This window comes from Cololabis saira, chromosome 12 (assembly GCF_033807715.1).
Source record: "Cololabis saira isolate AMF1-May2022 chromosome 12, fColSai1.1, whole genome shotgun sequence".
NCBI classification, from domain to species: Eukaryota; Metazoa; Chordata; class Actinopteri; order Beloniformes; family Belonidae; genus Cololabis; species Cololabis saira.
Window position 1 is genome coordinate 43,121,036 of NC_084598.1, and position 51,506 is coordinate 43,172,541.

General features: G+C 44.2%; 1 protein-coding gene across 1 annotated transcript; it reads left to right on the forward strand.

Moving 5' to 3' along the window:
• Positions 1-25,897: 25,897 nt before the first annotated feature.
• LOC133456429 (uncharacterized) lies at positions 25,898-32,020 on the forward strand. Its single transcript, XM_061734904.1, has 4 exons — positions 25,898-26,207; positions 26,261-26,479; positions 28,517-28,797; positions 30,563-32,020. The coding sequence occupies exons 1-4, from the start codon at positions 25,898-25,900 to the stop codon at positions 32,018-32,020; spliced, it is 2,268 nt and encodes a 755-aa protein (XP_061590888.1).
• Positions 32,021-51,506: the final 19,486 nt, after the last annotated feature.

The following is a 51,506-nucleotide window of genomic DNA, read 5'->3' on the forward strand; positions in this document are numbered from 1 at the left end:
ACCCCCAACTACCAAGGCCAGGACAGTAGGACCCCCAACTATCCAGGCCTGGACAGCAGGACCCCAACTAGCCAGGCCCTGGAGCAGGACCCCCAACTATCCAGGCCCTGGAGCAGGACCCCAAACTATCCAATTCAATTCAATTCAACTTTATTTATATAGCGTCTAATACAACAGATGTTGTCTCTAGACATTTTCCAGAGATCCAGAACATGAACATAAACATAAACCCCTGAGCAATTATTACATAAACAATGGCAGGTAAAAACTCCCATAGTGGGAGAAAAGCCTTAAGCCAAACTGTGGCAATAAAAACTCCCCTTTAGGAGGGGGGGGGGGGGGGGTCAGCAGCACACAGCAGTCATGTGGAAGCAGCAGCGGGATGACCAGAGGGGGGTGGGGGCGCAGGCAGGCGGAAGCAGCAACGGGATGATCAGAGGGGGGGGGCGTCAGCAGCACACAGCAGACATTCACGTAGGCAGGTGGAAGCAGCAATGGGATGACCGGAGATGGGGGGGGGGACCGGGAACGCAGGCCAGAACGCAGCTCCCGAGGCTCCGGCCTGCAAACATGCACAAAAGAGAAAAAAGGCCAGGACAGCAGGACCCCCAACTATCCAGGCCAGGACAGCAGGACCCCCAACTATCCAGGCCCTGGAGCTGGACCCCCAACTATCCAGGCCAGGACAGCAGGACCCCCAACTACCAAGGCCAGGACAGTAGGACCCCCAACTACCAAGGCCAGGACAGTAGGACCCCCAACTATCCAGGCCAGGACAGCCCCCCGTAGGCAGACCAGCGTGGCGTGGAGGGCCCCCATGAGGAGAACACTGGCGCTGAGAACTAAGAAACAATAAACAAGATATGAACAGAACTAAAAGGAGTGTAAAACATAAAAACAGCATAAATGAATGTTAATATAAAAGATAACTTTTGGGCACTAACAGTGCCCATAAGTACACTGACAGTAGAAGCAACATTAAAAAATAAATGAGTAAATAAGTAGTAAAAAAAATAAATAAAAGCATCGACAGTCTCTACGGCCCTGAATTCCTCCGGCAGGCTGTTCCACAGGCGTGGGCCATAAAAATGAAATGAAGCTTCACCAAAGGTTTTGGTTCTCACTTTGGGAACAGATAAAAGGCTGGTACCGGAGGATCTCAGGGTCCGTGAGGGCCGATATGGTAAAAGCAGGTCTGAAAGATAAGAAGGGCCAAGGCCGTTAAGACACTTAAAAACAAGTAAAAGAACCTTAAAATCGGTTTTAGCAGTGTTTTATTGAGGTTTTCAGACTCCTAGCTAAAAGCGTTAGTGAACTATGCAAAAGAAGACACAAAATAGGCCCCATTCCATTAGTCAGGAAGGTCTGAGATCTATACGTTTCTACACCCTCCTAACCAGCCAGGACATTTTGGAGGAAACACTGTTGCAGAAGTCATAGAAGTCTGTCTGTCTATTTTTTTATATGTTGTTTGGGGGCATCCCCTGAACAGACAGACGTTAGTTTGGTGCAGATCGGACGTGTACTTTTCGATGGGTGGGGCTTTGAAACTTCACCTTTTCCAACATTCGAACGGACGCCGTTGCCACAACATTTGACGAAACCAAGTAAAACTTGACCTGTGGCCTCCATATGGGGCCTAGATTGGGCTTGCCAAGTCTCAACTCTGTGAACCCTCTGCAACGCCAACTAACTCTGTGGAAGTCATACATCCACAAAATAGGCTTTGCAGGGCCGAAACGCAACACACGCGGTGACCTTTAACACTTCCGAAGGTCACACAGATCTGAAACTCGGCACAGTGGATGAAAGTCACCTCCTGATACAGAGACTAGAATTGCAGCCTCCTAGCTCAAAGCGTTAGTGAACTGTGCAAAAAAAGACACGAAATAGGCTTTGCAGGGCCGAAACGCAACACACGCAGTGACCTTTGACACTTTCGAAGGTCACACAGATCTGAAACTCGGCACAGTGGATGAGAGTCACCTCTGGATACAGAGTCTAGAATTTCAGCCTCCTAGCCCAAAGCGTTAGTGAACTGTGCAAAAAAAGACACAAAATAGGCCCCATACCATTAGTCAGGAGGCTCTCAGACCTATAAGTTTCTAAACCCTGAGCATTAATAACTTCTCATAATCGAAGGAGAACTAATTAAAACGGATGTCCTTAACATGAACCTATTGTATTTTTGAATTATCAAGGACACTTTTGTGTTTTTGTGTTTAGAAATGTTAAAGATATTAAAAGAAAACCATAACACAATGAGGAAAATACTGTGGCGAACAAGTCGTGCCCAGAGCGTGTCTCGAACCACAGTCTCCCAGACCACAGTCAACTGCACTAACCAGTCGGCCAAATGCTGATGTGTTGCCCAGGCGGGCAAGGCCTTATCTATCTGTGGTCGTTACACTATGTTCCAAAACGTATTGTTTTTAATGGACAAGATCCGGCATTTTACGTTGAATTCTATTGTTCAGGTTTTAAAATTCTAGCTAAATACATAATAAAGGGAGGTGAGGTGTGAGCTTCATAACAAAACTTCTGTGCCTACTGAGCATTAATAACATGGGGTTAGCCATAGAAAGGGGCGATAACAGCCTCCTGCGCCTACTAGTAGGTAGAGTAGGGCCCTACTGGCCCATATCTATGGGATGATTGTTATCGTTTTGTCCTTCATTCAATGGTATGACAGCAGTCAAATCGGGTAATGGATCCCATTCATGTTATATCAGCTATAGAGAACAAGGTAGTGCCGAAAAACAATATATATCCCCCCCCTCACAAAAATAAGACAAATACAGAAACATATTCTCTCATTAACAAAGCATATTTTACATCTTTACACATTACATTACATTTTATTGTTATTGTTATTTTATTGTCTGAAAAATGGTTCAAATATGTTATTTTGTTATTTGAATTTTTTTTATTTGTTTTGTTGATAAAAAAATATGTCTCTATTTTTGTGAGGGGGGATATATATTGTTTTTCGGCACTACCTTGTTCTCTATAGCTGATATAACATGAATTACTCCTATGTGGGATCAATAAAGTTCTTATTTTTGCCATCTGAGAAAATTAAATATATTATATTTGTTGCCTAACTGTTTCCCAAGTATATTAGTGCGTGTGTGAATGAATAAATGAGACGTAAAACGTACATTTCTTTGTAGAAAGGCGCTTTATGAAAATAAGTCAATTTACTTGTATTAGTTTGCAGCGCAGTCTTGCCACATCCAATATGGCGGCGACATCAGTAGGCGATGCAATGATCTGATTGGCTCTCCAGAAACCCTTTGAAACCCGTGCCAAAGATCGCTGATTGGCTATAGTTTTGGCACGTCAAAACACTGCCAAAACTCGTAGTTGTAAAAAAAGTTTGTAGCTTGTGAAAAAAAGTTTGTAGCTTTTGTAAAAAAAGTTTGTAGCTTTGTAAAAAAAGTTGGTAGCTTTGTAAAACGTTTGTAGCTTTGTATCTAGAAGTACAAATGTTTTGCAAGTACAAATATTTTTTGCACACGCACAAAATATTTCTACAAGTACAAATATTTTTTTCACACGCACAAAATATTTTTACAAGTACAAATATTTTTTGCAAGTACAAATATTTTTTGCACACATACAAAATATTTCTACAAGTACAAAGTTTATTTACAGATACAAAATACTTATGGCATTAATTTGAGCCCATATCGGCCCTCATGTGTTTTGTTTGCTCTTTACAAGTTTGTAATAAATGTGCGAGGTTGCACGGACAGCATTTTTCCTCCGTCCTTTTTTCCCTTCACTTTCCCCGGACTCCTAGACAACCGCGGGTTACCAGCAACGAGCCAGAGACCGAATTTAAATACCAGCTCTCCCAACTACGGTTCGGAGATAGGACTGGAAATTAAGAAAGGTACAGGTGGTTTGTGGAGAGGTTTGTGGGATATGTTTGGACACGCATCGGGGCCGTGAGGGGTAACGGAGCGAAACTGGAGCGGGATGACGCCCCGCTCCACCCAATCATCCTAGAAAAAAAACTCCCGCTCTGCGCTCCTTTCAAAATTTGCCGCTCCGCTCCCTCGCTCGCTCACGCTCCGCTCCGCTCACATGTTCTGGTCCCAATACAAAGACATACTCAATAAAATTACAATAAAACAACTTAAGGTGCCATTACAATCCCAACAATAATAAATCTGGATGCCAAAAATAAGATACCTATTGATGAACATTAAAGTGCAGTATCAAAAAGGGCTATTGGAGAAAAGGAGAAGATGCATATTTTATGCCAACTGCCAATATTTGAGCATTGCTCTCAGAAGAAAAACAATTCAGAACTTAGTTTTTCTTTTCTTCATCCTGGCAAATGTTTCAATAGCATTATCCAATGTAATGGACGCAGTAACCTCTCTCTCAACATAAAGCATTGCGAGATCTGAGAGACGACTCTCAGTCATTGTTGAGCGCAGATAGGTTTTAATGAGCTTAAGGCGACTGAAGGTGCGCTCAGCCTGTGCGCTGCTTGTAGGAATAGTGAGAAATATACGATATAACGTTGCAACGTTAGGATACGCTTCATGCAAGTCATTTGCAATTAGAAAGGGCAGAATCTCTGCTGTAGTAAACCCTGCTCCATCAGGGCTAGGGAACAGTTGTTTGTACACGTCTCTGAACGAGGAATATTCATTCTCAACACATTCTGCATCCAGATCCTCTGAATAAAATTATGCCAATTCATTGATCCTCTGGATGGAATTCTTATCAAAAAAGTGCTTTTCATTTAGGACCTGAAACTTACTAACTGTGTTTCGAAGGTCTGTGAAACGTGTTTCAAACTGTGTGTCAAATACTTTTAGAATGTGCTCAAACGTCTGCTCTTTAAAATGTGCTCTACTGTCAGATATAGGCTCGTCTGTGGCAACTTCATCATGGAAACGTTTTCTCTTTCTTACTCTCCCCTGCTTGAACTCTGTAGATGTTTTACATTCTTCTGCTTTCTCTTTCGCAGATCTCTCAATTTCCTCAAAGCCCTCATCAGATTTCAGTTGTTTCAATGTGCGTGCGCAGCTGTCAATTTGCGCAAGTGCAGAGATTAAATCGATTGATTCTTTCTGAAGATAGTTTGATAGACAAAATGTTTCCCCTAAAACAAAGTTCCAAAAGTTGAGCATGAACATGAACTCAAATGTCTCACTTGTGGCTAGCAGACCTTGTGCATCTGCTGCTGCTTTTGGTGTTGAGCCGATATCCTCATTGATTACTACATCAAGTGCCTCTATAATTGCTGGCATACTTCTTAGTACCGCTTCAGTGGCTTGCTTTCTTGAGGCCCACCTTGTATCAGAGAGACTTTTCAATGTCAAAGCTGTGTCTTTAACCAATTTATCCTGTTTTTCTTCTAGTATTCTGTAACGACGTAAACTCAATGTTAAAAAGCAATACAATGCTTCAAGAGTACCAAAGAAGAGTTTCCCAGTTGTACATGATGACGCAGCATCAACAAGAATAAGGTTTAAGTTATGGGCACAACAATGCACATACAGAGCCTTAGAGCTACATGAGTCTTTCACTCTTTTTTGAAGGCCTGATATGTGACCAGACATAGTCCTAGCTCCATCGTATGCCTGCCCTCGCATTTTGGTAACATTAAGTCCCAGGTCCTGGAGCGCTTTAATTAGTAATTCATGGAATGCTTCTGCATTGCCACTGGACAGCTCATCAAATTTAATAAATCGCTCAACACTTTTACCACTCTTATTGACATACCTTATGGACAATGAAAATTGATCCACCCTTGAAATATCAATTGTTGAATCAACAATGACAGAGTAAAAAACAGCATCCTTAATTTCTTTAAGAATCATTTGCAGTGTCTCTCGGGCAAGGCATGTGATCATCTCGTTTTGAGAGTCCGGATGTATGTATTTGTAAACCTTATTTTTTTCATTTAAGTGATTCTCAAGGATATTGTCATATCTTGCCATTAGTTTTAAAAGTTCAAGGAAGTTGCCCTCATTAACAGATGGGGCTCCTAGGCCAGCATACTCCCTGTGTGCCCTAAAGGCGATACCTTGCTTGGCTAAATAGAGAGTAATATCCATAAGCCTTTTAACTACTTTCCTGTTTTTCTCAATAGCTAGTCTTTCTGCCTGAATGAGTCCTGCGATTACAGTTTTGTCCTCTGTAATGCGATATTTAGTGATGAATAGTTTCCTCTCTGCCTCTTGGTGTGCTGGTGACATTTCATGTAGCTTTATTCTATCCATGCCTTTGTGGAAACCATCAAACCCCTTGTCAGGGTCAGACCAAGTAGATCTTTCTGTTTTTTTGGCAAAAAGCCAACAACAATGACAAAACATCTTGCCAGCTAGAGGGGAATACACCAGCCAGTGTCTAGCTACACTGCATTTGCCACTCGTGTTTTTGTACCAGTTTGTCTTAAACTTGTCATTAAATGAATTTTTAACAAAATCTGAAAAGTTATCTTTTAACCCAGGCTGACATGGACCATGTTGTACAATAGCTCTGATTTTGTCTGTGCTGAACGACACCTTTTTAAAAAGACGTGGATCTGTGGGGTATGGTTGTGCAAAGTCCAATAATGGCTCAGAGGAAGACAGACTTGCCTGGTGGTTGTCATCGTGATCACCTGTGCAGGTGATCTGATCAATGTCATTAATGTCCATATCAAACTCTGCTTCGTACCCGCTAGTGGCCACCGTCACTGTGGCCACTATCTCTGTGACTGCCGCTGTCACCACCTCCTCCTCGTCTTCTTCAACAGCAGCTCCTGGTTAAAAAATAATAATAACTTATTATCTAAGCTCACAACACCTAGGCTAGCTATGGCAGCTCAACAAGCTTACTATGTGTCACAGAGCTTGTCAAGCAGCTATTTTCTGCAAAAGCCTTTTCCAGAAAAAACTTGGATGCTGGGGCTCAAGTGGTTAAAGTTACAGAGTTAAACTATAACTCATTATGCCTCACCTCCTGGTTCAGTAGTTTTTTTTTATTTATTTAACCTTTATTTAACCAGGAGAAAGTCTCGTTGAGATTAATAATCTCTTTTACAAGAGAGTCCTGGCCAAGACAGGCAGCAACATGGTTACAAAAACAAATAACATAAAAACAATTTATAACAATTAAAACAGTTTTAACAAAACAGTAAACAGATTGCAAAAATAGTCAAAATCAACAACAATCAAAGCACCTACAGCTAAATGTACTTGCTTCCAAGTCTTTCAGGAGAACTTTAAAAGCATCAAGTGAGACCAGAACTCTTAATTTTAAAATTTTCTGCAACTCATTCCATGCATAAGGAGCAGCATAGCTGAAGGCCCTACTACCTAGTTTAGTGCGGACCCTGGGTACAGACAATACAAATAAGTCCTGGGAGCGAAGGTTATGACTCCCAGTGCTTTTTTGAAAAACATAATTTCCTAAGTAGAGTGGAAGTAGGCCAAGAATGGCCTTATAAACAAAGATATGCCAATGATAGAGTCTACGGGTGGACAGAGCAGACCATCCGACCCGAGTGTACAAAGAGCAGTGGTGAGTACGAGATCTAAAATTTGTTATAAATCTCAATGCTCCATGGTAGACAGTATCCAATGAGTGAAGACATAGAGCAGATGCATGCATGTATAGGACATCGCCGTAGTCAAGCACAGACATAAAAGTGGTGGCAACAAGTCTCTTTTTGGCTTCGAAGGAAAAGCAAGCCTTATTTCTAAAATAAAAACCCAATTTTAGTTTCAACTTTTTTACAAGATGCTGAATATGAGGCTTAAATGAGAGCGAATCATCAATTATGAATCCAAGATACTTAAATTGCAATACAGATTCAATCTCAGAACCCTGAAAAGTAGTGATGGACGGGAGATTCACTGGCTTGGATTTTGCATTAGAAAACGTCATGAGTTTTGTTTTGTCAGCATTTAAAAGAAGCTTCAACTCAAACAGGGTACATTGCACAGTATTAAAAGCAAGCTGTAGCTGACAGAGTGCCTGATTTAAAGTAGGCGCAGAACAATAAATCACTGTGTCATCGGCATAAAAATGAAAATTTGCCTCGGCAGCATTTTGATCAAGACAGTTGATATAGATAATAAAAAGTAAAGGCCCAAGGACCGACCCCTGGGGCACACCATTTGTAATATTAAGGGGGCTGGAGGTGACACCTTTAGCCTGCACACACTGTGATCTACCTGATAAATAATCTCCAAACCACAAGACAGTCCGTTCAGAGAGTCCAATATTCACAAGTCTTTGAATAAGAATAGCATGATCAACTGTGTCGAAAGCCTTAGACAGATCAAGAAAGAGGGCTGCACAGTGTTGATTGTTGTCTAAGGTTTCAATGAAATCATTAACTACCTTTAAGGCTGCTGTCGTTGTGCTGTGTTTCTTCCTAAAACCCGATTGGAAATTTGACAAACGATTGTTTGTTGATAAAAATTCTTTTAGTTGTTGACTCACAAGGGATTCCAGAACTTTCATCAGGGCAGACAATTTAGAGATGGACCTGTAGTTGTTTAAAATACTAGAGTCACCACCTTTTAACAGAGGGAGAACAAAAGCAGATTTCCATATAGTCGGGATTTTGTTTGTGAACAAGGAAAGATTAAAAAGATATGCTATAGGTTCTGCAATAAAATCAGCTGCTAACTTTAAAAAGTAAGGTTCAAGATTATCAGGACCCCCAGATTTTCTAATATCTAAGGATTTCAAGGCCTTTTGTACCTCAGAGACTGTGACAGGCTTAAAGCTAAAGATTTGACCGTCTGTAACATGGACATCTGGACTAATAGTAGTAGAGCGACTAGGAGCTGGTATAGACCCAGCACTAACAGTGTCGAACAAGGAACCAGAGGAAATGAAATGCTCATTAAAACAATTGAGCATTTTTGCCTTGTCAGAGATTTTATGAGAGCCCTTGACAATACACTGAGGGAGCTCTGATTCAGTGATGGTTCCAGCTAAGGATTTAATTGTTTTCCAGAATTTTAAGGGGTTATTTAGATTTTTCGAAATATCAGAGAGAAAATGTTCAGCCTTAGCTTTTCTAATTGCAACAGTGCATAAATTGCGCAGTCGCCTAAAAAGCAGCCAGTCTGACTCAAGAGTCGTTTTCCTGGCTTTAGACCATGCCACATTCCGCTCATGCAACAAATTCGATAGATCAGTGGAAAACCATGCATTATTTCGGCCTTTTACCCTATACTTTCTGAGGGGAGCATGCTTGTCAACAATTTTGATAAAACCATCATAAAAGAAATTCCAAGCAACTTCGACATCAGCAATGAGATTAATTCTCTCCCAATCATAGAGAACCAGATCATGAAAAAACCCTTGCTCCACAAAATGTTTTATGTCACGCTTTAAGACAATGCATGGCTTGGTTTTAGGAATTTTAGTATTTCTTACTGTAGCAACAACACAGTGGTCACTAATGTCATTTGCAAATACCGAGGCAGCTGTGTATTTGCAAGGAGCATTAGTTAAGATCAGATCAATGAGAGATGATTTTTCCGGACACTTAAGATTAGGTCTGGTGGGACTATTAACAATTTGGAAAAGATTTAGTGAATCACAATAAGCTTTAAAATCATCAGATACTGGTTGAAGCCAGTTCCAGTTTAGGTCACCAATAATTACTGTTTCAGTAGAATTATATTCAGATATAAGCTGCATTAAGGAAGATAGAGTACCACTGACAGCTGACGGTGTCCTATAACAACCAATGACAGTAATATGAAGGGTTTTGGAGACCTCGAGATCCAGAGCCAAAAATTCAAATTGTTTACTCTGGGACACAGAGTGAAGCACATTGACATGAAATTTACTTCTGGTATAAATTGCAACACCACCGCCCCTTTTGGGTCGGTCAGTCCTAAATATATTATAGCCATCAATACGAACATCCTTGTCCAGAACAGACTTGCTCAGCCAAGTCTCTGAAATAACAATAACATCAGCATCAGTTGAGAGTGCCCAAATCCGAAGCATATCCATTTTAGCAATCATACTCCGTAAATTCAAGTAAATGAAACCAAGACCTGTCCTTGATTTAAAATCAGCAGGAGTGTCAAAATTTGTGTCTGGACCTGGGTTAGGTTGCACATTCCCTGAGGTCAATAACAATAAAACTATCAGACACCTCTGAGTTTGCTTAAATGGTATAATGGATACATCCTTCTTAACAGGCCTATTCACTTCTAATATAAAATCACAAAGACAACTTAAAGAGACAGTAAAGTTGTCTTGAAGAGCCATGACACTGATGAGATTAACCCAAACCTTTGTGTCAGAGGGGAAGAACAAAGGCTGGGGTAAGGGTTTGCTGACATCTGACGTCCAGCTAGTAGTACACATTCCCCGACAAGGTGCAATCAGTTTTGAGCATACAATATATGAATTTTCAGCTCCATATGGGCTTCCCCTAGAGTCACTCAGAAATACCAAGTAAAGAACAGTCAGGAGTAGCGCCATTATATGTTTCGAACCCAGAAATAGGCTACAAAAGTTAATAAACTGATAGTTCTACCGTTTTACACAAAGCAGGAGGAGATCCAGAACAGTGCAGCAGAAATCAATCCGAAGGTCTGGTAGCTGCTGCAGGGCTGGAGAAGGTTAGATGTTGCAGAGTTGGCAGGGAGTGCAGGATGGATGGAATAGGCCTCAGGCTGCAGAGCAGGGTGGATGAAGCAGGCCAGGCTGCAGAGCAGGGTGGATGGAGCAGGCCTCAGGCTGCAGAGCAGGGTGGATGGAGCAGGCCTCAGGCTGCAGAGCAGGGTGGATGGAGCAGGCCTCAGGCTGCAGAGCAGGGTGGATGGAGCAGGGCTCAGGTTTTAGAGCAGGATGGATGGAGGTTGCTGCTGTAGCTCTGGACTAATGTCAAGCCCCACTACTGTATGTGCTCCTTGCTGCAATAATACTGCAGATCTAGACTAAAAAGCTAGATCTGCAGTAGCCACACTGCAACAGCTCCAAAAAATTCTGAGTAGGCCACAGCTAGCAGATCAGAGCACATGGGGTAAGCCAAAGTATGCTTTGTATATCAGATGAAAATGAGCAATCCACAGACCTTCACGAGTTGAAAAATCAGCAGTACAAAAGCCTTAGGTGGAAAATGTTAAAAAACTACTAAAATCCAATAAAAACTATTATCAACAGACAAACACTTAACAGAGACTTGACAGAGACACTACACATGCTGCCATCTTGGAAAGGGGAGGGGAGTTTGTCTTGATGGTGGTTGTTGTTGGACGACAAGTGGAGGGGAGGCGGACACGGTGGTGTCCTCTTCAGCAGCTCCTGGTTACAAAAAGAATATAGCTTATCTACAAGTTCACAATAATTAATAACTATAGCTAGCAGCTTGACAAGCTTACAATACATCACAGAGCTTTTCGAGCTGCTATTTTCTGCAAAAGCCTTTCCCTCCTTAATGTTAACAAAATGTAACCAAGTGTAATGCATAGAGTAAAGCTTTTTAATTGACTTTGTACCAGTGAATCTGTACTGTCATGAAACTGGTCTGTTCCTATGCAATTTCTTCTAAAGCATTATTCAAACAATCAATCAACAGAACACCCCAAAAACGTGGATACTGGGGTTCACGTGATACAAAGACAGTCAAACTATAATAATTTATTATGTCTCACTCACCTAGTCCTGCTCCTTGTTCAGTGATTTGGTCATCCTCTTCATCAGACGGGGGCTGCGACGCCGACCCCCCCGCCTCCATTTCCATGTCGTCGCGGGCTGCGGCTGCATCATCACTGCTTTCAGTACCAATGTGTGGCGGTGCAGGCGGCCGCGCCGTTTTAAAAAATGTGCTGACTGAGACACACTTGGCAGCAGCAGCCTGGACATCTCTCTTTTTTCTATCTTTACGTTTCTGTGCTCCTGATTTGTTGTGTTTTGTTTTAGTCTCCGCCTCCGCCTCCGCCTTCGCCTTACCCATCGTCGCTCTTTCTTTCTCAACTTTCCCTCCTTTTAACTGAGTGACGACGTCACTTCCTTTTCAACTGTGAGCACGCTACCGGATGTTTTGATGCTGCAGGCACAGAGAGCACGTAATGCCAAAATAAAAGCCTCGAGCAAGTCGAGCCTCGTCGTGAGGGGAGGCGGCGGGCCCCTTAGGGCAGAGGGGGGGCCCTCTACTTTGAAATGTTGCTGACATTGGGTTTTTATAACCCGGAAACCCGCGCCAGCGTCGCTAGTGCTTGCGCGACTAAGACGCATACTTTAGCCACTATAACAAAGAATAATATATAAATAGTAATAATGTCATAATCCGTGTATATATCACGACCACGCCTCCCATTGACTTTGCATAGTACTATATCCGTGGTGCTCCCATTAAAACCTGAGTAAAACACTGCTAAAACAGCGATAAACACGTGCTTTTACAAACTAACAGTAACAAACAGTACCTTGCGCGACAAAAACGCATAATTTAGCCACTATAACAAAGAATAATATATAAATAATAATAATGTCATAATCCGTGTATATATCACGACCACGGATCCCATTGACTTTGCATGGTACAATATCCGTGGTGCCCACACGGAATTATACCACTTTTCGTGTTGGTACCACGGAAAATAGTGGTGAGAGTTCGTGGGCATTTCACGGATTTTTGTGAGATCAGGTTGTTAAGGACACTATAGAAGGTGTGGTTAAACCTCTGACCTATATTTTTAATCTTTCATTCAGAACTGGAATCTTTCCAAATGAAATGAAAACAGCAAAAGTAATTCCTTTATATAAGTCTGGTGGAAAAGAACTATTGTCAAACTATAGACCAGTGTGTTTACTTCCGCAATTTTCAAAAATTTTGGAGAAAATATTTGTCACAAGATTGGATAGTTTTATAGAAAAGCATAACATCATGAGTGAGAATCAGTACGGTTTTAGAGCAAACCAGTCTACTGGATTAGCACTTATGAAACTCATGGATGAAATAACTACCGCCATTGATAATAAATTACACACGATAGGATTTTTTATTGACCTTAAAAAGGCCTTTGATACGATCGATCATGGATGATTAATGCAAAAGATGTATAAGTATGGCGTCAGAGGGGTAGCTTACTCCTGGTTGTGTTCTTATCTAAGTAACAGATGGCAATATGTATCTTGTGATAAAACTGATTCTGTGTTATTAAGGGTTACATGCGGGGTCCCACAAGAGTCTGTGCTGGGGCCAAAATTATTTATTTTGTATCTGAACGAACTTTGTAAAGTGTCAAAAAGTATGAACTGTATCGTTTTTGCAGATGATACAATTTTTCTTTGTTCTGGGGACCAGTTAACTGACATTATAACTTCTGTTGAAAATGAGATGAAACTTGTAAAGAAATTGTTTGTTGTAAATAAGTTAAAAGTTTCAGCAAAGTTTATGATTTTTGGGAACCATAAATTAAATTGGAAGATGTATATTAATCATGTCAAATCTAAATTAGCTAAATCGATAGCCATATTATACAAGGTAAAAGATATGTTGAACCAGCGTGCTTTATATATTTTGTATTGTACTATGTTTATTCCCTACATTACATACTGTTTAGAAATATGGGGGAGTGCATATTTTACCCATACTAAACCAATCTCTATTCTTCAAAAAAGAGCGGTAAGGATTATCACAAAATCAAATTATAGAGAACCATCAAATGAATTATTTACTAAATTAAGGGCATTTAAATTCATGGATTTAGTGGAATACAAAATAGCATTGATAATGTACAAAATGTTCAACAGATTGTTACCTAGTAAAATTGTAAGCATGTTTAAAATAAGGGTAAGTAGATATGAGCTTCGAGGGAAACGTATGATTTAAAAACCAAAGTCTAGGACTAAAATTAAAGATCAATGTATTACTGTAAGGGGTGTAAATATATGGAATGAACTTGATGAAAAATTGAAGATGTGCCAGTCGATTCATGCATTCAAACGTTTGTTTAAGTTTAATGTGTTTGAAAAATATGTTATTATTTTGTATAATGTATAAACACCACACCCGTCCTCCAAGACGAGCATGAGACATCACTTTCCTCTGGAATCTGGTTCACCTCTTTCCAGGCTATTTCAGATAAACCTGCTTTCATTTATAAGAAGTCATGTGACCTGCAGGAGGCGTTCTACTTCTGCCGTCGCATAAAAGGAGAACCTCCGCACCCTCAGTAACCTGGCTGGACCTGAGCTCCTCCGAGGACCGCAGCCGGCTCCACAAGCAACCCTGAGGTGAGGTTCCTTTCTTTACCTGTAACTGAGTCAGAGCCATTCAAAGATTAATCTGTTAAAGGATGCAGAGGTTAGTCACAGGCAGGGCCAGACTGGGACAAAAAGTCCGGCCGGGGGTCATACACTCCCTTAGGCCACCCCTACTCATACACTGCACACACCAGAAATCGGTTCCAGGGCTGGTTCCGGGACAGTACTTAGTTTGGAACCAGGTTTTCTGTTTAACTTACTGATTCTTTTCGTCCGACAAGAATATTTAGGTTTTTAAATACCTGACATGTTTCAGCGCCATTATCGCCGTTATCACTCGAAAGTCTGGAAGGAACACCCCATCGGGGCAAAATTTCAGTTAGTCAGGCTTTTGCAACAGTGGAGCTGTCAGCCTTGGAGGAGGGGAAAACTTCAACAAGAACTAGGCAGTATTTCTTTCCCTCACTCTGTGACAGGTCAATGAGAACAAGCATCACAGGAGCAGTCAGGCATCACAGGAGCAGTCAGGCATCCCCAAAGCAGGAGCAGTTTGCAAAGCTAGTTTCAGCTCTTAGAACCACTTCAGGGGTCCCGACCAACTTGTCGAGAGCATGCAAGTTAATAATAATAATAATGACTTGGATTTATATAGCGCCCTTCTAGGCACCCAGAGCGCTTTACAGAAATCATTATTCATCCATACACATTCTCTCCGGCGGTGGTAAACTACATTTGTAGCCACAGCTGCCCTGGGGCAGACTGACGGAAGCGTGGCTGCCATATCGCGCCAAACGGCCCCTCCGACCACCACCAACATTCATATACATTCAAACACATTCACACGAGGCAAGGTGGGTAAGGTGTCTTGCCCAAGGACACTACGACAGCAAACTGGGACAGAGCGGGATTCGAACCGCCGACCTTCGGATCATTGGACGACCCGCTCTGCCACCTGAGCTACTGCCGCCCCAACAAGTTCTTCCTGTGGATGAGAGGGCTCAGTGGAACATTTAATGCAGTGACGTGTGGTATGAACATCCTGCAACATGAGCCGTTCCCCAAAAGTGACATCATCTGTTTGTTTGTAACTGGTTTAGGCAGTACTCTTCTGCCCTCAGCAGAGATAACATTTTTACAGGATCAAAAAGAGGCAGAACAGAAACAGGGATCCAAAGACTACGGGACAACATGGAGGGAGCAAACAGTACGGAACGACAAGGAGCAAGGGAAAGACAAGACCAGATATACACAAGGGGGTAACGAGCAGTGTTGGGACTAACGCGTTATTTAGTAATGCGTTACAGTAACGCCGTTAGTTTTGCGGTAACTAATACTCTAACACATTACTTTTTAAATTCAGTAACGCAGTTACTGTTACCAAGTCGAAAGTCTGTCGAATATCCAACATAATACTAACTTCACCGCGTCATGGAGAGCTGAGAGACGTGGAGATATTGTCATTACAGTAATCCCTCGTTTTTTTCACAGCGGTTACATTCCAAAAAGAACCTGTGGTAAGTAAAATTCTTTTTACAATTAAAAAGGCTTCAAATTGCAGAGATCAGCACCGCCTCGCACGTATTCCACTGCTCTTCTGTCTGCGCCGCTGCATCCCGACACTGTAGTGTCTTTTTCTCCAACAGCGGTTTTTTCGAGAGAAGAAAATAGTTATGGGTCGTTTTGTCGCTTTTTTTTCTTCTGGGCAAAAATATTCTTATAAACCCCATGGTCCATGACCCCATGGATTATATCTGAGACTGTAATGACTGATTCATCAAAGAGTCCCGTTCCTGAGCTGCTGCTGAAGCTCATTGGCCGTTCTCAGCTTGTTGCTAAGCAACCAACGTTATTGATAAAGGAAGTGAAGAAGCGGGGAGACTGTTTAGCCAATCAGAATGCAGAACACGATGCACAATGTAAATCCATACAGAACCTGCTGAAATGAAGGCTAGATGGGCATTAATGGGAGCATTTAAAATAATGTTTTTATTTAAAGTAACTAAAATGTTACTTTTCATAGTAACACATTACTTTTTGGTCTAAGTAACTGAGTTACAAACTGAGTTACTTTTGTTGTGCAACTCGGGTAGCTAAGCTGTCCAGTTATCGAAGGGTTATTAATAATTTTAATTTTAATAATACAAAGAATTATTAATAATTAATAAAGTCGACTATTTATCAAATTGAATGACCAATATGATAAATAAAAATCCTCGGGGCACCACCCTGTTCCTTAAGCAGGGAAATGATAACTTTTACAGCAGAATATCAGTCTCAGAAATTAAGGTTTATGCCTAATACAGTAATTGAAGGGTGAAATTCGAGCACTAGGCTCTGTCAAACAAATCAATTGTGACCAAATTGCATGAAACAACAAAAACCACTCATTAAAAATCAATCAGAATTTATTTACATACGGGTATCAAGGCAGATGTAAATAAATACCCAATGAATCCTGATGGCACACTACAGTATTATAAAACCATTAATTAACTAGAAAAACATCAATAGAAATGAAACTTAAATGTTAAATGCATGGAAGGTAAAGAAATCAAAGCAATAATAAACACAATAACGGACACAATAATGATAATGTACAGTAATACACATACGGTAATCTCATTAAACATAAATTCAGCTTTTACACCGTTCTAACTGACTGATCGCCCAAACACAGCCTCACGTCTCCTCTGGATTCTGGATCTGGGCTGCAGGTTCTGTCGGGGGTTCCAGTCCGATGCGGCCTCGTTCCTCTCGGCTTTCAGTCCAAGCAGTCTCTCGTCTCTCTCTCTTCTCCTTCGACTCTGAAATAAAAAGACAGGGGTGCAGCGTGCAGCAGCCGGGCGATCCCGCCCTGGTCACGGAGCCTATCACGGCGTCTCGGTGCGCGCGGGGGTCCGGTCCACTCGTCGGACGTGCGGGCTCCCGTCCGGGCTGATGAGCGCGTGGGCCTCACGGACACAGGTGGCTGGGTGCTCCTCGGGCTGAGCTGGGCAGACTGACCGGAGGATCAGGCCCTCCTCGAGAGAGAACTTAGAGCGGAGAGAGAAATTAGAAAGGAGAGAAAGTTGGGAGCGCAGTGCGCTCCGTGGTAACGGGTCTTACGCTCCGCCGGACACTCCAGGCTCGAAGCGGCTCCCCCCCCCCGTCTCGTCGCAGCGCTCAGGAATAAATGGGTAGATGCGGTCGCGGCTGCCTCGGTCGGCAGGCACGTCTTGTCCGGTCCGCTGGCTGAGGGAGAGAGAGCGAGCACTGGGCAGGACGGGAGTTTGAGTTCCGCGGGCTGCGTGATGTCACCAGCCCCTGGCAAGTGATTGGGTGCTTCCCGCTTTTGGGCTTGGGGCGGTTTTACTGAGAGGGACAGTCCCCCCCTTCAGGGCTCGCTTCCTGGGGCTCCACTGAGTCTGAACCCCCCCTGGTGTCGTCACCCCAGGGATTCTGTTCCTGGTCCCTTTGCGTTGTCTTTTCCTTTGTTCCTCCAGGTCTGGCGGGAACCCTGCTGGGTTTGTGGGGGCTATACTGCGCCTGACCCCCCTCCTAGGTGTCGTAAACTTACTATCTCGAGCTAGGCAGTGGGGGTCGTAAACGGACTATCTCGGCCGAGATGACCAGGAGGCACATTGCAGCCGATTTTCAGCTGAGCAGTTTCAAAGTTGAATATACACATTCACAAAATGTTCATACACATTTATAAGTCCAGAGTTCACATGGGCGACGCCCAACACTTTTTTAATGAAGTAACTAGTAACGGTAACTAGTTACTATTTTTCAGTAACTAGCACAACACTGGTAACGAGACACAGGTGTGAACAATCAGGGCAGATGGAAGACAGGCGGGGCAGAACAGAAACACAAACTGGGGGAAATGTCAGACACTGACAGGTGGAGCACTTCAGCATGGCGCCCACAGCCAGGCAGCGACTTCTCTATTGAAGCTAATTTCTTTTTTTTTTTTCTCTGTTCATATTTGGACGGTTCCGTCAGAACATCAGCGTTTGTCGGCTTTGCACGTACCCGTCAAATATTTTAACTGGTGCTTTCTCAGGCGACCCTCAGCCTCGCCTCTCCAAATTCCTAAAGCTGCTCGATGTTGGTCTAATTGAACCCACAACGCTGGTGTCATTTAATTTTTTTATTTTAATTCAGTGTCACGTCCGCAGCAATGTCTATTCTATTTCAATTAAGAGTTTTACACTCAGACTACCGTTTGCAGGACAGTTATACTCTTTTATCCACACACACACACAATCCTCCCAAGATTCCCCATATTTCTCACGCATATCCTCGTACAGAAAGCCCCTCAAGGGTGTTTTGGTATGTTTAACAAGTGCTTGTCCCATGATTCCTCTCCCAGTACCAAACACTCTCCCACACGCTGCTTTCATGTACAGTAGCCGTTGCTACTTGCCCTGGTTCGTTTAAAGCAGTGTTTCTCAACCCTGGTCCTCGTGGGCCCCTGTCCTGCATGTTTTAGATGCTACCCTGCTTCAGCACACCGTGATACAAGTACCTGTGTCATCAACAGAGCTGTGCAGACCTTGGTGACAAGATAATGAGGACCTTTAATTAGAATCAGGTGTGTCCTTGCCCTGGCCCTGGCCCTTCTCAACCTTTCCCCGACCCTGCACCCCAACCTGGGACCTGATGATTGGGCCAGAGCTTCGGGAGCTGCGTGCTGGCCTGCGGTCCCCACCCTTGGTCATCCCGCGGCTGCTTCCACCTGCCTGCTGTGCTGTTGCCATCCCTGACCACCAGTCTGGCCTTCGGCAGGAGGGTCCCCCCTTATGATCCTGGTCTTGCTCAAGGTTTCTTCCCTCCTAAAGGGGAGTTTTTCTTGCCACTGTTTGGCTTAAGGCTTTTTCTCCCACTAGGGGAGTTTTTACCTGCCATTGTTTATGTAATAACTGCTCAGGGGTTCATGTTCTGGGTCTCTGGAAAGCGTCTAGAGACAACTTTTGTTGTATTAGACGCTATATAAATAAAATTGAATTGAATTGAATTGTATTGTGTTGGTGCAGGGAAACATCTAAAAGATGCAGGACAGGGGCCCACGAGGACCAGGATTGAGAAACACTGGTTTAAAGGAACAACCGTCGGTCTAAAGCCCCTGGTCCCAGACCAGGTCTAGCAGTTACCCCTAGAACCGATCTGTAAATCCCCCGTCATCTACTCAACCTTCCATAAATCTTCTCAGTCATGAAACGGTCTGACTCAGAATCACCAGGTTCCTGCTTACAGCATCATCTTTACAGCCTGGTTCTAGAACAGGTGGTTCAGACGGCACACAGGGTCCAGGTATAAACTACGGGGCAGTTTTGTTTGTAGTTGACTCTTACTGGCCTGGTTTTTACCTGTTTTTTTTGCTTGGGCGTGATGGCACACATTATGACCTGACAACACCGCCGCTGCTTTCAGGCCACTTCCATCTTGACTGTAACCTGAGCTTCAACAGAATACTCCTGAGAACGAGGCAGTCAATGAAAACCACTAATACTATGTAGCAGGGCGAGTGCTACGGGGGCCCGACCGACAGGATGGAGAGGACACGGAGTTTCGTGCAGAACCGTTTTTATTTCAGCAACTCACACCCACACGTGCAGAAGCACATCAGCACCTTCACCAGCAGCTCCCTCGACCCCTTGCTGCTGTCCAGCTCTGCCTTATAAGGCAGGCAGGTGGAGAGAACCAGCCACTCAGGCGGATGGGACACAGGTGCGTGTGTCCCATCAACCTCTCCACCCTGCCACACACCCCCAACGCCAATCTCGCGCCGGGCCTTCCTGGTCGGGGGGTCGCCCTGGTCACGGAGCGGGCCCTGGAGGTGCTCGCCCTCGCCATGGCAGACCTGACAGCCGCGCTCCGTGACCAGGGCGAGCAGCAACTGGCGAGGCTACAGGCGCTCGTGGCCGTGGAGCGACCCACCCCTGCGCCACGCCGGAGGGTCGCCGGAGGGTCGCCGCAGCAGCGCGGAAGGGACTGGCGGCGCCGCAGCTGAGAGGCCGGGAGGCAGAAGCTGCGGGACGCCAAGCAACGGCTCCTGAGGCGGCGGGACCCGCGGAGCGACCCACCCCTGCACCCCGCCTGAGGTTCACCGCGGCAGCGCTGGTGGCGCTGCAGCCGACCGGCCATGAGGCAGTCGATGCAGGCCGCCAGGTGACGGCTCCTGGGACGGAGTCGGCGGCGGTGACGGAGGCGGAGGGGGAGACGGAGGGGGAGACGGAGGCGGAGGGGGAGACGGAGGCGGAGGGGGAGACGGAGGCGGAGGGGGAGACGGAGGCGGAGGCGGAGTCGCCAGCAACGGCGGGTCCCGCGGAGACGGGACCGGACCAGCGGCCAGAGCAGTGCGTCGTGGAGGAGGCGGTCCTGGACGCGGACCAGCAGCCCGCGCAGGGCTGCGTCACGGAGGAGGAGGTGGTCCTGGACGCACCGTCGGGCCCGAGGCCACCATGGGCCCGGCCCCGAGAGCAGCTTCCACGGCGGTCGGGCCGACGCCGGGGACGATCCCCCCGACCGTTCTGCTGGTCGGGCCGGCGCCGAGGGCGGCCTCCCGACCAGGAAGTACCGGGAGGTTCCGGGCTTCCTCTCCCGCTCCGAGGGGGCGGGGGGGGGGGGGGAGTAGGCTCGGCCGGACAGACCCCGGCGCGAGATTGGCGTTGGGGGTGTGTGGCAGGGTGGAGAGGTTGATGGGACACACGCAACTGTGTCCCATCCGCCTGAGTGGCTGCCGCTCTCCACCCTGCCTGCCTTTATAAGGCAGAGCTGGACAGCAGCGAGGGAATGATGAAGCTGAAGCTGTGTGAAGGTGCTTGGGCACGTGTGAGGGTTTCTGGTGTTCTGAATAAAGGGATTCTGCACTAACTCCGTGTCCTCTCCATCCTGTCGGTCGGGCCCCGTGGCACTCGCCGTGCTACATACTACTACTACTACTACTACTACTGTCATTTAGCAGAAGCTTTTATCCAAAGTGACTAGGATCCAAACCAGCGGCTTTTGTCCTTGAGATCTGGCTTTTTACGGGATGATGTTTAAATCCAAAACTGTAATGGAGGTGAACGGATCCAATCACTATAGTCCACTAAAGCCTGAATGCGAGTTGAGGGGAGGGAAGGCGAGTCGGAAAGCATTATCCGCTAACATAACGTCACTTGTGCGCATCAAACATCTTGTTACACTGGATCATTCTGTATGATTATTCTCTTTTGTCCCGTCCCTTTGATGAGCAGACTGCTATAAGTGAACGAGTTGAATTGCTGAATTCCCGTATTTTATGTCTTCTTACAGAGACTGAACAATGTTTACCCAGACAATTACGAATACGACTCCTTACACTTGGCACTGGTCCACAAAAGAAAATGAGGTAAGTTAAAAATTTAATTAAAGTTTGACTGTTTTGTTTAATCATTTATTTACTGTTGCTTCTTCTCTTTTTCTTTACTTCAGCCTGGTCAGAAACTGGAAGGAAACAGCAAAACTTCAGCGAAATCCGTCTTCTTTTTGACAGCACCTTTTGCACCTTTGTTCTACGATAGAGGGATTTTCCTTCGATATGGAAATCACTCATCGTTTGACCTCAGGGGTTGGTCTTGGCTTGCATCGTACACCATAAGAGAGAGCCAGGACTGCAAAGAATTTGAACTGTTCAACGAAATACTTGAACAAGTAGTTTACCGCTGTTTCAACTTCGGTAAGTACAACTGTAATGGTTTTGAACGGGTTTATGATGGTGGAACACAGTGGTTAAACCAAAGACTAACAAGCATTAGTAATGGTTAAAGTATTTTTTGGGGAGATCTGAAGAAAAAGACAGAAGGGTGGACAGATGTGGTCTGTAATGACATGTTTAGAAAGCATACAATATCTACAATTACTTTAAAAATAGTTAAACCAAATATTTAGAAAAAACAACAAACAGATGATAAAAGTCAAACTTCAGAAACTGTCCAATGGATTTTCGATTAAAAATCATTAAAACTCAATTCTGTCAACATAAACTTAGACATTTCAGTCCATTATTAACATTTACTGTTGACGCTGCCATTGTTTAAGGGCTGGAATGCCGAGAGAAAAACATAACGGAGGAAAGAATAACTCAGCCACAACAACCACTTTGTTTGACTGGCAAATGCTGCTGCGCTCTCATGGGCAAGCCGGAGTCATTTATTGATAATCATAAATCAAGAACACCTGTGTGACCCCACCCACATAGTCTGGTCAATACAAGAACATAAACAAAAACATCCAACACCCCCACTTGTTCTTAGGTTGCCAGCACATATCAAATAACAGCCATCATTTCAAACACCAAAAATGAAACATACAAATTTAGCCATTCTGGCTTTGGTTACAGATTTTGTGAAAATGTCTGCCACCATATCTTCTGTTGGACAAAACACAACGGTCACTTTTCCATTGACAAGTGCAGATCGGATAAAGTGATACCTGATATCAATTTGTTTACATCGCTGACGACAGACAGGGTCCTTAGAAAGTGCGATCGTGCCTAAAGCAGAAACATTTGAAGTTTTAAAGGTGGAGGTGATGTCAGTCTCCTGAACCCAAACGGGAAGTTGGTTCTCAGATTTAAACTCCTCCCCCTGAGGCAGGATCTTTCCACCTACCCGGAGAGGGCACGCCCCCCCTTCCTGGCGGAGAACCATGCCCTCGGATTTGGAGGTGCAGAGGACTGCTTCCCCTTTCTGAAAGTGGGACGGGTTGCCAGAATTTCCTCGAGGCCGACCGAAAGTCCTCCTCCATGGCCTCCCCGAACTCCGCCCAGACCCGAGTTCTTGCCTCCAGGACTGCCCGACCCGCCTCGCTTGGCCTGCCGGTACCTATCTACTGCGTCAGGAGTCCCACCGGCCAACATAGCCCGGTAGGACTCCTTCTTCAGTCTGACGGCATCCTGTACTTCCGGTGTCCACCACCGGGTTCTCGGATTGCTGCCACGACAGGTACCGGAGACCTTGCGTCCACAGCTTCGAGCCGCCGCGCCGACAATGGAGGCAGAGAACATGGTCCACTCGGACTCAATGTCCCCCACCTCCCCCCGGATATGAGAGAAGCTCTCTCGGAGATGAGAGTTGAAGACTTGCTGACATCCCCGACCACTCCAGTCTGGCCTTCGGCAGGAGGGTCCCCCCTTATGATCCTGGTCCTGCTCAAGGTTTCTTCCCTCCTAAAGGGGAGTTTTTCCTTGCCACTGTTTGGCTTAAGGCTTTTTACCTTAAGCTAAACAGTGTTTTTACCTGCCATTGTTTATGTAATAATTGCTCGGGGGTTTATGTTCTGGGTCTCTGGGAAGCGCCTAGAGACAACTTTTGTTGTATTAGACGCTATACAAATAAAATTGAATTGAATTGAATTGAAAAGACTTCCCTGACAGAGGGCTCAGCCAGACATTCCCGACAGACCCTCACAATACGTTTGGGTCCGACTTCCTCCTCCGCCAGGGCATCCAACTCACCACTGTCACATCCACTCCAACTCCATACCTGCCTCACTCACCTGCCAGCTCCGCCTCCTCATGTCACTATGGTTTCTCCATCCTTCCTCACCTGCTCCGCATCTGCAATCAGCCCTGGGCTTCTACTTAAGCACTCCACTCCCAGCCAGTCACTGCAGGTTGTTATTGTGTCATTCCTGACTTTCCAGCATTTTCCCCGGACTGATCACCTGTTTCCGACCCTGCCTGTCCCCGACATGTTCGCCTGTCTCCGTCCTGCTAATCACCTTAGCCTTCTGTCCCCGAGTTCTGCCTGAGCGTCTCTGGTTTCTGTTTGCCTGCTCCCTGGGCTGCCTGGCGAGTCCTATGACTGACCGGCGTTTCAATTCCTGTGTCCAGATCTACTCAGTGCTCAACACCAGTTGTTTCTGGTATTCGCTCTCTTATCACTCTGAGCGGTACCACGATCTGAGGACTGAACTGTGCTCCATTGCTGCTTGGCTTTAATAGCGACTTTTACTGAACACTCCGTCAATCCAGAATAACTGCTATGAAACTTCCAGCCAGGTTAAGACCACAGCTCTGAGACGCTCTGACCAAAGAGTTTAATTACGAATGTCTGAATACAGACGTCGAAACATGTCGGTCTGAGTTTTACTAGATCTCAGAGCTGGCTCAGTCTTCAACCTGAAATCAGCTTTAATGTGGCTCCTAAAATGGCTGCCTTGTCAAAGACTACAAGGACCAGTGTGCCTTGGGGGCGGCGCCTGAAGCGGCGCGCGTCCAATCACTGACCAGGCGCTTATTATGTCACGCCGCCCGCGGGACCAAAAAGCGCTGGCCTCTCTTCAAACTTTCTCTTCCTCAGCTCTTCATCTGTGCAGTTCGTCAGCTCTTGGCTTCTTGCCAAAAGCTCATCGGGACCAGACCCCCCCCCCGCAGGGGGGGAGAAGGAGAATCCCCGGGGGGAAGAAAACGTGCTTGGATCATCCTGCCTGAAGATCCGTACCGGTCTCCTGCGGCCCCGGAGGGCTGCGGCGCTACCAGCTCCCATCTCCCATCTCCCACTAACTTTTTCTTATCTGAGTTTCTCTTGCAAGGAAGACCTCCAGCAGCGTGATCAGCCCGAGGGTCCCGATCCTCCTGCGTCCGTGAAGCTCGCACCTCGGCGATGAAACGGAAGCGGCCCTGATTACAGTGGACTGTCCTGCGCCTGGAGGCCGCGTCAAGAGGCTCCGTGACAGGAAGGATCGGCCCGGCTGTTGCACGCTGCAAGACTGTCTTTTCTTTTCAAAGTAGGAACAGGAGAGGGCCAAGCGGCTGCTCGCTACCGGAGAATCCCTGCAGGAGCGATCTGGCGGTGGGATCCCCGCCGGACAGAGGAACCGAGCCGCATGGTGGAGCCGAGCCGAAATGAAGGCTCTCCCACACCTGGAAAAACCCGGCAGAAACTCGATCAGCACCCGGGAACGCGATCCGGACAGAGGAAGCGTGAGGCTGTATTTTGGGCAATCAGTTTAATTTAGAGCGGTTCAGAGCTAAATTTGTGTTTAATGAAGTTACTGTACGCATATTACTGTGTAACGCCGGCAACTACGGGCAATATTGTTGTTTGTTTATTTTGTGGCGCCAATCTTCGCCAGTTATTCACGGTTTAAATGCCGTGTCTTGTCATTCTGTCTGATTGCACGTGGCGTGGCCAGGGCGCCGCCATCTTTAAATACCGCAGCCATCTTGTCAGCCACATTCAGCCAGTTGTCTGGAGACACAGATGATCGGAAGTTTTGTACCATGTGTTTATTATTTTTGATTTGTTTTTCTCCGTGCAGTCAACGTTTTAATCTTGCCATCAGGATTTATTTGGGGTGTCGCTTTTACCATCTGCTTGACACCTGGTTGTAAATAAATGCTGATTGATTTTAATGAGAGAAGTTGTTTGTGTTGTTTTACACATGTTTTGTCACAATGGCTGTTTGACAGAGCTAGTGCCGAACTAGTAATTTCCTTTAATTGCCGGTTATTCTGTAGTGATAATAGTAAAATGTACTACTCTGCAGAATAATATCTATTTCTGAGACTGATTTCTGCTGTCAAAGTTATCATTTTTGCTGGAAATCCAGGTGGTGCCCCGAGGATTAATTCATTTTGATAATTCAATTTGATATATAGTCTACTTTATTAATTATTAATAATTGTTGAATAAAATTATTAATAACTCTTGATAACTGGAACAGCACCCCACACATACGGATGCTCTTCGTGGACTACAGCTCTGCATTTAACACAATAATCCCAGACATCCTCATTACAAAACTGACCACCATCGGCCTGCCCCCTCTCACATGTGCCTGGATTAGAAACTTTCTCACCAACCGACCCCAGACTGTGAGACTCGGCCCCCACCGGTCCTCCACCCGCCTGCTGAGCACCGGCTCTCCACAGGGCTGTGTGCTGAGCCCCCTCCTGTACAGCCTCTACACCAATGACTGCAGTCCGACCCACAACAACCTCATAGTGAAGTTTTCTGACGACACTACGGTGGTCGGACTCATCTCAAAAGGTGACGAGGAGCCTACAGAGAGGAGGTCCTGAAGTTGACAGCCTGGTGCTCAGAGAACAACCTCACTCTGAACACCGGAAAAACCAAGGAGATCATCGTCAACTTCAGGAAACAGAACACTGACCCAGACCCCCTCTACATCAACGGCCAGAGAGTGGAAAGGGTCCACTCCTTCCGGTTTCTTGGCCTCCTCATCTCCGACAGCATCTCCTGGTCTGAGAACATCAACGCCATCACCAAAAAAGGCTCAGCAGCGGCTGCACTTCCTGAGAGTCCTCAGGAGATAAAAGCTGGACTCCAACCTGCTGCTGACCTTCTACCTCTCATCCATGCAGAGCCTGCTGACGTACTGCATTACATAGACCCTCCAGGAATCCGCGATTCCGTGATCGCGGAATTTTTCGCGGATTTCACGGCTGTCCGTGGATTTACAGACCTTCCGTGGATTTCAATGTCTGGTGCAGAAAAATCACTTTTACTGGGGTTAATATTGCATATGTCCGCGCTGAATATGCGAATTATGCGGGGCTCGCTTGATTTCACCGCATCATCGCCGACATTTTCGCATAAAGTTTGGAAAAAGGGGGGAGTGTTGTCAGTGACATGTCGGGACACCCGGTCGCGACGTGCGGGACCCGCCCGGGGACCTTCGCACGCCTCGCAGAAACCGCCACCCCCCAAACAGCAGCTCTCACCCGCGGGGGTGAGGAAAAAGAGAGCCTGCTTGCGCGGTGGGCGCGGCTGCCGGGGGACTCAGGTCTCCGCGCTGACCGCGCACCACTGCGCCTGCGAGGGTGACGGAGCTGTCTCGTCCCCCTCGTCGCGCCGGTGCGCCCGGCAATCACCCGAGCACCGAGCCGCGGGCTGGAGGGAGAGAGGCGGCCGGCCCCCGGGCCGCCCCCGCCCCTCTCCTCTCCTCTCCACCCGCGCTCTCCTTTTTTTTTTCTCCTTCGACCTCAGATCAGATGACCCGCTGAATTTAAGAGGGAAGAGCAGCGCCGAATCCGCAACTTCCTGCATATTTCGCATATTTTGCAACTTTCCGCATATTCCGCAACTTCCAGCATATTCTGCAAATTCACCGCATAAAAGCACATAAAAAACCAGCACATTTAATCGCATAATCAATTATTTTAGCCCGCAGAATCAATGATTTTAGCCCGCAAAATCAAGGATTTTAGCCCGCGGAATCAAGGATTTTAGTCCGCGGAATCAAGGATTTTTGCCCGCGTTTTTCTGGAGGGTCTAATTACAGTCTGGTACGGCAGCTGCACTGCTGCGGACAGGGAAAGGTTCCAGAGGTGAAAGCAGCGCAGAAGATTATCGGCTGCCCCCTACCCACTGACGGACATTTACACCTCCCGCTGCCTCAGCAGAGCCACTAAGTTTATAAAAGACAGCTCCCACCCCGGCTCTGACCTGTTTGACCTGCTGCCTTCAGGAAGACGCTACAGAGTCATCAGGTCCAAAACCAACAGACTGAAAAACAACTTTTTCCCTAAAGCCATAACCGCCCTGAGTAAAACGTGAATGTCTTCAATTACTGTTTTTACCATGCAATACTTTTTCACGTCCTATATGTGCAATATTCCACCACATGTGTAGTTATATGTAATTATCTGTAGATAGGATCTCAGGTCTTGATTCGACTATTCCAAAAATGCACCTTAACCTTTTTATATTATTTATATTTCTTATCTGTTTGCACTGTCTTGCACTGGAAAGGTGATGCTTCTTTTAATCTCACTGTACCCATGAATAGTGACAATAAAGTATTCTATTCTATTCCCCATCAGACCACATCAGTCCACATCAGTCCACATCAGTCCAGCTCTGAGGTCTTAATACTGGCCGTCTGTCCATCAGAGGACAGACTTTAAAGTTCTGATCCTGGTCTATAAAGTTCTGAATGGTCCATGACCAGAACACACCAGGGGCCTCCTGATCCAGTATGAACCTTCAGACCCCTCAGGTCATCTGGATCTGGTTCTTCATCAGTTCCCAGAACCAGAACCAGACATGGAGAAGCGGCGTTCAGCTTCTATGCTCCACATGTCTGGAACAAACTCCCAGAAGCCTCAGATCAGATGAAAGACTCAGTTTATTAAAGTCCAGGTTGAATACTCACCTGTTCTCAGATGCACCTGAATAAAGATCCAAACCTGCACTGGTACTTTTAATCTTGAGTTTTGAAACTGGATCATACTTTGTAGAATGTAGAAGTACCATAGATAACAGTACAATGGCTGGAAATGGCCGTCAAATGGTCACTTTAATTAATTAGTACATTTTTTTTATTTTTCATAAAGGCCGAATTGAGGAAGAGAAACAAGCAACAGAGCGGAAGAAACGCAAAGAAGAAGAAGAACGCAAAAGAGAAGAAGAGGAGAAGCGGCGGCAGAAGGAGCTTGAGAAGACCAGGATCATCCAGGAACAGGTGGACAGAGAGAATAAGGCGTCCCTCCAGGACCTGTCCCAGGCTCTGGAGGCCCTCCGGCAGGAGCAGAGCCTCCGAGCAAGGCAGCAGCAGCAGAGTCAGGTCCTCCAGCACATCCTGAAGGGTCCTGCAGCTCACGTAGACAGGGACGAGGTAGGTCTAGCTGCAGTTTTCCTATGGTTGCTGGAGTAGAACCCCCCCCCATTATTATAATAATTAATACTAATATATATTTATTTGTACATTTGACAATATATCTGTGTCTCCTCTCTCTGCTCTTCATGCTGCCTGTTCTTCATCCTCTCTTTTCCTGCTCTGCCCGGCTGGTTTTCAGCAGGACGGTCCACCCTTATGGTCCAGGTCTTGGTCCAGGTTTCTTCTAAAGTGTAGCTTTTAAATGAAAGGATGGGTGAAAGTTTAGGGCTTTAACCTTTGTTCTTTTGATATATCTGTAGAAAAGTACTTGCGCTGACGTCTTTTATTTACACAGGTATTTACCAGGCTTTATGGGTAAGAGTAAAATCATCAGAATTAGAGATAAATCAACCACAACCACCCCGGTAGCGGTTGTGGGCGTTTCTTCAACTTTAGCGACTTCCCTAGGCTCTGACTTGACTCTAGATTGTTTTGATCCTATAGACCTCCCTGAGCTGACCTCACTCGTCAATAGAGCTAAATCAACCACATGTATGTTAGACCCCATCCGGACTCGACTATTCAAAAATGTTCTTTCTCTTATTGGTGCGACAATACTGGACAAGTTAAACTTATCCCTAAACTTAGGATGTGTACCACAGGTTTTCAAAGTTGCAGTAATTAAACCTTTACTTAAAAAACCTTCTCTTGACCCAGACACCTTAGCTAATTATAGACCAAATTCCAACCTTCCATTTGTTGAGCATGTTGTTGGTAATAAAGGTTCAGCTCTACGTTGGTTAAAATCAGATCTATCTGACAGATTCCAGTTTGTTCATGTACATGAGGTTTCTTCAGAACAGATAAGGGTCTGCTATGGTGTCCCGCAGGGTTCAGTGCTAGGACCAATCTTGTTCAATTTCCACATGCAACCCTTATAATCCAGAACCACAGCATCAGTGTTCAAACTGTAATGTTTATTAGCAGGATGTTCCAGTAATTCATGAAGATCCTCCAGCTGATCCAACATGCAGCAGCTGAATGCTGACAGAAACCAGAGGGGAGACCACGTCTCTCCAGCGTTAGCCTCCCTCCATTGGTCCCCGTAAAACTCAGGATCCAGTTCAGAGTTCTGGTTCTGGTGTATAACATCCTGAACATCCAAACTCCTGGTTTCTCCAAGACCCGATAGTTATTCATGTTCAACAGAGTTCTCTGTTCTCAGAGGGCAGGTTTACTCATAGTTTCTAGAAGATCCACATGTAGATCTGGAGGACGGATCTTCAGGAACCGTTACTATGAAACCAACTTCCAGTTTGGGTTCAGGAGGTTGACACCACCCTCACCTTTAAAACCAACCCTCAAAATTTAGTGTCTTCCCTCCTAAAGGGGAGTTTTTACCTGCCAGTGTTTATGTTTATAATTATGTATTATTATTATATAATTATAGGTAATTATATAAATGTTATAATTGATCAGGGGTCATTTTTTGGGTTTCTGGAAAGATCCTAAAGACGACTTCTGTTGTAATAGACACTATATAAATACAATTGAATTGAATTGGCTGTTTACGTGCTGTGGCAAAGGCAGATCAACTTGCTGAAATTTAAAGACCAGTTCTTAGTGTCTGAGTCAAGATTCAAGGTCATCCTGTGAGCTAATTGACTTTTCACAGAAGTCTAAAACGATGTGGCGTTTCAAAAGGTATGTGGGATGATTTTTTATCCCTCTGTCCTTGGAACTGACATTAATGTTTTGCTTTCTGTGTTCTTTTTCGATAAAGCTTGGTGATGTACAAGGACAATTTGAAGAACTTCTATCAATGTATGAAATAACAGAGTATGAAAACTCAACAAGCAAGCTGGAAGACCGGATGAAGACTCTCCAGAATGAGCTGACATTGACATACCTAGGAGATCACAAAAACCCTGCTGGGTCACTGTGGGCTTTGGATCAAGCGACGGGATATGTGGATCTGTCCCTGACTGAGAGGTTCAGTGTTCTGGAGGCAGTGGTGAAGTTCACTCTGGAGCGCGACGCTGATCTTGAGGATCCCACAACTGGACAAGACAAGAAGATTGAATTCCTTTTCAATTTGCAAGATCAGCTTCATCTTAGGAACCCAACACTGGCCAGACGGGTTTTAGTTGAAATGACTTCACAGCTGGCTGGAGACTGTAGGGAGATGTTGAGTCTAATACTCTTCAACAACATCTGGACGCCAACAGAAATCAAGCATTTCATTGGAAGGATCTCAAGCATGCATCAAGAAACAGTCAAGCAGATCCTCCACGAGGTTTGCACCTACAAGCTCGGCTGCAGCCTCGTCCTCGCTGCCCTGGACGATAAAGATCCTGTCGGCTACATTCAGAACCGGGTGTCCTCTGAGGTGGACAAGGACATCATCACCATCTTGGATGAAATGCGGGACAATAACTATCCAGAACAGGTTCTATCACAGCTGCACAATATTCTGCAGTATGTTTCAGAAGCGTTGTCCAGATCTCCAGATCTAACCATCACCACAGACCTGATTAATAGTGGAAAGAGACAGATGATGTCCCTTGATTTGTCCCAGCCCAGCGCACACAGCTCTCTGAAGAAGATCCTGCTTGTGTTGTCATTAGCTCTTAAGGAATGCACCACATTCGTTACCACAACTGGTGAAGAGGTCCGAGGCTACTTCCCCAGACTGACTCAGCTCGCGTCCTTACTTTTACTGTTGCTGCCTCAAGTCCAGGACGAACGGGGATGTCTCCTGGAAATTGGAACGGGAGAAGGAAAGACCTGCATTTTAGCCATGTTTGCTACGATCCAGGCAGTACGGGGTTTGGCGGTGGACATCGTGACCAGCTCTCCTTTGCTCGCCATTCGTGATCAAGAAGTGTGGCAAAAGTTATACTCCATGTTTGGTGTGACATCGTCCACCGTGCCTCCGCCACATCAGAAAAGCAGCTCCTCTGTGAATCGTGACAAGGCGCTTGAAGATGCGTACAGGAAGCAGGTTGTTTACGGCACTGTTAGCACCTTCGCTGCAGACATACTGAGGCAGGAGTTTGAGAAGAACCGCACCCGAGGTGACAGGAGGTTTGAGTGTGTGGTGGTCGATGAGGTGGACTACATGACCCTGGACAGTGGCGTTGAGGTGACCTACCTGTCTCACCAGGCCAGTGGCCTGAGACATGTGGAGCAAGTCCTGGCGGCAGGGGCGTCGCCAGGTGTAATCCCTTATGGGTTCTGAGCCCAAAGGGGCCCTTGCGTAGCGGAGGCCTAAACTGCGCGCACGCGCAAAATTTTTGGGATCTTACGGGTCGGATTGGTTAACTTTGCATGACTTTAAGTCGTTTAGAAACAGATTGACAGCCACAAGCAGCTTCAATGATTATAACAAAAAAGACCATTCCAGATCAGCAGATGAATGCATAGCACAGGATAATAATAACTGCAGGGTGGTGAATAGTGCAACAGGGCAAAGCTCTGTGTATTCCCCTATTCAATTTTAGACAATATAAGGAGTAAAAACTTAATGAGAAACGAGAAAGCCACAGAAAGTGTCATGACAACAATTATAATTATTATCCTCCTCATTTTATTGCTGCATTCAGCAAAATACCAACAAAGATAACGGACACCTCATCATACCCAGCAAACAACACAAATGCTCACATTTACTGAGCTAAGCAAGCCTAGGTGCCTCAGAAAGCCACAAACCAGTTCACACACACACACACACACACACACACACACACACACACACACACACACACACACACACACACACACACACACACACACACACACACACACACACACGCCACGCAGCCTGACAACCGTCAATCTGAGCGCGTCGCTGTCCTTGGTGCTGTGACGGTGACTCACAGGGTCTGAACCAAACCATCTTTAATACAACTTAAAACATAAAATGTAAACTACAATTACACAATCTATTCAGATAGAATATAGACACAATTGTCTATAAGGCCATTAATGAGATCTATAAATAGAAAATAGACACGGCGGTCTAAACACAACAAAACGCATAGCCTATTAAAAATGTATCAACTGCACACAATATGCATTCAAATAGAAATAGACTCGGCGGTCTATTACAGTTGACAACAACACAAGGTACATTAAGGTGGTCAAGGCAATAACAACATTCTGATCATTATTTATGTGCTCACCGATTGCTGTATCTGCGCTTGTTGCCGCTGCACCAATTCACAGACTCCGAACTCCAGAACATCATCCTCGGCTCGAACAATATATTCCAAGTAACGTGGAAAACAATGTAACGGCCGCTCCAGCTAACACTAGCCTCCTCATCAGCCACCGGCGCCGTTGCAGAATGTGAGGTGAGCGGCGGACTGTCCGCCGCTCACCTCACATTCTGCACGCCTCCGCCGCGGACAGGAAGCAACTAGCCTCTCCTTTCTCTCTTTTACCTTTCTTTTTAACGATCCAGACTGGTGCTTTTTCTTCTCCATTTTTCCTCTTTCAAAGTTCCCTCCAAAACGCCGCAGTCTCACATACAAGACGAGTTAGTTCAAATGTAAAAAAAAACGAAACAAGTTAAGTTCCAGCCAATCAGGTTGGCTCACAGCCCTGATGCGTTCAGGACAGTTGTAAAGTAAGAATGAACCTACACTGGCCGCACAATGCACATGTTATCGTTATTATAACCTACAAATTTTACGATTATATATGAATGTATCACACAAAACGGGGCCCTCTCATTGGGCCCCCCTTAGGGCAGAGGGGGGGCCCTCTACTTTGAAATGTTGTTGACATTGGGTTTTTATAACCCGGAAACCCGCGCCAGCGTCGCTAGTGCCTGGCGGGCATCTGGGCTGTGGTCTCGGCCTGCCGCCCGATAGAGATGTCCCCGTCAGGGGAGATCCACTGGACCACCAGGATCCAGTCCTTCCACAAGGCAGCGAAACAGGCTGTGGTTGGTTCACAGTCTGAGGACCTTTCAGAGCAGGACGTACTGCTGCTGGGCGCCAAGATGGGCTTCTACTCACAAAAAGACATTGATGCATTCAACGAGGCCATGAGTCAAACACCAACGGAGCATGACGGCACCGGCGATGCCGAGTGGAACGCCACCGAGAACATCCTGGTCAAGGTTGGTCTTGAAGAGCAGTACAAGCTTCTCCATGAGATTCTGTCATCAACGGATAACAGTGTGGCGGTTGACTGTTACTCACTCTTTAACAATAAAGCCCAAGTGTACGGGAGGGAAAGCCCAGGCGGGGAACCTGATGTCAGGATGCTTCTGCTGCAGAAAGGACGCGCATGTGAAATCCTGTCTGAGAAAACTCTCATCGACGCAACTGTTGACACATTAAAATCTAAAATCAAATATTCCAATGAATGCGCCCTGGACTCACTGGAGAAGTTGGAGGGGTTCATTGTAATCCCATTCTTCTTGAGAGAGTATCTTGAGAACCAGTTACCGCTTTTTGTTGAAAATGCTCTGAAAGCCATCAGGATGACTCTGGGGAGGGAGTACATGATTGACAGGGCGCCTGAAGCCGACGCGGCCGCTTTCAGCAACGACGACCATCAGCAGTACGACGCCATCATTCCAGTGGATTTTCAGGCCAGTGGGGTGTTGGAGAAGAACAAGCGCTGGGGCGACGGTCTGCAGCAGTTTCTGGAGATGAAGCACCAACTGGCCATTTCACAACTCTCCAAAATCACCAACTACATGTCAAACGTCTACTTCTTTAAAAGGTACCTAAGTGGAAATGGCATTTTTGGTGTCTCAGGGACATTAGGCGGGGAAGCCGAGAAAGCTTTCCTGGAACGTCACTACAAAACAGCCATCTATGTCGTTCCGGCTCACCGCCACAAGAAGCTGGTGGAGCTGCCGGCGGTTCAGGCGACCCTAGGAACTGCTGAGTGGGTCCAGCTCATCTGTAACGCTGCAGAAACTGCTGCAGACCGGGGCCAAGTCGTCCTCATCATTTGTGAGGATGTCAAAACTGCAGAGGAACTAAAAACGAAAATGTGTGCCCAAGAAAGACAGTCCAGGCAGATCATCATGTACACAATCAGCGAAAAGCACAACATAGAGAAGCAGAACTTCGGCCGGGGAACCATCATTATTGCTACGAACCTCGGAGGCCGGGGGACGGACATACACGTCCAACAGGAAGTGAACGAGTGCGGAGGTCTCTTCGTGCTCCTCACGTACTTCCCTGGAAGTCAGCGTGTGGAGCGGCAGGCGTTTGGGCGTACCGGGCGGAAAGGAAACCCTGGCATGGTCCAGATGATCCTCAACCAGGACCATCTTGCAGCGGTGTACCAAGGTCACTCTGTGGAAACCATGAGGCGCCTCAGGGAGGAGAACGAGGTCAGACAACTCGACGGCCTGGAGAGAAATGAGCTGTTTGAGATTGAAATAAAAGAAAGTCTCTTCTCCTACTTCTGTGAGTTTCTCTGTGACTTTGGCGACAATTACACAGAAGAGGAGAAGACAGACATCACACAAAAGCTATTCAAAGACATTCCAGATTGTTTTAAGAGTTATCGGTCAAAGTTTGACTATCAGACTGCTCTCAATTCTTTGAAGGAGTTGTGGGCTATGTGGTTGATCCTCCACGAACGGCACATCGGCAGGCATGATGATGTCGACATGCTGAGTAAAGACCTCTCCAAACACTTGGCGATCGCTGCCGAGCCCTATCTTCGGGGGAGAAGCAACAACTTCTACGATTTCATCGAGTTGGCGAAAAGCCGGACCATCATGATGCACCGCTTCAAGTCAAAGAGCGACTATGGAGCTCTGTCATACTGGCGGAGAGCTGCCGAGGCCGACCCTCTCTACAGCGCCGTGGCTCTTTACAACCAAGCTTACATCACCATAAACCTACGGAAGGACGACTTCATGGAGGAGGCGAAGAGGCTGCTGGAAGAGTGCGGGACGGCGGTGGACGTGTACCTCTCAGAGTCAACAAACGTAATGATGTTCTACAACCTGTCCGTCACAAAAGACTTAAGTTCACAGTACAGAAGCACCAATCTGCAGAGTCAGATGACCACCAGGATGAATCTCTTCAAATCATGGAAGGCACACATTGAAAACGCCCTGAAGACTCTCAAGCGCCTTGAAAAAAGTGGCGGCAAGGCCACGACGGAGGATTCGAGTGTCTACAGTCTGTCAGCGGACAAAGACTTCATCACCACCAAGGAACTGATGGCTCTCGAGGAGTTCGGCCTCTGCTTCATATTCGATCTTAAAAAGAAGCCTGAGTTCTCTGTCGACGCCCTTCTCTGCTTCGGTCTGGGTCTCCTCCAGGTGGCGACAGGTATTCTCATTTATACCCTGTCTAGCGGCATGGCCAGTCAGTTTGGGTTAGGACTCATAAAAGAGGGCGTGCAGGACATGATGCATGGCTTCAGGGGAATGATAAAGGGAGGGTTCGACTGGGCTCAGTGGGCCATCTCCAAAGCCATCAGCATCGGGTGGTCTCTGGTCTTCGCTGGATTCAACAGGATCAGGCAATTCGCCGGTTTTGCAAATAGTGGGATGAAAAGCCTGGTCACTGCATCTAAGAGCACCGCCATCACAATGGTGAAACAGTGCTTTAGACAGGCGGGCGAGTACGCGGTTCAGGAGCTGGGGAAGCAAGGATGCATCACCGCTGCCAACTACGCCGTTGAAAAGGGACTCAGGACTCTCTTTCAAAACCTCCTGGAGGAGTCATACAGGAAAATGGTGTCTTCAATGATTCATGAAAACAGCGACCTGGATAAGGTTCTCACGGACACCATCAGCTCCGGAGTATCGAAGACGGCCATGGATCAAGGGTTCACCGACCTGAAGATTGAGGAGCGTTATGAGATGGAACTGCGCAAGGTTGTATCTGAGATAACAACAGAGGTTATTCCCAACATAATGATGACGTGCACCAAGGTCCCTCAAGTCCACGACGCCCTGGTTGAGTTATGCAGAGCTGTAATACAGCACACCGAGAGCAAAGAGCTTCAGGTTGTTATCAACACTTCTAGTGAAACTATCAGATATTTCAAAGAGCTCATGTATTCCTTCCCGACAAAGTTCATGATCAATCGCAGCTTCATCCCTCGGTTGTTGGAAACCATGAAGAAGCTGCCGCGAGTAAAAGATGACCAAGATGGAAGACGCCAACTGTCGTGTGTGACGAGTCTCAAGGACGAGCTCCTGGACGCTATAGCAGAAGGGGTTTCACTTGCGTTTGTGGAGACTTGCTTAGGACTCCTGGTCTCCCTCACGAACAAATTCTGCACTGGAAAGATCATCCACAGTGCTGAAACGGCCGTCAGCAACCTTCTGGCTCGGGCCGACACCCAGGGCTTCTTCGAGAACCAGGTCTACAAACACCAGATGAGAGAGAGCGTCCAGCATCAGCATGTGTTACTATCAGAGGCCGACGACAGGAACCTGGACTCTTACATCGATGAAATCTACGATGAGAAGCACCCGGCGACGGCGTTGGACCTCCACGTCCTCACACAGAGCGATGCTCTCCATGGCCGAGGCATCAGGGTGATCACGGTGGACCAACAAGGGGTGCCCCTCGCCAAGGACTACTATCCAGGGCATGACGCCTTTGCCGGGGACATCGTCCTCCGGCTGAGGAAAGAGCTGGAAGAGTCACAACAGTAAGTAACTCTGCAAACTGCACACAAAGATGGTTCCAACATTTACATGAACAACTCATTTAATTTAAAATGTAGACTTTAGGAGGAACCATGAGCTCCGTCCACAGCAGGACCGTTGATCAGTTCTTTTAATTCAACTACTGCTGCAGTTTTAAGGGTTTATCAGCCTTCAGCAACACATCTATCCATCTCAAGATCTACTTCAATATTTGAAGTTTTTCTTATTGTGATGCAGCTGACGGAGGGGGTTCTGGGGATGATCAGGAGCTCCTACAGTTGTGTATCATCAGCATAACTATGAAAATTCATGCTGTGTCTGCTGATAATGTCCCCAAGCGGAAGCATATACAAATTAAAAAGTATTGGGCCTAAAATAGAACCTTGGGGTACCCCGCACTTGATTTTATAGGTTCTTGAGGAACATGTGTCCATACAAAAAATTGCCGGTCTTTGAGGTAGGAGCAGAACCAGTTTAGGACAGTACCAGAAAGGTGCTTCTGAAGTGGAGTTATTTGAATATTGAATTAACTGCAGCTTCTTTGTGATATATGCTATTGTGGCTTACTGTATTTTCTGCACTATGAGACACTTAAAATCTTTAATTTTTTCTCAAAAACCGTCGGTGCACCTATAACCCGGGGTGTCTCATGTGTGAATGTTGTTGTGTTTACTGACCTGGAACCAGTTTTATGTGGAACACTGAGCTCAGAAATCTGTCAACATGTTTTACTTTGGTAACGAACAAAGCCGCTCCGCTGGATCGATGCTCGGACCGTTGAATTAAGTTTGACTTACCAGACTGCTTTGTTTTGCTTTATAAGTGTTTTATCATCTTACAACCCGGTGCTCCTGATAGTCCCCAAAATACGTAAATTTACCAAAACTAAACCCAGCTGCTCATCAGTGGTGACGGTGTAGAAGAAGTTAGTAATAAATACATTAAATGTAAATATTTATTTATTTATTTATTTATTCATTTATTTATTCATTTTCACCATTCGAGTGCTGGAACTGTACATGGTTGGACCCTGGGGACTGGGGGTTTGGGGGAGCGTTAGGGAACATACCAAATTAAAAAGCAAATTAAAGGGGTAAAGGAAACAAAAAAAAAGCACAAACAAATTAATGTATGTATGGAGGACGTAGGTGTGGTTTCTGCAGGAGACTGAGGGGACATGCCAGTACCGGGGGTTCTGGGAAACCTTCTCCTTTCTCAGTTCTTATGTATGTATGTTGATGGTCAACAGGAACAAGGGATTCCTGACCAGGTGCAAGGACACAGGACACTTTGAGATTCTGAACAGAGACGGGTCCGTGACCCCGGTGGAGTCGCAGGGCCAGAACTGCCTGTACCACGCCGTCGTCCAGGCAACCGACCCAAACTCTCCAGACCTGGAGCAGGCGGCAGCAGACCTTCGCCAAACCACCAAGACCTACGTGAGTTTGGTCCCGGTGCCGGTTTCCCTCGTGACTCTTTGTTGTTGATCAAATCAAAAACATCGAAATGAACAAAGTTGTTGTTTGTATGAGATTTTATTTTACTGGCAATCAGATGATTTATGAGGATTTTACACAAAAAAAGCCTTAAATGAGGAGGAATACGCTTGTATGTCTGTAATAAACATCAATACAAGTCAAACCTTCGATTTTAACTGAGCTGTAAATAAGATTGTTGACCCGTTGTCTCTGGTTCCTGCTCAGCTTCAGCAGAATAAACCCAGGTTTGCACCGACTCTGCTGCTGCACCGAGGATACAACGAAGCCTGCCAGTCCGGGCAGAAGTACACCATCGAGGGGGGGGGGCAGGAAGACCCAGGCGGAGGCCAGAAGGAGGTTTAAGGACACACTGAACCAGACCGACATCGGAGGAGGAGAAGATGCTGAACAGATCAAGAAACACAACCTGGGTCTGACGGGCCGACTCCACGAATAAGACATTGTGATGGAAAATTCAGCCTAAGCTATTATATTCAACCAAAACTGCTGAGAGCAGCTACATTTAGCCTTGGCCCAACTACATGTACAGACTGGTAGTCTGCCCCAAAAAGATTAACACTGACCTTAAAGATGTTTTTTTCGACTCGAATCGTAAGAACGAATCATGCTTTGTGCCTTAAAATCACCACACCTCATGTACTGTATGTTCTGACCCTTTTGCATGCATCTGTTTAATTAAATCTACTGAAATCTGGATAATCTCTCAAGTCTTATTCTTGGTAACTTAGACACCAGTTTCAGTCCAGTCATTCACCTGGTTGGAAAAACATTTTAAGAGCATTTGATGGAATTTTCCACAACAGTTTATAAATGATTTACCACTGGTGTGGCAGGGGTATACCATTGTTTTACTAGTTTTAAGCGCACTCTACATCTCACGTAGAGTGTTGTTGTGCAACAAAGGGGGTGCTGGTTCCGTTATTAAAGAGTTATTAATAATTGTCTTACAAAAGTTATTAATAATTAATAATGCTGTGTCTGCTGATAATGTCCCCAAGCGGAAGCATATACAAATTAAAAAGTATTGGGCCTAAAATAGAACCTTGGGGTACCCCGCACTTGATTTTATAGGTTCTTGAGGAACATGTGTCCATACAAAAAATTGCCGGTCTTTGAGGTAGGAGCTGAACCAGTTTAGGACAGTACCAGAAAGGTGCTTCTGAAGTGGAGTTATTTGAATATTGAATTAACTGCAGCTTCTTTGTGATATATGCTATTGTGGCTTACTGTATTTTCTGCACTATGAGACACTTAAAATCTTTAATTTTTTCTCAAAAACCGTCGGTGCACCTATAACCCGGGGTGTCTCATGTGTGAATGTTGTTGTGTTTACTGACCTGGAACCAGTTTTATGTGGAACACTGAGCTCAGAAATCTGTCAACATGTTTTACTTTGGTAACGAACAAAGCCGCTCCGCTGGATCGATGCTCGGACCGTTGAATTAAATTTGACTTACCAGACTGCTTTGTTTTGCTTTATAAGTGTTTTATCATCTTACAACCCGGTGCTCCTGATAGTCCCCAAAATACGTAAATTTACCAAAACTAAACCCAGCTGCTCATCAGTGGCGACGATGTAGAAGAAGTTAGTAATAAATACATTAAATGTATTTATTTATTTATTTAATAATTTATTTATTCATTTATTTATTCATTTTCACCATTCGAGTGCTGGAACTATACTAGGTTGGACCCTGGGGACTGGGGGCTTGGGGGAGGGTTAGGAAACATACCAAATTAAAAAGCAAATTAAAGGGGTAAAGGAAACAAAAAAAAAGCACAAACCAATGAATGTATGTATGGAGGACGTAAGTGTGGTTTCTGCAGGAGACTGAAGGGACATGCCAGTACCGGGGGTTCTGGGAAACCTTCTCCTTCCTCAGTTCTTATGTATGTATGTTGATGGTCAACAGGAACAAGGGATTCCTGACCAGATGCAAGGACACAGGACACTTTGAGATTCTGAACAGAGACGGGTCCGTGACCCCGGTGGAGTCGCAGGGCCAGAACTGCCTGTACCACGCCGTCGTCCAGGCAACCGACCCAAACGCCTCGGACCTGGAGCAGGCGGCTGCAGACCTTCGCCAAACCACCAAGACCTACGTGAGTTCGGTCCCGGTGCCGGTTTCCCTCGTGACTCAAATCAAAAACATCAAAGTGAACAAAGTTGTTTTTTGTATGAGATTTTATTTTACTGTCATGAAGAGTCACTACAATCAGATGATTTATAAGGATTTTACACAAAAAAAGCCTTAAATGAGGAGGAATACGCTTGTATGTCTGTAATAAACATCAATACAAGTCAAACCTTCGATTTTAACTGAGCTGTAAATAAGACTGTTGACCTGTTGTCTCTGGTTCCTGCTCAGCTTCAGCAGAATAAACCCAGGTTTGCACCGACTCTGCTGCTGCACCGAGGATACAACGAAGCCTGCCAGTCCGGGCAGAAGTACACCATCGAGGGGGGGGGGCAGGAAGACCCAGGCGGAGGCCAGAAGGAGGTTTAAGGACACACTGAACCAGACCGACATCGGAGGAGGAGAAGATGCTGAACAGATCAAGAAACACAACCTGGGTCTGACGGGCCGACTCCACGAATAAGACATTGTGATGGAAAATTCAGCCTAGGCTATTATATTCAACTAAAACTCCTGAGAGCAGCAACATTTAGCTTTGGCCCAACTACATACTGGTAGTCTGCCCCACAATGATTAACACTGACCTTACTGATGTTTTGATGTATGACTCGAATCGTAAGAACGAATCATGCTTTGTGCCTTAAAATCATCACACCTCATGTATGTTCTGACCCTTTTGCATGCATCTGTTTAATTAAATCTACTGAAATCTGGATCATCTCTCAAGTCTTATTCTTGGTAACGTAGACACTCAGTTTCAGTCCAGTTATTCACCTGGTTGGAAGAACATTTTGAGAGCATTTGATGGGATTTTCCACAACAGTTTACAAATGATTTACCACTGGTGTGGCAGGGGTATAACATTGTTTTACAAGTTTTAAGCACACTCTACGTCTCACGTAGAGTGTTGTTGTGCAACAAAGGGGGTGCTGGTTCCGTTATCAAAGAGTTATTAATAATTGTCTTAAAAAAGTTATTAATCATTAATAAAGAAGATATCTTATCAAAATGAATTAATCAAAACGGGGCACCACCTGACTTATCAGGAAAATAATAACTGAACAGCAAAATCAGTCTCAAAGTAGCTGTTATTCCCTACGCGCCAGCCTGTTGCCACAGGGGGGGGCGTTACAGAATAACAGTGGAAGGAGTCCGAACTCAGGCCTTTGCAACCAACAGCTGTGATGAATATGTATAAAATAAACACAAGCAACTTCTCTTATTCAAATGAATCAGAATTTATTTACACAAGTGTTAAAGATAATGAAACAACACTTGGATAAATTCTGATGGCTTGTTACATAAACAACAACTAACTAATGTTGGGCCACTGTGATTATAAAACCTTCGTAAACATTTGGTATTAGGTGAAAAACGACTTTAAAGCTGTCTGAATCCTCATTCTGTGAAGCAGCTTTAAGTCGCACCTAAAGGGGCTGCAAGGAAAAGACTACAAACCCAGCGGGCTTGGAGGTGTGAACAAAGGGCGGCGCCTGAAACGGCGTCCGTCCAGGAAACTGCGATCTGCCAGCGGGCTTTGATGACGTCACCACAACCCAGCGCTTAAAAGCGATGGGAACCCGAAAATCGCTCTCTTCGCCTCTTCTCTCTTAATAATAATAATAATGATTATAATAATAAATTTAATTTATAATGCACTTTCCATTCTGAGAATCTCAAAGTGCTACAAGAAAAAAAAAATTAAAAAAATCATTGATCATAGCTAGCGTATGATTTGCTAAAAAGGTGGGTGTAGCACAGCGAGTGTTACGGGGCCCGACCTACAGGATAGAGAGGACACGGAGTTTAGTGCAGAACCCTTTTTATTACCAGGACACAGTGCACAAGCACCTCACGATCAGCAGCTCCAGTCTGAACCACAGTCTCAGCAGCAGCTTCTCCTCTTATAAGGCTGGCAGGGTGGAGAGGCTGACGGGCCACACCTGTGTCCCATCAGCCTGAGTGGCTGCACCTGCTCCACCCTGCCACAGTGGGTTTTAAGCCCTCTCTTAAAAGAGTCAATTGTCTGTGGTTCTCTCAGGTGGGCGGGGAGGGCGTTCCACAGTTTAGGGACAATGGAACAGAAGGCCCGGTCTCCCATTGTGACCAGTTTAGACTTGGTGGGTTTGAGGTAGAGATGCACCGATCAGGATTTTGAGGGCCGATCACCGATCTCGAAAACCAGTATCGGCCGATCCCGATTTTGCCGATCACCGATCACAGGGTGAAATCCATAAATTCGTCAATATTGTTGTCTCATGTACACGACACTGACATTGTATTATTAGGTATAAAAATTAGGAAATTATGTGTAAACTCGGCTTACAAAGAGTAAGTGTAGTTTAGTGGATTCAGCTTTCCTGTGGTAATAATTATGTACAACATTTGCAACAACACAGAGAGCAGCAGACATGTCACTCTCTGATACAAGTTGCAAACTATAAACCTTAGTTTTCCTGTGGAAAGAGGAATTAAATCTTAACATAAAAATGAATTATGAATTATTAAGCTTTGTGAAAGCTTTAGCGGTAGCATCCGCTGCATGTGAGGAAACTCTTGTGAGTGAAGCAAAACTCTTCACACTACAGCTCCACATGTCACTCGTGAAGCGACTGACACGACTCTAGACCTGCGTGAGGCTTTGGACTGTAAATATTCTGGTAAAACTCCGACAGGATTTCATCAGTGAAATATTTACGACGCGGCTGCGCGCACCGGGATCCAAGCTGCAAACGTGTTTAAACCTGATGTCTTCTAAAAGAGAAAGCGGCTGATGAGCAAAGCATATGAATTAATTACCTTACGATGTAGTTCTTTATTTTTCTTCCTGTCGTTTATAAGTATCTGTTACAGGTGTTACAGCTGAGTTAGTGCCGTTGCTGCGCGCTCCTTTTTTTTCTCTCCCTTTTTTCTGCTGCAGCCAATTTTGAAAACTCAATAGGCTATACTCCTTGTGAAGAACTTTCAAATGTCTTATCAGCTTCGTTGTGTTGAAATTATTTTATAACATTCCTCCTCATGGTTTCTCCTTTGGACACACTTTGCAAATTGCAAATTTGTTGTCCTTTTCAGACATCGTAAAACTCTCGCACCGGCGAGGCCGAAGCCTCCTCAGGACCGCTCGGTCTGAGATGCGGGAACGCCCCCGCGGGCGGGGGTTTGTTGTTGTAAACGTCATCAGATCGGCCGCTCTGAACTATTATTTTCCGATCTCCGATCAAAGCCGATAGGGCCATTATCGGCCCGATCCCGATCAGGGGGCGATCGATCGGTGCATCTCTAGTTTGAGGAGGTTGTTCTTGTTTGTTGAACGGGTGCGGGTGGGGGGCTGAATATGGATCAGCTCCTTGAGGTAAGGGGGTGCGTTGCTGTGGACGCATTGGTAGGTGAGTAGGGAGATTTTGTATTCTGTCCGGGAGGAGATGGGGAGCCAGTGGAGTGCGTGGAGGATGGGAGTGATGTGGTCATATTTACACTCTCATCAGGATCCTAGCAGCTGTTCTGTATGTATTGGAGCTTTTTGAGGCTCTTGCTTGGGATCCCGATGAGAAGTGCATTGCAGTAATCGAGCCTGGAGGAGATGAAGGCGTGGACCAATTTTTCGGCATCTTTCAGGGACAGGATATTATTATTGAGCTTTATTTCGAATATGCAAATTAGAAAGAACAATACTAAAAAGTAAAAAAAAAAAAAAAAAGACAAGGCAGACCTCGCAGATCCACCAGCATATTCGAAAGGGAGTAGGATTGAAGTATATACTTATCAGGTCCTACCCCTAAATCTTATATTCATTTTTCCAAAATAGCAAGAGAATCAATGAGCTTACTTATAGAACACAAAAAAAACATAATATAAGTCTATATATCAACATAAATATACATCCATTTACCAACATATCTACATATAGCTATATATCCATATATATTAACAGAGATATACCCATACATAAATACTGTATGTATAATATATCACTATATATATATATATATATATATATATATATAACATGTTTCCATAATATTAATCTATATATCTACACATATTAAATAAATCCATATATATATCTACATTTTTATTTGCCACTGTATTTTGAGAAAAAAGTTTCTTTATATCTTTTTTTAAATTGTGATATGTTTTTACTTTGTTTTAGATCTATGCTCAGGCTGTTCCAAAGTTTTACCCATAGGTAGACATACAGAAGCTCTTCAGTGTTGTGCGTCTATTGATAATTTTGAAATTAAGTTGGCCCCTGAGGTTGTAACCTCCCTCCCTTTCAAAGAATATCCCCTGTATATGTCCTGGTAATAAATTATTCTTGGCTCTAAACATTAGTTTTGCTGTATTGTAATTAACTAGATCTATAAATTTTAGTAATTTAGATTGTAAAAATAATTTATTTGTGTGGTCCCGGTAACCTGCATTGTATATTATTCTCACAGCTCTTTTCTGTAATATGCACAAGGAGTGAAGTGAGCTTCTGTATGTGTTCCCCCAAACCTCCGAACAGTAATTTAAATAGGGTAGGATCAATGAGTTATAGAGGATGAGTAGTGATTTATAGTTCAATAAATGTTTTGCCTTTGCTAATAATGAAATACTTTTTGACAGTTTGTTTTGAACTGGCTCAGACAGGACAGAGAACCCAAATGCACAACACCAGGCAGGATCAGAGTCCAAGAGGCTTTAATCTTTGTCAAAAGGCAGGCAGGGGTGAAACCGGGTAGTCAGGCAGATCAGGCAAACAAAACCAAAACGGGCAGGCAAAAATCCATAAACCAAGAATCAGGCAGGGTTACAGGCAGGCAGGCAGAAACAGAACAGGATATGAAGGCTGGAAAGCGAGGCAAAAACACACGACAATCGGGCAAACTAGAAGGTGGAAATGGGCCGGTATATGACGGGAACTGCTGATGAGGGAAACCAGGTGTGGAGCTGGGTGGGGAAGCACAGGTGAAGGGAATGAGTGGATCTCTGGCTGATTAGGGTGGCAGGATCTGGAAAAACAGGGGAATGAGTTAAACAGTAAAAAAAACCTATCCTACACTGTGAAACTGTGACATTGAACATGTTTAATGTGAGGCTTCCAGCTATTTTTTTCTTCTATGATCACACCCAGGAATTTTATCTTTTTAACTCTTTCTATTTGTATTCCATCTATGTGAATTTGAATTTGGCTATTTGATTTATAATTTCATGAATTCTATGAATTTGGTCTTACCTATGTTTAATGATATTTTGGTCAAACCATTTTTTCATTTTGTACATTTCTGAAGTGATCACGTCCAAAAGGATGGGGTGGAGTTTGGCTAATTTTTTTGAGGTGGAAGAAGGATGTTTGACTCTCTTCAGCTCTTGGCTTCTTGCCAAAAGCCCGTCGGGATCAGACCGGCCTCCTTCCCCTCGTAGTTAACGTTTGATTGTTATTTTTCTTTATAGTTAGTGTTTTGTGTTTTTCTATGTAGTGAGCCATCGGAATTTATCCAAGGTGTCGCTTTTCCACCTGCTTGACATCTGGTGTAAATAAATTCTGATTGATTTTAAATGAGAGAAGTTGTTTGTGTTATTTTGCACATATTTTGTTACAATGGCTGGTTTGCCGGAGTCAGTGCCGAACTCGTAACCCCTTATACGTCGATATTGGATTATTAATATTAATATATTGTGTTGTCGACTAGAAACGCGCATCCGAGCACGTGTGCCGACCGCGGCTCGCCCCGCAGACCAAAATCTTCCTCCCCTCAGAAGAAACTAGTTCCGTTTTGCGGCCCCGATCACGGACTTTTAGGGTTTTGAGCTCTGAACCTTTAAGTCTGGTGTGGAGTTAAGCCTTACCTTATTAAATTAAACCTTTTTCGGGTCGGGGAAAACTTCTTCAGAGTTCGAGAGTACTTTACTGTCCGTTCAACAGTGTAGGATTTTAGAACATCAACACAGCACCTAGTGCCGTACTGTGGCGTATCACTCCGCCCAATCTAAAACAGACTAATCACTACAGATAAACTGACTAGTGTCATTATAGTCCCTGATTTACATCAGAATAGAAAGAATATATTTATAAAATAATGAAATAACCTTCTTAACAAAAATAAATCTCCTCTTACACTTATAAGGTGAGCATGAATCAATCTTTTTTATGATGTAAAATTGTATGTATTTATTTACTTTTATTTATTTATTTAATTTTAGTTGTTAAATTTCTGGAAAAGAAAAAAGTCAAATCATACATGAGAGAAACTATTCAGTTTGTGTCTAAATATTTGTACTTGTATGAAACTGAAGATGCATAATGCAAACCTGACATTTACTTTTAGTTCAGTTTGTGGAAAATGTTTGGCCTGGCTTTCTCTTTAAAACTTAAACAGTTATAAAGCATTACAAACTGTAACAATAGGGCAGATGCACAGCATTGTTTTGCTTTCAAATAAAAAAACATTTTTTCCAGTCATATCTTCCTCATTCAAGGTTGTTAAAAAATACTGCTATAATATCGTATCGTTATCGTGACCTCAATATCGTGTATCGTACCGTATCGTGAGATTAGTGTATCGTTACACCCCTAGTGTATATGTATATATATATATATATATATATATATATATATATATATATATATATATATATATATATATATGTATATATGTATATACACATATATGTGGGTGGGGTGTAATATATATATATATATATATACATGATGATATATGATATATATATATATATATATATATATATATATATATATATATATATATATATATATATAGATGGATAGATTATATTCTATTCACTGGTTTTCTTACGGTGCACCAGACAAACGAACAGGCAGATCTTTCAAGTCCTAATAAGAAGAGCCTCTAGATGGAGGCATTTCCCTTCAACGTCACCACGTTCTCACCTTCATCCACTCCAGATAAAAGTTGGCTCCGACCTCAGAACCGACATAAATCCAGAGCAGATCTGACCCCTGAGTCAGGTCCGGGTTCTGCTGCAGGTTTATGTGTTTGCACAAGTTAAAAGCTGCTCCAGTAACCTGCGTGAATCTGCCCCCCACCCCACGCAAAACTCAGTGAGAATATTCTCAATACTTAGTGCAGAAAGAAATGTCGTTTGTGTCGTTAGTTTTTAAGATATCACGTTATACAGGACTGTCTCAGGAAATAAGAATATTGTGTTCTTTATTTTCCGTAATGCAATTAAAAAAACAAAAATGTCACACATTATGGATTCATTACAAATCAACTGAAATATTGCAAGCCTTTTATTATTTTAATATTGCTGATCATGGCTTAGAGTTTAAGAAAACTCAAATATCCTATCTCAAAAAATTTGAATATTCTGGGAATCTTAATCTTAAACTGTAAACTTTATCACAATATTCTAATTTTCTGAGACAGTCCTGTATTTCAAAGGTCATTCTGAGTTCACGCAGCCCCCCGACTTTGTCCAAAATGTTCTCGTTTGTTTGTGCTGCGTTAGTGCTGATTATATTACTTAGATCCTTATTTTTGAATCTGCCACTATTGAAATGAGGACATTTCATTTACAAAAAGGGAAGAATGTAAGATGAGATCTATTTTTGTTTTGACTGAACACAATTTCAAGGAGTTGCGCTACTGTGCTTTGGTTTTTGATATACAGTATACCGTAATTTTTAAAGATCCAACAAAATTCATTATTTTTTGTCAAATGTGCAACATTCCATCATACGACGGAGTATTAGGGCCAAACTAAGAAAAAAAAAAGGAAATTACGAAAATAAAGTCATAATAATATGAGAATAAAGTCGTAAAATTATGAGAATAAAGTCTAATATTTTGAGAATAAAGTTGTAATATTAAATATATTATAAATATATAAATATAACTTCACAAGATGCTCAATATTCAACATTTTAACACACTCTTCCTGTTAGAGTTCTCATAAATTACCACTTTATTCTTGTAATATTACGACTTTATTCTCATAAATTACGACTTTATTCTCATAAATTACGACTTTAATCTCACAATGTTACAACTTTATTCTCATAACATTACGACTTTATTCTCATAAAATTACTACTTTTTCTATTACGACTTTATTCTCGCAACATTATTGTCATGTCTGGTGTATGGTATGGACCCAAACGCAGGAGAGCAGGAGGCAGGAGTTGCAAAAACCAAGGATTTATTCCAAACAAGGCAAAAACAAAGCGCTGCTTGGCAGGATCAAAACAGGGATCAAAAAAGACTGGAGCAAAACAGGCAGGAGACATGGAGGATAACACAGTACAGACCAACAGGGAACAAGGGAATGACAAGACCAGATATACACAGGGGATAACGAGACATGACGAGACACAGGTGCAGACAATCAGGGCAGATGGGACACAGGCGGGACAAAACAGAAACTCAGAGACTGGGGGGAATGTCAAACCCTGACAATTATGACTTTATTCTCGTAATTTTACGACTTTATTCTCATTATATTATGACTTTATTCTCGTAATTTCCAAATTTTTTTTTTGTCTTAGTTTGGCCCTAATACTCCGTCGTTCCATCAGACAGAAAACCGGACAAATAGAAAGCTGTTGTATTGCACACATTACACACTACACACATTACTCTCAACTAAAACAGGTGCACTTAGAAAACTTAAATACTCACTTGTTATGTTGATGCACACAGTCTCAAAACTGGAAAAAAACACCCAAAGCAGGAACGTCACACTTTGTCCTCACGAGAGCTAACAGCTTCACCTGGACATCAACGTCATCGTGTCCTAATAAACCTGTTATATCTTCAAAACTAAAGCAGCACAAACATTTTTTTTCTCTGCACAAACCAGCACTAACGCAGCACAAACAAACAAGACCATTTTGGTTAATTTTGGACAAAGTCGGGGGCAGAGCTAGGTAGAGTAGCCAAAAATTGTACACAAGGGAGACGTCCAGGAGGCATCCGGTACAGATGCCCAAGCCACCTCAGCTGACTCCTCTCAATGTGAAAGAGCAGCGGTAAATTCAAGTACTTTAATAAATAATACAATAATAACAGAATAAAAAAAATTATTAAGCACAAGTAGCACAAAATTTCAAGCCTTTGTACTTTTCTTTTTTAACCAGCAGAACTAGAACAAACATGAACTCATAGAAACTCTGTGTGTGTTTGAGTCTGTGTAAATGTGACAAAACATGCAAAAAAAAACTTTTTCCCAAAAAATCACTCAGTGATGTCATGAGATTGACGCGTACGTGGATAAAAGGGATAAAAGAAAAGTAACAGCTCAACGTAGCCTAATGTAGCGGAGTAAGAGGAACAGTTTCTTCTTCACAAATCTACTCAAGTAAAAGTAAAAAGTATAGTGATTCAAAACTACTCCTAAAAGTACAAAATTTCCCAAAACTTACTCAAGTAAATGTAACAGAGTAAATGTAACTCGTTACTACACACCTCTGGTCAGGGGGCTGCGTGAACTTAGACAGAGGTGTCAAGTAACAAAGTACAAATACTTTGTTACCTTACTTAAGTAGAAATTTTGGTTATCTATACTTCACTGGAGTAATTATTTTTCAGACGACTTTTTACTTTTACTCCTTACATTTTCACGCAATTATCTGTACTTTTTACTCCTTACATTTTTCCTTACATTTCGGCCTTTAATAAAAACTATCCAGTTAAATTGCTCCATCCGGATAGAGTGAATTTGGTTGTGGTTGTTTCAGATGTTCTTGTCCAGTTTTGTTCTTACATCCGTTCCCTCAGATTCCTGCAACTAAACTTGGATGTACATTCCAATAAAGGTTAGGATAAATGATAACATGAACATGAAGTTTGACTTTTTGCACCATTACAATACTTATAGGCAACTAGTCATCATATCTTCTGCTCTCTGAAACACATGTTAATGCTCAATAGTACACATTTATGCTTCTTTAATATATTTGCATTATACTAAGATACATTCATTTCCAATGGCTTTTGTCCTTAATGGCTTTTTTCCCCCTTACATTACTTTTACTTTTATACTTTAAGTAGTTTTGAAACCAGTACTTTTATACTTTTACTTGAGTAAAAAACTTGAGTTGATACTTCAACTTCTACAGGAGTATTTTTAAACTCTAGTATCTATACTTCTACCTGAGTAATGAATGTGAATACTGAAGACACCTCTGCTTAGAACTTAGAATGACCTTTGAAATATAACGTGATATCTTAAAAACTAAAGCAGCACAAACGGCATTTCTTTCTGCACAAACGATTGAGAATATTTGCACTGAGTTTTGCGTGGGGTGGGGGGCAGATTCATGCAGGGTTCGGCGCATAACGGAGCCGTGAAACCGGCCTGAATGAGAGACGGCGGATTCCAGAGCCGTCAGCCTGACATGACATGAGTCCGTGGTCTTTGCACTTCATTATCAGAGCTCGTAAAACCAGCCACCTCTTACTATAAATATTCCAT

Excerpts from the sequence above, each read along its gene's own strand:
- LOC133456429 (XM_061734904.1), top strand. The coding sequence starts at position 25,898 with ATGCTCTTCGTGGACTACAGCTCTGCATTTAACACAATAATCCCAGAC. Across the intron at positions 26,480-28,516 it reads AGCGGCTGCACTTCCTGAGA|GCCGAATTGAGGAAGAGAAA; the intron begins GTCCTCAGGAGA and ends TTTTTCATAAAG. Across the intron at positions 28,798-30,562 it reads CTCACGTAGACAGGGACGAG|CTTGGTGATGTACAAGGACA; the intron begins GTAGGTCTAGCT and ends TTTTCGATAAAG.